The sequence below is a fragment of the Terrapene carolina genome, unplaced genomic scaffold (assembly GCF_002925995.2).
Source record: "Terrapene carolina triunguis isolate 2854851 unplaced genomic scaffold, T_m_triunguis-2.0 Scaffold30, whole genome shotgun sequence".
NCBI classification, from domain to species: domain Eukaryota; kingdom Metazoa; phylum Chordata; order Testudines; family Emydidae; genus Terrapene; species Terrapene triunguis.
In genome coordinates this window covers 1,713,645-1,774,592 of record NW_020664381.1, presented here as the reverse complement: position 1 = coordinate 1,774,592, position 60,948 = coordinate 1,713,645, and the positions used below count along the sequence as shown (strand labels likewise).

The following is a 60,948-nucleotide window of genomic DNA, read 5'->3' as shown; positions in this document are numbered from 1 at the left end:
CCCACAAGGTTTTGTACACGAAAATCCCAACTCAGTAATTTAACAGACTTTACATATTTAGTGTCAAATGTTTGGTTTACTATCAGTGATTCCTTTCACTCATCAGGGCCTAATCCTGCACTTCCTAGGTTCTTGTATACTATGGTGATATCTATTCACCTTAGGAAAACTTGAGTTTAGAAAGGCCACGACATTCAGAGTTTAATTTTGTTTTTCCTCCTTTCAGCAAATAGCATCACTAAGGGAAAGTTTACACTTAAAACGCTGTATCAGGGCAGCACTGAGTTGTGCCATTATAGTGCTTTAAATAAAGACACTCTAAACTGACAGGAGAGCTCTCCAATTGGCATAATTAATCTGCCTTTCATGGAGGGGGAGAGGTAGGTTGGTATAACTACATTGCACAAGGGTGTGGATTTTTAAACACCCCTGAGCAACGTAGTTATACCAATATAAGTCTGTAGTGTAGACCAGATCAAAAACTTTAAATAGGGCAGGGATCTCTCTTTTACCTACCATTACGTGCAAACAACACCTAACAAAGTCAAGGGGAATTGTGTGTGCACCAAAGGAGTGCAGGGTCAGCCTTTTGGTGCTGATGCATAAACTGTTGTAAAGTAGATATGGAATCCTAATCTCGTTTTTTTGCAAGTCAGTAAAAAGGAGAAACAGTCTCAAATATGTTAAAGTAGGACTTTAACCTAATCCCAAAGCCATAATGATTTCGGATTTAAAAAAACAACAACAACCCACAACAGAAAACCCCCACAAAAGCTGTACAGTGCATAGTTATATTACAAAAAATTGCAACTGCAACAAACTTAAGATTTTTTTAAAATAGTGTTTTAAAATGCCTTCAAGTATTTATAACAACAAATACAGCAAGACTGTTGACAGTACCTATTTTCTGTAAAATGGTATGCATGACAGCACTGTCACAGTCTTATTACTAGGCCAAATAAAATGTATTTGGAACTAGAGGCTCAGTTAAAAGCATTTGGTGGTTCATTTCTTTGGATATTTTATTTTTTGCTAAAGATTCTCCCCCCCCCCCCCCCAAGTTTTATACCCTTCAGTACATCTTTGCTAAGGAATTTCGAGCCTACCACAAGTATTGAAAGCTCTTAGTTCAATTATTCAAGTTTCCATTTTGGGAAAATATGCCTTTAAGGCTAGGGCCCAATACTGCCATCCTTACTCAGTCAAATGTCTTACTGAAGTCTTTGGGCCAAATTCACTAGTGACAGAAACAGGCACAACTCTGTTCACTTCAATGGAATTGCATCAGTTTAGATCAGTGGTGATATTGGTGCAACAGGCGTGTTTGCCTGGGTAAAGACAGCAGGATTGGGTGCTATGTTCTCAACAGGGAATGCATATATGGCAAAGGAATGTGTAAACAGGAATATATATGAAAAATATGTAATCTGTAAAATGTATCTAGATACAGAAGTTTTAGTCCCCTCTTAGGCAGTTTAACTAAGTGAGAACTACAATTTTTCTTTTATCAGATATTAAAGAAAGGAGCTAACTACAATATCTTTTAAAACACACACAAAAACCAAACAAACCAAAAAAACCCTTACCATATGACAAAACTTGTAAACTTGTAACTGAAGGAAGGGAAAGAGAAACATTTCAAAAATTCTGTTTTCCAGGCTACCGGTAACTAGCAAATCAGACCATGAACTAATAAAAATCTAAGTAGGATTAAACGTAATCTAAACAATATTTATTGCTCCTAACTTTGCTTTTGATATGGTTGCTAGTATACTTGTCTACAAAAGTACTGTAGATAAGGGTGTAGAGTCCCCAAAATAAAACTGTTGCATTAGCACTTATAGCTTCTCATATAGTGGGGGAAATAGAAGTAACAGTAAGACCTTTTAAATACTTTGTTTGCAAATGGGAACAAAGTAAACCTAGAAAAAAAAGGGGGGTTAGCATAATATATGCACATAATTAAATATTCTAGGATACAGATTTGCATAATCATCAATTATTATGGCTAACATCAAAGGTAAATGTCTACCTATACTGATTTAGCAGTTATTACAGCAGGTTGTATTAATCAGCATTTAATTTCCTTTTCCAGAAACAAACCGATTTCCAAATTATAACAGGAACCAGATCAGGGTCTCTCGGCTTCCACTTTCAGCCTGTCTAGAAACCCAAGTTGAGATCTGCATTGCTACTATTGTTTCTTATTACAGAAGCACAAACCACAGTGGTACGTTACCTCTTTACAGTGGTCCAGTCATCTACCTAGAAACCAAGAAGTCATGTTGGCTAGAAGTTAAATGTAAGCTAGATTTAATATTCTAAACTTAAAAAAAGGTGAGCCTCCCCAGTCACACCACTTCTACAGTCCAACCCACCTTCTCTACCCCCATCCCTCCCAAAAATAAAAATCTTATCACTAGGAGTGGTAGATTCAAACCTTCTTCAAATCAGGATTGAATGCTGAGTGACAACTTGGATTGGAGTGGGGGGGGGGGGAAACATGTTGTCATCATACAATCAATACTATTTATGCTTAGGAGTAGCTGGTGTGGACAAGAGGATCCTTCTTGCTTAAAGGCTTTTAAAAAAAAATAAAGTGTTTTGGAAAAATAAAAGCCAAGCTTTGTCTGCTTATTCTGGAACCACTGCATTTGTGAATATCATTTTATGCATGTCACAATCTGTGTTTACATCTTCTAGTATTGTTTTGTAAACCGCTGATCAATTGATGTGCAAGTATCATTTAGAGAGCATTAGGTTTTATACACATGGCTCCATGGAAGTGCCATTCAGCTTGTTCTTGCTTTTGTTCTTAGAAAGAATTTTCTTGTGAAGGATGCGTGTTAGCGTTGCTCCCTTCCTTCGGGTTTCATCAGATGTTGGCTGCTGCAGGTAAACAAGGTCATTGTGTGACTGGCTCATTCCTGGATCCTTCTGATGATGCCGCCGACGGAAAAACAGCTTTGCACTTTTTTTCAAAATTCCACCTGCAGAGGTGAACGAGATGGAGAATTTAGATATAAATATGCTTTCCCCGATGGATCACCATTTTATTTTGTTTTAACATTCTATTAAAAAAAAAATCATTTTTAGTGTGCTTCTAATTTTAAATTATGCCCTCTGAAATACTTAATGTGAAAGACAAGCTAGGAAACCAAGACTGTTCTGTACTGGAGCAAGAATATTATGAACGTTCTCTAGGTTAGATAACATCAATGCTCTATCAAAGTTCTGTTTTGTAACTAGTCACAATAACTTAAGTTTGCCTGTACACGATCTGTGCTGTCAACTAGATGCTCACATGACAGAATGCATCTACACTGTATGCTACTGTATTTCCAGCAACATGCACATACATCCTCCCTCCGCCCCAAAATGGAACAATTTTGGGAAAGTCTAGGCTCTTAAGTTAGTGAAAGAGCAAGTGTGTGTATATATATTCTTTCACCTCCCCTCAACTCCATGGAAATAGCGCTTTTCATTCTAACCTAATCACTCAAATTCATGAGGACCTACAGCAACTATAGATCTCTATCTATGCACAGACACTTACAGGTAATAGAAAAGCCAACGAAGAAAATATTATCTACAACAAAAGCAATGTAGGCATTCACTGTTATTGTTAAGAGGAGCACTAAAGAGAATGTGTTTTCCTTCAGTCCTCGAAAAAAGAGCGTGGTTGAAAAGGACAGAGATGCTATTACAGAACAAGGTACAGATGAGAATTGTTTATATTGGAGATCCTTTGAATTCTCCAACTTTTCAGGGCCAATCCACGAGTATTGTAGACTTCCCTTCCATTTGCTTAGTTTCAGTTGCTCTCTTAAAGCCCATGATACATGCATAGCATTCATTGTGGGCTGCAACATTCCAGGATCTTTGAGTTCTCACATCTCATTCAGGTTGATTTAATCCTTCCAATACACTAGGAAGTACAGCATGTGGTATGGGGGAAGAGATATGAAATGAATGGGATGACATGTTCAGAAATACAAACACATTCTACCCTCCTCCCCCCAGATATCTAGTGCACAGATTGCTGCTGAAATAGCAAGGAAGCTGGGGGGGGGAGGGGGGGAAGGGGGGAGAGAGAGTATACAGCTAGTTTATGCACAAGATGAAGTTGGCATTTAAATTCCAAGTTCAGGATCCCCATTGGCATCTGTAAATGCTAATTTATTCAGAGCACTACATGCCATGTGCCTGTACAAGTCAGTGTGTGTATTATAGGTGGAGCTGGTACCTACAGTTAAGTTGCCCAACACTTGCCATTATAAAGGTCCTGTTGTCAGATGCTTATAACTTTGCCTAACTTTAGCTGACTGGGCATGGAAAGTGGCTAAATTTCTTCATTTTTAAAATTTCAGCAGAAAGGATTCGGCTGTTTCAGAAAACGAGGCTAGGGAAACATACATTGTTTTCCCCATGTTAAAAACATTCTTGCAGGTGTTTTATTGAGACGCTCTAGTGCCATCACATTTGGCAGGGAGCCTGCTGTCAAGGGTGTGCCATTTGCTGTTTCCATGAGGGGGGGAGGAAAAAAAAGAAAAAAAAAAAAAGCCCAAATCTGGACTAGTAATAAATCTTTGAAAAAGTCTCAGTTTGCACATGCTCAGAACAGACTTGTTAGAATTTAGCCGCCAAACTCTTCAAAATCCCTCTCCAGTTTGTCGTCAAGCAGGGTTGTTAAAATGAACAGACATAAGTAGTTACGTAATAAATTAATACTCCAATTACATGAAAAATACTTTTAATAATACAGTCCTGATTAATGCATGAAAAGGCAACCGTGTCATGTGTTATGCGGTCATGCCAACTACAGCCTGTCTCCCCTCAATAAACTTGCATCTGTAACACAAATCATCAGTAATCTTTTCTTTCTGTAAGAAAATGGATTGCTTTTGGGAGCCAGCAGTCCCCCACTTCTATGAATTCTCTCTTCTGTAAGTGATCCTGTTTTGTGTGTGCACATAGCCTCAACTGTGAGGCTGAAGCATGCAATTAGTCAGTGTCTGATACAAAACCCTGAAGTTAAGAGGAGAGGTCAGCCTACATTGGTATTAAAAGGAAGGTCTAGCAATACAGATTTAAAATGACAAACTTGGTTTTGTGCACAGTGGGGTGGTGGCATTTTCATCTCCTCCTCTAGAGTGTTCATGCAGATTGGAAATTGGCAGTTAAAGTGAAGAACTTGGGGGGAGTGCAGCTTAGGACCCCAAACAGTGAGCATCAAGTACTCATTATCTTCCTCTCTGGAGCTCAAACTAGTACAAGAGAACAAAATGTGGTCTCCATTACTAACTTGCCAGTGCTGTACAGTCACAATAGTTTGTATCCACACCACTATCTAATCTAACGAGTCTAGCTAGGCTCTTGTATTGGCACCCATCACCATCTTGAGGCCACTCGCTTTGCTTTGCTGTCATTACCTATGAATACATAAACCAAGGCAGACAGGGAACTTTTTACATTATATTGTCCTGGAAGTAGGATATGGCTACCATTATTGTCAATGGAGTCTCCTGTCAAATGCATCACATTAAGACATACCCTAATGAAATTCAGTGCAATATCCTTACAGTTAATACCAGATTAGTTGTCCTGTACAACAACATTGTTCCCCACTCCCACTCAAATTGATTATTGAAGAATTGTATTGAGTACATTTTTTGTTTAATTAATGAGTTTCATATCCCATGTCTCCATACTATTCGTGGCTTCGGACTAAAGCCCCTCCTTCTCCCAGTCTTCTCTATTCCACAAAAGTAGCTTTCATCCAGGAAGTGCAATATAGTTATTTAATACATGCCTCTGCTTTCACTCTGGTACTGCTTATACTTTAATGGTCAATCTATACTTCTGGAAGCAGGAGTATCTTTCTTTCAGGAGGTGCTGCTAGTGAAACAGCCAAGTTAGCTGGGCAGTAGGATGGAAGGACAAATGACTGGAAACAGGTGAAAGCAAATACAAAATCAACTTGTATTCTCATGCAATCCTTTTGTTATTTCTGGCAAGAGAAAGGGAGTGGGGCACATAGAATCCTTAGCAAGCACTCTGAAGGAGTTCAAGTCACGTTCGAGTCTTAATTGTTTTGCTTGGCTCCATAAAGGCAAACAAACGTGCACTACGTATGTAATGAATAGTACGGTTTTTGAAACGATATTGCAATATTTTAAATATAAAGATATTATAGCTCAAATAATTGGGGATTGTTAGGAAAGAGTGTTAGAAAGCCATAAACAATTTGTAAAACACACACAGTATTCATGTATGGGTATGTAATCATCTGTAGTTTGTATGTGCATGTCTTTGGTAGGCTCCTACAGGGATGAATGCCACAGAAATCCAGCGAGATGTCAGTAAAATTGCAGTAATTATCCAAGTTTCCCCAATCTGTTATCTTCTCCCCCACTCCCCCAAATCAATTATTTGTAAGGGTAACACACTTACAATTAGAATAACTTGCTACTACAGACTAAGCTGCTAAGAACTCTCTACATAAACAAAGGTATTGCGGAGAGAAGGAAAAAACCCAACCCTGACACAGGGAAGAGAATAACAGGTGAGAAAACAAACGAAAGTTTTGCTTCACTTTTGCAATATATGTCTCACAGTAAAGCTACATTTTCTTTAATAAAAGTAAAACAAAAATAACTTACTGTGTAGGCAATTAATTCAGGTTGGCATAGTAGTCCTCTTAAGTTTACAAAAGGCATGAGTAAGAAAGATGAAGTCAGAAAGGTAATAAGAGGTAAAAAGCAACACAGGCAAGAGCAAAAATAATAATGAAAGACAGGACAACTTGTGAACCATTAACATTGTACTTGAAGGATTTTTTTTGGTTAAGTAGAACATTTGGCAAACGCTTCCCCTGCAAAACGAATGCAGATGTGAGTTTTTAAACAACAAACATCTTGTACTAGCATAACTTAGTGGGGGGCGGATGAGGGAAAGAGGAAATATTCCTGTCTTACTTCACAAAAGCCATGATGCTGTCAGAGAACACAACATACAAGAGCCCCACAGTTAGACTGTGAATTTCTTTTTTCTGACAGGCTTTTGTGTAGAACAACATTGTGCTATTTGTGGAGTGTGACACAAACATCCTCACAATATGTAAGAATGTGACACCTGATGTTTTTTTGCACTAGTGTATTGCATCATGAACTCAGAATGTTTCTACTGAAGAGTTAGGAGATGGTGAACACAATTATTTTAAAAATAGAAAAGAGAGTAGCATTTAAGTCTGAGCAGTCAGATTGTACAGAGAAAGAAGAGTATGTTTTTATTGTAACTGCATTTTTAACAACAACCCCACCCAAACAGCTACTCAAATGTAAGTCTTTGTTTTCCGAAGGTAAATTTTGAAATGAGTCCAGAGGCTTAGTGACAATGTACCCTGGAATCACATATTTCCTAATATTCAGGTCTCAAAATATGAGAGAGTTAAGCACAGGCAAAACCCACCCTCTATAAAAGCACTTCTTAATGGCCAGCTTATGGATACATTTGCCAAACTGTTCATTTACCTTGACAGCTTCAGGTAAGGTGCTAACAATAAGTGACTGCCAGGAAAGACAAGATGGGAAAATCATGACAGAATGGGAGAAACCTCAGCACGTAAAGATCCACGTTATATTTTACGGCAGAGATTATGAATTTAAAGCATGAGAGATAAAAATTTTGTGGTGGGGTTTTCAGTACTATTCCTGAAGGCCATAAAAAAAAAAGTCAGAAAAGGTCTTGAGGGGGATGGCATACATAAGAACTTTGGCAGCTACTGGACAGTGGCCCTTCGACTTGCCTCTCTCCTACACTAGGTAACAGGCAAGTGGGTGAGTGGAGTCCATTGAACAGAATGTCCCCAGCTCACCTCCCAGCTGGTTTCTTTCAGGTTCAAAATCCCACCAGCCACAGAACAGAAGCAGTGAGACTCAAATTCGTCTCCAAAGTTAGTATGAGTACAGGGGAAGAAAAATCTAATGAGCCACAAGGCACAAGACGTGCCCAGGTCATTTGCAGCCTGCAGACACACTCAGGCAAGTATCAGTTATGATAACAAAACAATTTGTCCCTCATTTAAAGAAAACAATCACATCCTGTGTGTCACTCTCTTTTGTAAAGATCTGTATTATTGAAAAAGGCAAGAGGGGAGAGGGACAAACTGTTCAATGGGTAGTTTAATATGCACAAAGAGTAAAAAGTTTATCAGGGACACAAATATCCTTTTGTGGGGAGGGTCGGGGGAGGGGACAGAGGGAGGTTGTGCACAGAGGGGATGGTGGAGGGGATTGTGGATTTGTACTGTTTTCTCTCTTTATTTGGGCCCTCACTACTCTTGATCTTAATTTACCAGAAAGAATTTGCATCAGTGAATTTGCAGTTTGGTCACTGATCTCCTCAGAGAAGCCAGATGACTGAATGGATTTGGAGCAATTTACCCTCTCTCTCCTGGAACAAGTCTTTCCATATCGTGATGGAGGGGCACAGTGCGGGGAAGCCTATATTGTATTTTTGTGGTTAACTAGAGGATTTCATTCTTCAGGGTTATGAGTCAGGCACTTTTTACCAGCACCAAATCCACTTGGAAGTTTAAGAAGGTAAGAACAGAAAAGAATCACCCGATAGTGCTGCTTGACAAAGACACTGAAGTTCAGCTATAGAAATCAGTACTTTGATACAATACTAGGCAAGTGTCAAGAGAGCTCATATACCTTTAGATTTTTTCACACTCCCAGATTCCGAGACACTTAATGAACTCCCGGACATCTCTTCACAGTCCTGGTCTAAGAGTGCATTGCTGGTCCATTGTTGGCTGCTGTTATCCAAGTCCCACGCATTATGGCTATTTTCCTCTGGGTCAGTGGCAGGTAGCGGTAGTTTTTTATTGGGGACTTCTGTGGTAGAATCCCCCACCATGGAAGGGGCTTCCTCTTTACATGAGTCATCCATTGCTGCTGCATAGTCCATCATCAGTGCAGCTTCACTGTCCTGAGATAAGGAGGTCTGCCACACAGAGAGAGAGAGGGGGGGAAAAAAAGACACTATTTGCTGGACAAACCAATCTCCACCCCAAGGGTTTATTCATTTTTTGCACTCTGTTTGCATTGCCCAGATACTGCCAAAATTCCACAGTATCGCATATTCTCTTTGCTCCTTTTCTAAGCAGAGCACAGAGCTAAATTAACTTTGGTTTTAACAAAAGGATTAGGGCTTGGTTTAAAAAAAGATCCACTGACCAGTAGTGATTACTGCAGTGGAACACTTTCCTTTGCAAGTAAGCATCTGTGTGGAAGGAACTAAAAAGGTATCAACTTCCAGAAAAATCTAAGCTTTGGTTAAAAAAAAAAAAAAAAGTTTTTAAGACCTTATGGTGGCAAAGGAACCTTTATGAAAGTCTGCTGCATTCAAGTCTATGTAGTGCCTCATTCCCATTTTGCAGACAGTTTCAATGCTGCTGCTCCCAGCTTTCACAGCACAGTGCAGACAGACAAGGGTTATGTCAGCTTGCACTGCTTCTCCTCAGAACCCTGCAAGTAGCTGTGAAAAGTGACAAAAAACGGCAGTAAATTTCACTGCACGGCAGCTTGGAAAAATGAGAAGCAGCAGAGGCCTTGGAGCTCTTCGGTAGGGAGAAGGAACAAGATGGGGGCTGGGGGAGAGCAGCCAGAAGGCTATATGAGGATAGGGAACATAAAGAGACAAAAGCTTCTTCTCTTTTCCAGCAGCTGGAGAGAGGGGTGGGACATTAAAAAAAAAAAAAAAAAAATCAACTACCTCTTTTACAGGGAGCTTAGTCTGAAAGATGAAGCCCCCATGCCCAGTCTAGGGACTGTAGCCTGGTAGCAATTCCAACACCATCTCCTTGCCTCGCAACTGGAATTCTCACCAGGCTGTTGAGCCTGGGCATGTCCTCCCCAACCCTAACCACAGCCCCATCTCCCAAGATAACGGCCTCTATCTAATAAAGTTAGTCGTCTAGCTAAATTGTGTCCGATTAACTCTCTGCTTTTAGGCTTAACTTGCAACACTTAATTTCTGAAGCAACAAGGATATAAACCCCAGCTTCTGCAAAAACTGTCAAATGGAAGAGAGCAGAGTGCGTGTTCAAGTATCATACTCAGCAAAGCGAAGAGTCTCTTCAGTGTCGGGCATTAAATACAAGTGTGACTTTGAACTCTACCTTGGACACCCCTGATATGATAATGGTGCTTTTCTTTCTTGGAGATTTCAGCTTCTGCTTTGCAGACTCACTTAACTGTCGAATGGCTGCTTCAGCAACTGGATCAGTGCCATTCAACACCAGCAGCTCTGAAAAGAAAGGAAAGTGCTTTAAGATAAAAAGTAGGCAAGGGTTTAAGTGCAGAGCAAAGCATAAGAGCAGGAAAAGGAAGACAGCTTGAATTTTAAACACAACAATAGAGAGATCAACACAATCATGTAACTAAAACACCACATAACCAAACGTAAGCCAAATGATCATTTTACTATTAGTTTCCATTCCATTCCCAAATCCTTCCTTTGTATCCTGGAATAGGTATGTCATTCACTCTTCCAAGACTGTACATGAAGCTTCAGAGTCTCTCTGGACACAGAATGTCAGACTGGAAGGGACCTTGATCGGTCATCTAGTGCTGTCCCCTGAACTCATGGCAGGACTAAATCTTATCTAGCTCAGTGGTCCCCAAACTTTTCAGTTGCACCCCGCCTTACCCCCATCCGCGCCTCCCCCCGCCCCCTCTTGAGCCAGAGACAGGGCGTGGACGGGGTAAGGGAGCCGAGGCTGGGGGTAGGTTTGGGGCCAGGAACGGAGCCACGGCCACGGGCTGAGGCTGGGGCCAGGAGTGGAGGCCACGGTCAGGCTGCAGTCGGGGGCCAAGACTGGAGCGGGGACGGAGCTGGGGCCAGGAGCAGAGCCACAGTCAAGAACCGGGGCCACGGCTGGGAGCAGGGCTGGAGCGGAGCTGGGGATGGGATCAGGGCTGGGTGGCGCTCCATCACCACCCCTTGTGAGCTAGCCTGGGTCCCGCCCCCTCAGAAGGTTCCTCCATGCTCCCCTGTGGGGGGAGCACCCCACAGTTTGAGGACCCCTGATCTAGACTTTCCCTGACAGGTGTTTGCCTAACCTGGTCTTAAAAACCTCTTTGGGCAATTTATTCCAGTGCTTAACCACTCTGACAGTTCGGAAGTTTTTTCTAATGTCCAACCTAAACCGCCCTTGCTGCAATTTAAGCCTATTGCTTCTTGTCCTATCCTCAGTGGTTAAGTAGAACAATTTTTCTCCCTCCTCCTTGTAACAACTGTTTATGTACTTGAAAACGGTTATGTCCCCCCTCAATCTTCTCTTCTCCAGACTAAACAAACCTAATTTTTTCCAATCTTCCCTCATAGATCATATTTTCTAGACCTTTAATCATTTTTGTTGCTCTTCTCTGGACTTTCTCCAATTCGTCCACATCTTTCCTGAAATGTGGTGCCCAGAACTGGACACAGGACTCCAGCTGAGGCCTAATCAGCGTGGAATAGAGCGGAAGAATTGCTTCTCGTGTCTTGCTTACAACACTCCTGCTAATACATCCCAGAATGATGTTTGCTTTTTTTGCAACAGCATTCACTCATATTTAGCTTGTGATCCACTATGACCCCCAGATCATATTCTGCAGTACTCCTTCCTAGGCAGTCATTTCCCATTTTGTATGTGTGCAACTGACTGTTCCTTCCAAAGTGGAGTACTTTGCAATTGTCCTTATTGAATTTCATCCTATTTACTTCAGACCATTTCTCCAGTTTGTCCAGATAAATTTGAATTTTAATCCTATCCTCCAAAACATTTGCAACCATTCCCGTCTTGATATCATCCGTAAACTTTATAGAAGTGTACTCTCTATGACATTATCGAAATCATTGATGAAGATACTGAACAGAACTGGCCCAGAACTGATCCCTGCGGGCAATGTTCCCTCTAATTTTTTCCATCCATGTGCGGAATGAATTTTGTTATGTGCACCAATATCGAGGTAATGTGCGGCACCAGTAGAAACAAAAATAAAAAATATATATATTATATCTAGATTTAAGTTACCATAGGGATAATTACTCCAGCCAGGACAGGTTAGGCATTTTAGAACTCACTACTGACTGAAAGAATTAAATTTAAGCATAAGAGAGAAATAAAATAAAATGCACAGACCAGTCAAAAAACTAAAAGAATAAAATTACAGAGAATATATGTACAATTCAGGAAATACAAAGAAGTAACAACAACACAAATATGTGTTGTAGATGAGTGTGAAAGAGACTGTGTGTGTGTGTGTGTGTGTGTGTGTCAGAGAGCTGCTGGGGAAGTCTATGAGAGACCATGCGCTGTCTTTTTAAGGCACTCGCCAGAAGGCTCAGACCACAGCAGCTGCCAGTAGCTCTCCTGCTCCTGAGCCCTGTCCCCTCTCCCCTGCTCTGTGGAGATGGCATACATGGGCGGGGGAGGCGGACACCCTGACATCAGCGCCTCTCCTCCTCCCTCCTTCCCCCTCCCCCATTCTGCACAAGCAGGAGGGTGCCAGGAGCAACTGGCCAGGGGCTCCAAGGCAGAGGGCAGGAGCAATGCGGTTGCAGAACAGCAGGGGGAGGGGCATCTGAACACATGCTGCCGTGCGCGGCTCTGCTAATCAAGTGTGTGGCACCTGATTCACTCCTGGGCCACCACGCGACCGCGCAGCTTAGAGTGAACACAGCGTGCAGGATCCCACTCGATATGCCCTTCAATCTTGACTGTGAACCAATGATAACTACTGTCTGGGAATGGTTTTCCAACCAGTTATGCACCCACCTTATAATAGCTCCATTTAGGTTGTATTTCCCTGGATTGTTTATGAGAAGGTCATGTGAGACAGTATCAAAACCCTTACTAAAGTCAATATATACCACGTCTACTGCTTCCCCCCTTTCCACAAGACTTGTTACCCTGTCAAAGAAATCTATCAAGTTGGTTGAAATGTTATAAATGAAGTAAACAAATAGGCCTTAAAGAAGCCTAAGCCAAAACAAAAACAAAAATATTTAAAGTAATCTGCATGAACTCCAGTCACTGCACTGATGTACAACACCTTACCTAGCATGGATCTTTGTCCTTGGGCCAGCAGATCTTCATCGTCCAGCAAACCCTCCAACTGTTTCAGGAACTGTGTGAATTGGCTCCAGAGAGTGTGCTGTGTACTCTAATCTCTACCCCAAAGGAGCAGTAAATTCCATAGCATGTGCCATTTAAAGATGACATAATGAGTCTCTACCATTATTAATTTCTATGATACTATAGTTCCAAGAAGGGAGTGATGTTCACTGTGACACAAGGAGTGAAGGACACAAGGACAGTGGATAAAGGAATTTTTTTTTTTTTTTTAAAGTGCATTGCAGGAAGACATCCACAAGACCATATAAATAAGGACACTGAAAATTCAAAATATGGATGGGAAAAAAAGGTGTTTGCACTTATATACACTTGAAGGGTTTGGGTCTATATTTAAATACATTAAAAAGCATATGTAACCACATGCCAAAAGTGAATTCAAGAACGGTTCTACCACCACCATCCCTACCTAGTATTTTAAACACACTTCATCTTCTATCTCCTGGGTGATTTACAAAAGGTAGAGAAGCAGGCACAGTGAGGATACACGAGTTGCTTAAGGTCACAAATGAGTCAGTGGCAGAGCTAGAAGAGAATCCAGTCTTCTGACTTCCATAGGCGGTCTCTCTCTTCCACTAATTTAGACACAAGGGAGAGTGCACCTCCTCTGACAGGAGGACTCAGCAGCGGTCCCACTCACAAGGGCTTTTGTGCACCATCCCCTCCAGTGGAAGAAGTTTAGGAACTGTGGATTAGGGAGTCTTTGTACCTTCCTAATTCCATGGAGCCCAGGGATGTGTAGGAAAGAGACATTTAGTTGACAAGTAAAGAGGAGCCAACCTGGCTGCTGCTCCATTGGCTTCCCTTCTCTCCTAACAGCACAGCTCCTTGACAGATTTTCAGGAAGTTAGGAATTAGTTACACGCAGACTTCTACACTAACTGTAATATTTAGTAACATAAATGCTATGATACCTGCCAGAAGGCACTAAGGCATGGGTCCTGTTGTTAATTTAATGTTTTAGGATAATCTATGGCATAGCAGAGAAAAAGGGATATAGATACAGGCTTTGGAGGTTTCTCTCTTACCTGTATCCGAAGAGGATAACACTTTGCTGACTGGAGCACCTTGACAATGGATTGCTTGAACTGAGAAATCCTTTTCAATCATTTTCACTTTAGCAGGAGTTTTCACAGGAGAATCTGAGAAGCAAGTTTCTCATTTATTATCTCTCACCTAGATACTCTGGTGATAGGTATTTTAGAAATGTGTATAACAAAAATAATGGGCATCTGAAAAAGTGCTTTTACTGATACAAATTACCATTTGAAAAAACCTGTCTAGTATAATTCTGAGCAAAAGTTCTGTCACTGGTAAATGCCAAATCTTCAGTCTTAAAATGAGCTAATTTTTCTGTTTATAATTTTGATTTTAAAACATTCTAGACAAAAGAGCCACGTAAATAAAACTAAAAAAAGTTTGTGCAATGATTTGATGACGGTAACTCATATTTACATTTACACACACAACATTTTAAGAGGGTTTTAACTTCGTGCCTGTCACAGAAGGGCTAACAACACTAGTTACAGCAAGGCACAGTCTGGACCAACAGTGGACAAGCTTCCTCACACAACATTGCCAATCCACTTTAAAAATAGTTATAGCGATCAGGATTAGAAAGAGCCAGCCAGGTCTGTAATAAGCACAGACTCTGGCAGTCTCATCAAGTTGTATGGTAGTGTTGTAATGTGGACAAGCATCCACCAGAAGCCAAACTCATTTTCATTGTGATCTAAGACAAAAAGTCTAATATTATAAATAAAGTGTAGACATTACTGAGTGCTCTGAGAGCAACATCAACTAAGGTAAGTGACACAGGGAGCTCTTGGTGCTGACTGGCAGAGTATGTAGAGAGTGCATACAGTGTTAAAGGGATCCCCTGGGCTGGGTATCTGCATAATAATTCACTGAGGGGTGATACGTGGGGTCTCTACCAAGAGTTGGTAGCCCACTGGTCATGATAATCATTGAGAAATGTATGTGCAGATAATACTTAAAGGAGTTATGTATCTATACTTAAAATTATGTTTTTAAGGTCTTGGAGTTAAGGGAGGTCACCAAGAGGTGACATACCTCAGAAATATTCCTTTCAGGCAGGAGGTAATTAGCACCTATCTCCCTGTCCGGCCTATTGTGTATTGTATGCCTCGTGCTGTAGGCCTGTTTTCAGGTTCAGGGCACATCTTCACTGGCAACGTTAAAGCGCTGGGCGCGGCAGCACTTTAATGTGGCTTGCATAGTCGCAGCATAGCGCTGGGAGAGAGCTCTCCCAAAAACAACCACCTCCACGAGGGGAATAGCTACCAGTGCTGGTGCACTGTCTATACTGGCACATTACAGCGCTGAAACTTGCAGCGCTCGGGGGGTGTTTTTTCACACCCGAGCGAGAAAATAGCAGTGCTGTAAAGTGCCAGTGTAGACAAGCCCTCAGTCTGAATTGAGAGATTGTGAAATGGAAGAGAGGAAATCTACAGGAAGAAACAAACAGCAGGGGGTGTCCTGTTCATGAATAAAGACCAAGGACTGGTCTGGTTTATCTTGAGCCAGGTCTATACTTATAGACCTGTACTGGTACAACTACCTCACTCAGAAGCATGAAGAATCCACCCCCTGAGCGATACAGTTATGCCAGCCTGACTCCCTAGCAGACAGTGCTAGGCTGACAGGAGAGCTTCTCCCACAGACACAGCTACTGCCACGCAGGGAGGTGGATTAACTCCACTGACAGGAGAAGCTCTCCAAGCAGCGTAGTAGCATCTTCACTAAAGCGTTACAGTGGCGCAGTTGCACGAGCGCCGCTGTAGCACCGTACGGGAAGACAAGCCCTTGGAGCACAAAGAAACACAGAATCCTTCAAAAGCGAGGTGGCAAACTGACAACATGCAGGTCTCATGAAAGAAGAGTCAAAGCCTATCTGGCTGTAAAGCGCTGCAGGGATTTTGGGTGAGCAGTACTTTATTAGACATGAGAGGATCTTGTTAAATAAGTCCCATCTCCACAAAGAGAGCTATGATTCTATTTTATATGTAACCATTTGCATACAATACTTCTACTTGCTACTACTTGAATCTCTGTGCTTGGGTGAATAAACTTAGATATGATCTCAGCATAAACATAGCTAAGTGCTGTGTGTTTGGTGGCGCAGCGATCTGAGGTGGAACTGGTAAGCTGGCATATACTACTTTTTTGGGAGAAATGGATTTGTGCATACTGCAAGTGACCAGTGGACCAGGAGCTGGCTGCTCCAGGGAGACACTCAGAGAGTTCAGGGATTGGACTGTGCCTATCGCTAATCAGCAGAGTACCAGCGGTGCCTGTAAGGCCTAGAGAGGAGGGCTTATGTTGCCCGTGGTCAGCAGAGTTAGGAAGCTGACTCCCGGCAGGCACAGTCAAGGCTTCTTCATACTAAAGGCAGGGAGTAGCAAGGTGCCTCACAACCTCGGGTTACCCCAGGGAAGCGTCAGTAATCAAACTGTTTAATAAGGAAGATCCCTGTCAGGAATCCTGGTCAGGTGTGAATAGTAGCTTAGAACAACACCAATCCATACTAAAGAGTTGGGGGCAGAGGAGATAAACAGGTCAAGAAATACAGAAGTCAGAAGTTAATAGTTTTAAAGCAATGCATTTTCCATATAGGTAATATGGTTTACTTATATCCTCTCTCGTGGGTATGTATGCATATGGGGATGTGGGAGGGATAAAGAGGGTGGAAGAAAAGTGGGTGACTCCACATTTTCTTCCCTTCCCCCACGTGACTGACAACAGAAGTAATATACTTCAAGAAAGCATTATGCATGTTAAAGCAAGGTACTCCCGCAATTTCAATTTCTGTTCTGGTAATGCTGTCCTGTGTCTTTTGCACTTGGTCTATTTTTTTTCAAGTTTTCAATACATCACAAACAATCTGACATCTCATAAGAGCGCCTACGTTAGCAGCTTGTTGTGTGTTTTTAGAGGGTCACGTGCCATCTTTTCGCAGGGGCAGACAGATGATCACCTTGACAGGGTGTAAGAAACACCCCAAATACAATGGATTTATACATTAATAGCAGCATCATACTATCTACTCTACCCTACTCTTTGAGATTCGTGTTTTCAAAGGGAACACACACACAAAAACCCAACCTCACCAAAGAGAGACACCCAACATTCACAGTACCAAGCAAAGGAAGTCATGATCATTTCTCACCTTACTTACCAGGAGGCTGATTCTGCTCCCACTGAAGTCATTGGCAAGACTTCCATTGACTTCCGTGGGGCAGGATCTGGCTTCATGCAAAAGAAATATTTTATCCAAAGTAACCAGGACCACATTAAAAACAAAACCAACCAACACCTAAATAGAACTAGACAATGTTCTTTTTTCTTTCCCCGTCCCCCATAGGAACTATACTCCTAAAAACCAGCACAAACCAAACAAACAATCTTGGATTTGCATTTTAAAGTTTCACTGATGTCTTCACCTGGGCTCAGTGCAGAATGTTTCCCTTCAAGTCGAGGTTTGGTTTTCACAGCAGTGACAGTAGTGACTACAGTCCCACAAGGCATCACGGTTCGATCCTTTTCTATTTTTGTGGTAGGAAGCTGAGCAGGAACTTGCCAGGACTTTGACTCATTAGGTTCTACATAAGAGAACTAAAAAGAGAAAAATTGGTAATTAAAGTAATAATTACACCTTAAAAGGAAAGAGAGATACTTTGAAACAGCAGCTGGAATTGTAGAGTGGACTAGATCAAAGCACACTGATGAACTGTTAGTGCATGTTAGCAAGGTGTCCATAGACCTTTAAGCATGCACCAGGGTAGTGTGGGGCAGATTGACACCCCAGCTTGCCATGAACTAAGTGTTCGTGTAGACAAGCCCTTAGAAGACTCAAATTATTCCTTAAAGCTTTGTCCATAACAGTCGCAGCTTTTGCTTTAAGTAAATAAATATAAATAAATAAATTAATGGAGATATCCTATCTCCTAGACCTGGAAGGGACCTTGAAAGGTCATCAAGTCCAGCCCCCTGCCTTCACTAGCAGGACCAAGTACTGATTTTGCCCCAGCTCCCTAAGTGGCCCCCTCAAGGATTAAACTCACAACCCTGGGTTTAGCAGGCCAATGCTCAAACCACTGAGCTATCCCTCCCCCCTTAGGTAGGGTATGATTCACTGTTACCCTGCACCTTATGCAGTCACTTACACAAGTACAAAGCGAGTTCACAACACTACCATTTTGATTAAGTAGCACCACACTCAGTTGGCACTTCTGTAAATTGTTACAAAACATGCTGGGCAATAGTGTATTGGGCCTGTATTCTTAAAATGGACAATCTGACAGTCAAAAAGTCAACCATAAACATAAGATGTGATACCTCTGCAGTGACCGATCCTAACACAGGGCTATGGCCGCTGGGCCTGCTTGTCAGTGCAAAGCTTTGTTGTCCAGAAGGCTGTTTCCTGAACAAGTCTAGAGGTACAGTTGCCCATGCTGAAAAAGAACCTAAAATAAATGAAAGTGACATAGTAAAGTCTTGTCTGAGCTGTCAATATCTTTGAAGTTATTTTGAAAAGGTGGAAAGCAGAAGCCATTACTACTTCAAACTGCTGAGGCACCTAATATTGCAAGGCATTATCTCTGCAGCACAATAAGGTATTGACTTTATAAAGAGACAGGATTATTTGCAGAGGAAATTTTTAAAGAAGGATCTGTAGTTCTTGCAGGCTAGGTTTTTAGAATAGATATGACACCGCTTGACAGAAAATTAGGCAGATACTAATCATTAATAGTTCTGCTGTTTTTTTTTTTAAATAATTTTTCCTCTGCATCCAGGACACTTGGAGAAAACAAACAAACAAATCAACCTCTAGAGATTCTGAACACTGATGAGACTGTTCAAAATACAATCCAGCTGAATTCTTTCATTTTCTCCTCAACTGCCCTTGTCTTGTATTTCATAGAGGGTGCTCCCTGGATTCATTTTGGATTGGCATAGCCAACTAAGAGTACTTCCTTATGTTGGTCTTAGAGTGCAAGTTTAGAGTCTCTCTCTCTCTCTCAGATATCTTATAGTTATGTTAAAGTGGAATTCTATTGTTAACAAAATTAACATGATGCTAAAACTTTGTTATGTAGGTCGATGGGCAAAATCCTAGCCCCTTTCATGTTAATGCGAGTTTTGCCACTGATTTCAATGGAGTCAGGATTTCACTCCATTAAGTAGTCAGGATTTCCATATTTCAGGGTGACAAGCGTTTATGATTCTCCTTACTGCTGTGCTACAGCTTAGCTTCTTCAGCTGACACAGAAAGGCCCTTTTAGATTAGTCTACTATAAAAGACGCTCACAACACTGACACCCCTTCTATCCAGTAAGCCCCACCCCATGCAGAATGTTCACCGTGAGACGGGAATACCATTATTCTTCAGTGTTGCTATCGATTTTACACGGAAGGCACTCAGATGCCATGGTGAAAGGCAGCAGTATAAAACTCTACGATAGATGGACCTACATTGAAGTTAGACAGCTGCCATCATTTCCCACATTCCTCTTACTAAGATTTAACAACTACTACTTCCACCACCCACATATACAATTAAATATTACTTTTTCAGAAATTTTATGTCTGCTATTTTATATTTATTTATTGATAGACTCTTTTTAAGCAAAAAAAAAAAAAGTAATAAAAATGTGCCATTAATGGTGTACGGTATGTGTAATGGTTGACACATCGTGAAAGACTGTTATTAAAGACACCTACAAAAAAATCTGTCCTGCCCAGGTAAGTGATAATACATACTTTGCCCCCTTACTGTGAAGTGTTAATGGCTCTACATTAGACCAGTGTGAATTTTTTTTTGGGGGGGGGGGGGGATTTCATTTGTGTGTGGGTCTTTCCATCCTCCACATCTCTGTATATATGTTTTTGACAAAATGGCTATTTCCCCCCTCACATTTGTTTGCTGAGGGGAAAAAAAAGTTACTTTCTGTATGTTTCTGATACACAACCATTTCTCCCCCAAAACTGGCTTATTTCCACTTAAAAATCTGTGGCCCAACAGAGCTTTTAAAAACAGCCACAATTACCAAAAGTGTAACAAAATACAAAACTCACCCACCCTTGTATGGTTTTCAGATAGTTTTGTAATTCCTTTTTGCCAACCTTGAATTTAAAAACACATTCTACATGACTGACATAGCACTCTAAATATGGCTTTGATAACAAGTTATTAAATATGGCTTACATAAGTTATATTGGATAAGGGTTTAATTAATACGTAGGAGGCAGAAGGCTGGAGGAAAGGTGTGTAGTGTTTACTTGGTGGGGTGTGGAAAGTTTATCACAGTACTCTAACTTGGTTTTGAATCATTATTAATCTAAAGTTAACTAAATTTGACAATACTGAAATAGAAGAGAATAGCTAAGACTCAGAAAGGATGCTTCCATTTTTACAGAATAATCCTGACATATTAGCAAACTGACCCATGAGGTGTAACACGAAATTTAGAGTTTCTACCTAAAGTGAAGCACTAGGATAGAGAAATACCGCTCTGGTACAAAGTACCATGGCTCATGTAAAAGTTGGGAAACTGAACATTCCCTTTGATCTTAAAACCTGCCTACGCCATCCCCTCACCAGCAATCCAAGAAGAAGAAAAAAATATGCCTGCGCCTCTCCTGATCAAGTAGAGAGTTACTCTGCAATGGAAACATTTTTCTTGTAAGTAGGGATAAGGAGCTCTAAGCTGGGATGGTAGAATCAGGTATAGTAGCGTACAATTCCCTACAGTCAGTTTGATTATACATAAGTGGGATTATGTGCTTGGAAACAGCCAGTTTTGGGCAGAAGGGAAGTCAGGATTAGTCGGGATTTCTTTCTATTCATCCACTCAGAAGAGGTGGATGTATTTTTCCCTTCTCTGGCACAAGAAGTTTTATTTGAAGTTTTATAAACACAAGACTATTCAGAGTTGGTAAGCAGTTCCAGACACAAGTGGCACAAGAGTTTGTTTCTGGGCTATGGTAAGCAGTCAAACTTTTGCACTCTGTGTAGAAGTCCAGGACTGTTCTGCTGACCTGCCAAACAGTAAGTGGGTCTCATAAGCCCATTCAGGAACATAAAACATGAGACGTCTAAGGCAAGAGAATATTAGAGGGTGGAACCATAAAAAACACCAGCCAAGCTCAAGACAGCACTCAGACTCAAGTCTTGTTTGTACATTCAGTCCTGCCTTAGGGCTTTGTTAAAGAATAAAGCAAAACCCAGGAATACAGAAAAGCATTTGCACAATGCCATCCCTTGTGTCAATGTTTGGGGACAGAAGGAAACAGTGAAAAACCCATACCCACTTCGCAGCAGGAGGTCATCTAAAACTGCCACTGGAGTTAGCCTTTGATCTATAATTTAAGTAGCTAAGCCCTAAAGCAGAACTGGGTTTACAAACATAAATTTAATTCTGAAATTCTTCCTGGGTTGGCTTTTTTTTTTTTTTTTTAAATGGTCCAAGCCAGCAAAACTCCCGGCTCCTCTTTCAAGGGTCTCTTGCCCCAGCGACTATCAGCCTTCTTTGTTCCTGGAGTTATTGAGGCGTACCTTATCTGGCTACCAGGGTTAGTCAGCAGAACAGGTCTACATTAACTGCCAACTTCTGACAGTTTCTTACATGATCTTATTCAACTGTGTAAACAAAAGAGGATTTATTTCAAGAGCTCAGTAATGCCCATGAGGGGACCATGCAAAAGAATTCAGTTGCAGTACTTACTATCCAATTTCCCATCTTCCAAGATCTGCAGTTGTAACTCTTTTGATTTGGCATTTAATTCACTGTGGAATAAATAAAATGATGTCAAGCCTTCAAGGAATTTTCATTCCTACTCCAGTTATTGTACGGAGAATGTTTCTCCCATCTTCATTTTAAATCACTCTTTACAGAAGGCTTTATATTATGTCTCACACCTTGCATATTGCACCATACAGTGCAGTGTTATTGTCCAGCCAGTGGAAAGTGTTAGACAGCATTTACAGCACTCTGCCTTTCAAATACTGTCGAGAAAACATGTGACCCACTTCTTGAATTCAATTAACTAGAGAGAAGGGAATGCTGGGGTGGAGCCTAACCTTGGGTCTATCTAGCTTCCTCACTAAATTTAGGATTGCCAAAACATTTCCATTATAAGAGGGCCTTTTTTCAGTTGGTTATAAACTTTGCCTTTCAGGATGAAGTTTTCCATGTCTGTGCTCTACCCGAAGACTGAGAAACAATTCCTTCTGCGTACAGCTGAGACAACAACAGCTCCCAAATTCATAAGTCAAGAAGATGGAATAGATCCAGTGGTCTATTAAAAGTGGAGTAGCATCCTGCCAATGTAAGATTATTTTAATAAGGGAGGTAAATATTACATTTAAATAAATTGTTTTCTGGCATAGATATCTGACCACTGACTGAAACTTCCTGATTTAGAAATCATTGGTGCTTCCCTCTGGTATTTTCTCTAGGGTCCATATTATTTTGGCACAAAGTTAGAATGAAGGGACACTGTAAGAGGATGAGAGTAAAGAACATGACATGACCAGCATGAATCATTAGACACAACTGCTTTTGGTACAACCTGTGGTGCTTTATGCAATAGACAAAAAAAGACAAAAACAAAAACATCACACCCAAATCTATCAACTGGGCTGTTAAAGTATATGGATATTGTGAAATTTCCTCTAAACTTTATTCTGTTCCTTCTGCAATTATTATAAGAGTTCAGTGGAGAACTTTAATATTGGAAACATGTTTCAATATTGGAAACATGCTTCTATTCAGGTGGGAACTTTCTCAGTACTGAGCCACACTTCCAAGGAAGACACAGGGTGCCAGCAGGAAGGGGAGTAGTGTTGGCAATTCAGTAGGTGGCACTCTTCCCATTGAGCCAATGCACCTCGTTGGGGGTGGTTTTATTTTGTCGGCGGGAGAGCTCTCTCCTGCCAACGAAGAGCAGCTACACTGCATACCTTACAGTGGCACTGCTGTAGCGACACAACTGTGCTGCTGTAAGGTGTGCAGTGCAGACATAGACCAAATCCTGACTACTTATCATCATTAAAGAACTCATAGGACTTTGCAAACTTATCTACCTTAGGCAAATGTAGAGCACCCATCACTATGGAAAGCATACCATAACTATGGTGTAATGACCAAGTTCCAGTTAAAACAGTCATCCTGCTCACCTGAACTCCCCACTAACAGATAGCTGAAGCCATCTGCAAATACAGTATATGAAGTTCATAAAGCACTTTGAGATATTTCAAGATGAAAGATGCTATCCAACTGGTTTATTTCTATTACTAATGCAAATGAGTTGCATCGTGCTCATTCCAGCAACGTGGTGGCAAAGAATCACATTGTCATGGCAGAGTGTCTGGTCCGTGGCCTTGCAAGGCCACTGTCTTTGATGAGAGAGACATTTTTCCAGTGATGAGACCAAGCACAGAAAAGAACATAAGTCACTAGACTTTAGGTGTCTTACGATGGCAGCTTCAAGGCTAATTATTTTTCACTAAACATAACAGCAAGATAACATACAGCAGCATGCACTGGACACAACTCCCATTTAAGTGCATGATAAAAACAAGATTTTCAGGGTTGCATTAAGAAATATTTACCAAGCTTCTCTTCCTGGCTAGGTCAAATTCAGAACGTTTATCATACATTCAAATCGGGGGAGCTGCATTCTCCACATCCTAAACTATCTCACTCGACAGTTCCTTCACAACCCGTCCACTGCTGCTGCTTCGCAATGCTCTTACCTGTGCTATGCATGCACCTACACATGCAGCGCCGGGAACAATGAGGAGGGAGAAAGCTTCCCTTCTGCAGAGCTGTGCACTGCAGTGCCCCCCACCCCCACCCCCCCTAGGACTGAAGAACAGATAGCCAGTTCACTCCACCCCTCAAGCAGGTGGTAAAGCAGCTGCCAATCCCAGCAGTAGCACTGACCTAATCCTCTCCTAGATCAGGTCTTCATGAAATTTGCCTCTCTGCCCTTTTAGGAGGGCAAAAGGGACAATGGATGCTGTACAGTGACTCCGGGGTGAGGGGGACACAGGGTGACACAGCAAGTGGCACTTTTCTTTTAAGCGAGTAGAAAGGAGGGAAGGTTCCTAAAATGGATTGGGGTAGGAAAGCTATTGATAGGCTGTAAGGGAGAGGGAGATTCCAATGGGAGCCAACACCTTTTGCTTTAATGCTCTAGGAGAAGAGAAGCACCTACAGCACAGTACACACAGCAGCACCTCTTTTCCTCACTTATTATGACAACCTGCTTCTGCTCCCTCCCTTCCTTTTAGCCAGTAAAGTAAAAAGCCTCTGGCCCTATCAGTGGCTTTCTCCTAAACAACACTGAAGCTGATAGTGATCACCTAAGCAGCTGCTGTGTCATTCAGAGTACCATCAGATAGCAGCTTTATCCAAACTGTCTGTAATCTCTTTTTCCATTCCCACTCCACAGCATACGGCTCTGTGACCTGCACTTACAATAGAACTATACCAAACGCCCTTTTACAGACTAAGCCTTGGTCTGCACTACATAGTTAGGTTGACATAAGGCAGCTTATGTCAGTGTCTACATTACAATCTTGCTCCCGCGGATGCATGTGCCCTACTACACAGATATAAGTCCGACACTTTGGAGGTGGAATTATGTCGGCGTAGTTAGGGCGACACAGTGTCTGTGTAGACACTGCGTTCCTTATATCGGCTGTCTTGCCATTTTAACGGCTCAGCTGGAACTGTGAATTGACAAGAAAGCCAGCTCCCCAGTGGTGCTGCCAGGTCTCCGCTCCAAGCTGGGCTGTCATCCAGGCTCTCGGCTTGGGCTGCTGCCCAGGCTCCCCACTGGGAGCACGGCAACCAACTGGACTAAGGCATGGATCTCCTTTCCAGAGGTGAGAAGCCCCAGGTGGCTTCCCCTCACTCCCAGGTGGGAGCAGGGAGCAGTTGGGCTCCCGGTAGGGAGCTGTGTGGAGCTGAGAGCCTCGGCTCTCAGAACGCCCACACTACCCCTCTTCAGTCGGCAGAAACGCTCCTAGTGAGGACGCACACCACTGACAGGAGGAGGATAGTGTGGATATCAGTCATCACAGTAATTACTGCGATGGCTGTAAGCTGACCGAACATAGGTTGACTTAAGATTGTGGTGTAGGAATGCCCTCAGGTACTTGCCATCATCCCTCTCTATTAGAAACCACACATCTGTACTTCCCAATCCCAGGCCCAACAATCCTCAATTAAAAATAAAAATGACTGAAATCCATGTTAACACTTGCTATAACTCAGTACCAGAAAATTGCTTTAAAAACCAGTTATGCCCTGCCAGTGTCAAATCATCTGAGATAAAACTAATAAGATACGTTAAAAACACAGTTCCTCTTCCAACGTCTTATATAAATTGAGACTGTAGAAACATTTAATAGAAAATGTTATGTTGGTGGTTACTTACAAGATGAACTCCTCTTTCCAAGAGAGGTTAGTGCCATTTTTGGCTACAGAGCTGGAAAATTTCTGTAGAGGATCATTCAACTGAGTTACACACACTGGATTTATGCTGCCTGTATTGGGAAAGGAAAGGAACAAATATCCAACTGTTGACCTCAAGTCATCAATAAGCCTATTTCTCTTGAGCAAGTACGAGACACCTTTTTGTCTAGACCACTGGAAAACAAAAAAAGCCCCCCCCACACCCTAGCGTTATTCCTTCTTCCTACCCCTTATTGTTTGTATTACATTAGTGCCCAGTCAAGATTGGGGCATCCTTGCCCAACGTGTTGTATAAACATACTAAAAGAAACAATCCCGGCCCCAAAGACCTTACACTTTAATTTAAAGACCACGAGCTATGAGTGTCGGTGTAACAAAATCACGAGAGCTAGAGAGAGGAGGAGGGTAATAACTTCTCTTAGTAACTACATTTCCGATTGTTATGTGAACAGTTACATGGTTTCAAGTCACTTAAAACAAAAATTAGATAAATATTTGAAATCCTTACTGATGGTCTAACTGTTTCTTGAGGAACTACTATTTCTTGTGTTAACAGATATTGACCACCACATTGTTAATGAACAATGGATTTACAGATTGCTATTTTTAAAGAGATCATGCCACTCAAGAGCATTGCTCTACTAATACAGAAATGTCTACTAACAAGTTGAAGGTAAAAGTGAATAATTTTACTGTTATTCCAAGTAGGAACAGTTGGTATTATTTATAGCTTCTAAAAAAACACACACAAAAAAAGGAGTAAATTTTACAATGTCAAAAGTCACTATTTTTCATCTTTGGGGCTCTGACAACAGGCAAGAACATACACAAATTCAGTGAGGTTTGTGCACAGAAATAGACAAAGATATATTGAATCTATATTATATATATTTATCTATCTAGATAGATAGATATAGATAGATATAAATAAAATTTGCTATATTAGATCAATCTCAGATGTGTTACCTGAACCCCATACACATAAGACAACCTATACAAAAAACATATGTAGAGCCTACTAGCAAAGTAATTGTAAACAATGGTTATTTACCAGTTAGAACTCACTATACAAACTCATACAGGCATATTAATGTAGTAAAACCCTGTTATGGACAGGTTAAAAATTCATGTTTTAGCCTATCTAGAAACATAGGCAAAGAAACAAACTATGCAGGTTAATCAATCATGCTACAGAGGGCTCCAACAACATGGTCAGACTCAGCTTAATCCTGCCTACAAATGGCAAAAACAAACTATGTTTTAAAAATGTTTTAATGTGATCCAATAACAGTCACTTTCGGAAAAAAAAAATTCCTTAGCCTGGCAGTGCTAAGGATTCACCCCATTCTCAGTAGGGAGCCAAACCCAAGCACAGGGTTTAATGACTGTTGAATTCTTGCCTATTTACACTACAAAAGCCACAGAGACCAAGACTACACCCAACCTGAAGCACTTCAAAAAGGGGCATCTGTTTGTTAAGTAACTAGCGATTCTGGATGCTCAGATTGAGGCATGTTAAAAGATTTTCAGAAAGTTCCGATCACCCATATTCGGGGGTGGGGGAGAATCTACATTGAAAAAGCACCCTTTTGAAAGGTTCAAGTTGGGCACACACAAAATTGAGGCAGCCAAAGGGCACTGATCAGAATTCAGACACTTCTGAAAAGCTTAGTTGGTGCTCTAGCCCTGGAGCAATGAAGCAGGCAGGCTTGATCATGAAGAAGCTTAGACACTTGAAAGACAGGTTGAAAGCCTACGCCCCAAACATAAGCAGCACAACTTGTTTTAGTGGGCAGTGACCTCCTGCTTGGCTTCATGCTCCATGTGCCCCAAGCCAATGACTGTTTTTTGGGGGAAAAAGTATGTCTTTCTTCAATAAAGTATCCCTGCCTGAATAAACATCTCATGAAGGGTTCTAGTGTTAACAAATTACTCAGAGCACAGCTAAACCAGTGTCATACCAAGTAATATTCAACCAAACAGAAAAGACCGTGAGTTGGATTATAACACCTATATTGAGTCATCAGTTGTTAAGCAGAGCTTCCAAATGATTTAAGTGGAAAGTTGTATTAAAAAGTGACACTACAATAAGGGTATTTCAAGGTGTTTTACTTCCTTTTGTTTCCTCTCCTCTCCCGCAAATGTGACTTTTCAGACCATACAATGCCCAGAGATTTTCTTGGAAATCTCTGGGCATAACAACAATTCATATTGGGCCATATTCAACCCCTTCCCACCAACAGACCTGCAGGGGAGAGGCCCTGACTGAGGAAAGAGAACTAAGGAGGTTTCCTTTAGAGTTCTCTCCACGCCCCTAACAGAATGATTACCCCCACCCTACATACACACAGAATTGAACACAACCAGTGCACTGAATTCTATGTCCTCCTCTTCCCACACCCACCCTTGAGGACTGTACAGATCTTGCCAAAGGACAGAACCATCTTGATAAATATCCTATGCCTTCACATTGGCAACAGGGCCCTCTGCTCCTCGGCAGTGCAACTCCATTATAGCCACCTTATCAATTACTTCATCTTCTGCTGCCTCAGAATTCCCCGCCCCCCCTTAATTGCAGGAGTGCTTCATGGTACTGAGCAGTGCTACAAACCAGTTTATTGACTATGGTTTGCTGGGGGCGTAGAAGGAGAGAGTCATGATGTGCACAGTGCATAACCCCTCTTGGTTTGAAATAACCCAAAATTGGTGACCTGGGCATGCTGCAAAGGAATCTGCTCCATAGGGTTTTGGGGGAGGGCTAAGGGTCTGCTTCCAATAACAATGGCAGGATGGAAAGGAGCTTGGCAGGATTCCTTTTTGGAATCATTAATTAGTGCTTCTGGGGTTTTATTTTGTTACAATATTATGTGCCAGGACACTTAGCTTTGTGCATGAGTCTTTTAATTATTCAAATTAAAATAAATCAGTTACTCTGCCCCACCTACAGGTTCTTGGAAGTGGAGAGGATGGAGAGGAAAAAGGCCCACCAGTGCCGCAGAGGCAACAGATCAGAATGAGGATTTATCTGATCCATTCATTATATTTTGTTGTGTCTGAAAGTATGACCACTACAGGTCAAAGAGTCACCCTCCTTACAGCTTTGAAGCAGAATATCTGTCTGCAGTAGATTTTGTTTTACCTGCAGCACTGTGATCAGTCAGTGTGGCTACAATGTTCTTCACTAGCAGTTTTAGTTCATGAATCCTTGGAGGTTTCGGAGGGCTGGTGCCCTGGGGGAGAGTTCCTATGTTTTGTACATTCTGTGAAAAGGAAACAAGACACAAGGGATCAGCTATATAAAATACTCAATACCTTGTATACTCACACAGATCAACATGGTAAAAGTCATTTGATATTAAAAATTACAGGGCAGCATTAGCAACAAAGTAGTCACCTAGGAATTTTAATGTCAAATCCTCCTGTACCAGAGGTTAAGTGGTTTAAAGTGTTTCTCTATGATTTCTGATCAAACAGCACAGTGTTAAACTTGCAGTTCATTCACAGAATTATGAGTGTCCTCTGACCAGACATATTAATATTAACAGAAAACAGGTTGCAAAAATTATTTAAATGTATACAAGACTTACCTGTACCTCCTTTATTATATCTGTAGGTTTTGTACTCAAAATTACAGATGGTGAAACTAAACTAATTAGATTCTGGAAAACATCTCTGAATGGCTCAAATATTGCACATGTCTCAGCCATCTGGCCCTAGTAGGAGAGAAAAAAGAATCATGCTTCTAATTAATCAGGAGAATAAACATTAATGCAGAAATTCACTGGACAGCTGACTAAGCAGTCTATCACTATATCATAAAGCAAATGTTGTAAGAATGAGAGCAGGTCTAGTGCCAATAGCCAGACATACTGAAATGTCAGACAAATAGTCACTGATCTTAGCTATTAAAAATAAAAAACCCACATTCACAATATATGCATTATAATCACAAGCAGCTCTGAAAGAGAAATGGAAAGGGTAAAGTCATTACTCACCTCAAAAAGAACCTCAGTCATGATTTCATACATATTTGTTATGCTGTTAAAGCTCTTTTACCACCTGGGCAAAACCAGGATAGCAATACAGTATACACAGACAGCAGGTCAGATTATCAAACTAGTACCACTGACTTGTATGGAACTATGCTGACTTCCATTAGCTGAAATTTGGCAACTTCCATTCAGCACACAATGATCATTTTGGTACTTCTTTAGCCCAAACCTCAGTCATGCCTAAAATAGTTCTGTCTGAATGTTCAGGCAGCTCCAGTCAGGAAACTTAAGCTATCATTCCCATCCGCTTGTCATCCAAGAAATGCTTTCCAGATATTGATGGTTCATTGCAGCACTCATTTATGCTCGGTCCTTTATACTGCAGGCATCAAAATGCATTGCAAAATTTTGCTTATACATGGTAGCTTTGAGGTTACTTATAAAGCACACCGATGCAGTAATTGTTTGCTTGCCAGTGATCTGATATAGGAGGTTTACTTTTAGCTACAATCAATCAGTGGCAGCATGCTATTCTATGCTTCAGTTTTCTTCAATATTTGGAATTGAGGGGATATTTAATTAAATTATTGCACATAGACAGCAATTAGGAAATTCAAGAGCACTGGAAGTGGTCCAGGAAGAATCTAGAAGAGGTTCAATTTCTAATGTACAGAGATGTAAATCAGGCTATACATGGAGACACTGCATAGACCTACATGACAGAGAATACCTATAGATGAAAATATATAGAGGAGTGTCTCAAACTGATATCTCATTTAGAAAGATTATACTGTTACAGACCATAACTTTTAAAGGAATGGAGCCAATTTACTGAGTCTTATATGAAACATTCATGTCTCCTGATTCTTACAGTAAGATGGAAAGAGTATCCTGATGTGTGCTGTGGTCAGGTGGGAACACACAGCCATTTTGTACGCAATCGGAGGACTCACATTCTCTGGCAAAAAGTTAGAGACCAAAAAATGGATATTAACTAGGCCCTGTTGCAGAAGCTAAGCTATTTAGCTGCATTCCTGGCAGAAATATCCCAACAACTCACTAGCGCAACTCAAGATGATCACAATAAAGGGGATGAAAGACCTAATCCTGGCAGATGATGAGTGTCCTGCAACAGTCTGACTGAGTTCCATCAACTCTCAACAACTTTGATGAGAGCCAAGAACGCGCAACACATCCCAGGACTGACCACTTCATTTTGCAAACCTACACGGTGCTTTAGAACTAGCACAAGTTAATGAAATATTCCTGCACTGGTGCAAGTGACAACCAAATCTTCACCATAGGCCTAATAAATTTAAAGTCAGAGTTCCTTCTTGACCATTAACTTGTTGAGGGGTAGTATTAGGTGTGTTTGAACAATCCCAATCTGCAATGTATATACATCTTGTTTCACTACCCGCTTTATGATGTCACACTCTGAAGATGTGTAGATATTGTTCATATAAAGTACCCTCCACCCTTCAACCTTATTTTTCTCATGTTGTACTGCTGCTTCTCTCTCTTGTAACCTACTTAAGGGGCCTATTTCTATAAGTTGCATGTTGTTGTGCTCCAATATTTTAAAAAAATACCCCAAAAGACTGCTACAATTAAACTTCCAGTGTCCACTTTGGCAGTGTCACCGTATCAATTTGGTAAGTGTATGGATAACAAACCTTTGTTACACCTGCTTGGAAACCCCTCCCCCCCCAAAAGTTTAAAAAACAAAACGAAAACAAAACAAAAAAAACCACAACCAACCAACCCCTCTTGTTGGGTGTTTCCCCTCCACTTTCAATGAAAATTTAGTTTAATGGAAACTGTTCTCGAAAATTTGAAAAATTCCAACGAGTTCTAATTTTGCTATGAACTAAGTTATGCTAATTGTTATAATTAGCCTGATACTCATTGACATTTTCTGATGCTTTCATGTCCATGTGTGAAGCAGTTCACTTAAAACAAAAAACCTCCACTCACCCAAGTTTAGTTCCAAATGTAAAGGCTTGGAAAGACGGATACCCAATATCATGGGCATTTGGGGTTGTGGGGGAATTAGGTTCATATAAACGTTTTTTCAAAAAGATTATATTCCACTTCCTTGTTGGCTTCAAGTAGAATATAATGTTTGAAAAAACTTGAACTCCATTATCTGTGCCCCATCCTCAACTGTAAACGTTTACATTCAACCCTCTTTCTGGAATCCAACACAGGAAACATTAAAACTGCATCTGAATAAGTTACCTCAAGAACCCTTAACACGTCATTTTTAGAATATGTTAGAACTGTCGTTCCTAACGGTAAAATATTGTTTTTGTGACTGGGTAGTGCAGTTTCTATGCAAGGCCATATATATCATCTGCAATACTAAAAGTCAGCCAAGTACAGAGCGCCAAGTGTGATTCAGAGTCATCCAGCTTTTGTCAGTGTAAACTAGAATCTTCTTATTTCATCCAGTTTAACTGGTGTGTATGAAGCACTGTGAAGATAAGTTCTTTAAGTGATGATCATTATTATTTTTGCATGTAAAAGTATTTACTTTAAAAAAAATAAGGAACAGAGGGAAAATGTCATTTAAATGAAGGAGCCGAAACAATTTCCAAACTGTAGTTCATTCATAAATGTCAATATTTTGGGGGTTTTCGACTCTAGACCTATAAGATGCATACTCAGTTCCCATTAACATTAAGGAGAGAATGAAGCCTTTAGTTACTTAGCTTTTACAGGTTCTTTTTAAGAGCATGTACAACACCCAATGCAATATAACTACACTTGTAAATCCACAGTCAAGCACTTTTCAAAAAGCAGAGTTTTTAAATACAACGGGCCACACTGTTTCAGAGACATTATGACCTGTCAATAAGTACTTAGTGACTGTTTAATACATGGATATTAGATATTATTCCCAGTGACTAAGGTCATTTAGGTTGCCACACATGCAAAATAAATCTGAGTTTTTGTTTTTTTTTTAGTGTTCTGAAGAGTGTTTTGTCATACATCGTTTTTTAATACATTTAGTTGTATATCCATGATAATAAAATTAAATATCCCCCTGCCTCCCTCCCCCAGTCATCATTCAGTCAATACAATTCCTCAGAAGAAGCTCCAACATTCACTGAAGTCAACTTTTTAAGAAGGGAAAAAACACCACACAAGTTACAGTGCAAGACACTAAAAAGTAGGTGTATAGTTAAAAAAAAAAAAAAAAAAAAGCACAAGGGAACCATTTCCCATTGTTAAGATACAATTTCTCTAATCTGATAAATAAAAAGTGGAGTGAGGAGAGGAAGGTCCCAAATAATGAGAAAATTAATTTGTAACTTGAAAGATAAACACATGCAAACCAGAAAGCACAAATCAAGTACTTAGCACTATGGAAAGCCTTAAGATTCTTAGTCCCTCCCCCGCCGCCACCAAACTAGTCATTTGTCAAGTGGACTCTGAAATAAGGTTGTCCTCTTCTAGTACTAATGCAAGCGATCCATACAGTGACTTAAAAAAATATTTTGATTGGGACACTTATTACAGATGTCCAAAAATGCTTTGAGAAATAATTTTATTTAAGAAGCAAGATTTTTCATGCTTTTAGATTTGGATGAAACCAATGACCCAACAAAAGATTTCTCTGTCAAAACTGGTCAACTCTATCTCAACTTAGGTTTAACACTTTAGTATCCATGTAGGGTGCTACTGTGCTTAAGAGGGGACTCAAAATGTGTCCTTTAGTTTTGTTTTAGAGGACTGGTTAAGACAGACAGACAAACAAACAAAAATAAAAAACTTACTGACTGACCTCCTGCACTGCTGTTGGCTGGATTTTAATATTAGTTTCAGGGGCATTAAGGAAGGACCACACAACTTCAATGTCTTCTCCTTTTTCTTTCAGATAGAGTTCCAGCTGTTGAAATGACAGAGGTTAGTTTTGGTCATCTGCAGACTTGTAAATATCTTTTAAGAGAAGCATTGGACAAAGCTCATCACTGCTGTAAACACGTGCAGTATCACTGAAGTCAGAGTGATACCAGCATTTAATTTAATAAATCTCGAATGATAGTGGCCTAAGAAGAACATAGAATACACTAAAAGGTGAAATAATTTCTTATGAATATAGCCTAGGGCAGGGGTTCTCAACCTTTTTTTTTCTGAGCCTCTCCCCCGCCCAACATACTATAAAAATTCCATGGCCCAGTTGTGCCACAACAACTGGTTTTCTACATATAAAAGACAGGGCCGGCATTAAGAGGTACCAAGCATGGGAATTGCCTGGGGCACCATGACACAGATGCCTCCGCGAAACTACGTTGCTCAGGCTTCGGCTGCAGCCCCACGTGGTAGGGCTTTGGCTTTCTGCCCTGGGCCCCAGCAAGTCTAACGCTGGCCCTGAAAACTGCTTGCGGCCCCCCAAGGGGGCCCAGAACCCTGGTTGAGAACATCAGACTCATGGAAAAAAATGTATTTTCATGGTCCACAATTATAAATGCAATATTATTTATTTGCATTGTCTTCACAAATATTTAGTTTTAATTATACAATGAATTGGGACAAAAGTACCTTAAAAAAAAAAAAGGCAACTTTTGTGGACAGCGCTAACATAAATATTTAAGCATTTTGTAACTATGAGGTTCAAAAGTTAAAACAATCTTTCAGTTTGACTACAGTGTAAAAAAATTGGGCCAATTAGTTTTTTTGGATCTGAATGTAATATTTAGCAAGGGATATAATTAAAAAACGTTACCTGTAAGTGAAGTGGAGACAGTTTCACACTGTATGACTGACATTCTGTGGTAGTAGGTGAAGTATGTGACACATGAACAATAAATTGAATGGAGTCTCCCACTACATTACAAGAAACCACCTAGCGGGGAATAAATAAATAAGGTTTTCATTCAAGAAACTTTCTACCTTGATCAGTTAGAAAAATTATGAAGTTCAGAAATGCAGGGGACAAGGACACTAGACTTTCATTGCTGGAGACCAAAGTTCAAATCCTGACTGTAGTGTAAAGCATTTACAACCACTACCTTTCTCAAAAATTGGAGGTTTTGACACAATCAATAAAATGCTCCAAGTAAGTTCCTTGACTGTCAAACATTCCCCCCTTCCCCCCCCCCAAACACACTTTCAAAAAAATATAAAATTTTAGTCAAAGATCAAATTTTTGCATCAAAACATGATGAAATCCCAGTTTTTTTCATATTTTGATGTGAAACTAGCCATCTTGTGAAAGTTTCACAAGACATTAAGATTTCTGGGTCACAAGATGGCCTGAATAAAATAATGAAGTCGCTTTCACAGCTATCACAAAGATGAATTTTGTTGCATCATCCTAGTTTCCCTGTTTGCAAACATAACAAAAAGCCATCATATAATTTGGCATAATTAGCCTCCTCTACTTAAGAGATCTTTGGTTGAACCAGAAAAGGTGTTGAAATTTAGTACTGAAGTGCACTGGCAGAGTTTGGGGTGAATATTCAAGAGACAAAGCTTGTACAGTGCCTGCCTGCAATACATGTTGCTTAACCCAAGGTAGCCAGTCCATTTGCTTTCATGAACAGTAACTTTATTTATATACCTCAATATATACCTACAAATGCAAAATCTCATCCTCCCTCCTCCCCCAAGCCAATCTGGTTCAGGAACTGACTTTCTACATTCAAAGAACTTGCAGTACACATTTCACAACACAGAGGAGCCCCAGATATAGACGGAAATTCACTAAGGAGGCAGAATCACATCAGCAATCTTAAGTGAATAGACATCACAGTCATGCTCTTATAATGCAAGTACACTAGCTCACATGAAGTCATCAATTTCTGATTCAGGATTCGTTTCATAGGAACATTTTAAGTATGCTATTAAAGCACAAAGGTAGAATTTGTTACTCTAAATATAAATATATGGAGATATACCTATCTCATAGAACTGGAAGGGACCCTGAAAGGTCATTGAGTCCAGCCCCCTGCCTTCACTAGCAGGACCAAGTACTGATTTTTGCCCCAGATCCCTAAGTGGCCCCCTCAAGGATTAAACTCACAACCCTGGGTTTAGCAGGCCAATGCTCAAACCACTGAGCTATCCCTCCCCCTACAGTCCCTTTGCTTTTATGCGCACACATTTTAATTTTAATAAAACACCCAAGACACAGTTTTAGTTAAAAAGCATTATTTACAGTCCCTTTCCACACCCTCAAAAATATTCTTAGGAGGAGAAGACATTCATTATTTCCATCTCTTTCCCCCACCCTCCAAAAAAGTCTGTTTTCTTGATAATTGATTTACAATTCTTATTTGCATTACAGTAATTCCTCACTTAAAGTTGTCCCGGTTAAAGTTGTTTCATTGTTACGTTGCTGATCAATTAGGGAACATGCTCGTTTAAAGTTGTGCAACGCTCCCCTCTAACATTGTTTGGCTGCTGCCTACTTTGTCCACTGCTTGCAGGAAGAGCAGCCCATTGCAGCTAGCTGGTGGGAGCTTGTAACCAGGGTGGAACGGCAGCCCCACTATCAGCTCCCTCTATCAGCTCCCCGCTCCCCTAAGTTCCCTGTGCTGTAGCCGCCCAGCAGGCTATCAATTGCCGGCAGTTCAGCTGTCCCTCCCCCCACTGCCAAGTGCTGCTCCTGCCCTCTGCCTTGGAGCTGCTCCCAGAGATTCCTGTTTGCTGTGCAGGGGGGGGGGGGAGAGGGGGCTAATGTCAGGGTGTCCCCCTCCCCCCTGCTCCTGCACCCCACTTACCCCTTCTCCATATAGAGCAGGGAGGGGACACAGACAGAGAGAGACAGAGAGCTTGGGGCAGCAGCTGCTGTCTCAACTTCCTGATCCACTTAAAAAGACAATGCACTTAAGAGTGGGTCAGCTTACTTAAAGGGGCAGTGTGCATCTCTCTCTCTCTCCCACACACAAGGTGTGTCTGTCTCTGTCTGCTATGCTGTCTCCCCTCCCTCGTGTTCGTACTGCCTTGATGAGAAGCTACATTAACAACGTGTTAATCCTTGAGGGCTCAGCCGAGTGCTAGTTCATCATTTAGCAGCAAGGCATTCCCTGGGGCATATCCCACCCTTTTCCACCCTCTAACTTCACCACCTCAACCAAGCTTCACAATCATCATCGCTGTGAACAGTATTAAATTGTTTGTTTAAAATGTATACTGTGTGTATATCTATATAATATATAGCTTTTTGTCTGGTGAAAAAAAATTTCCCTGGAACCTAACCGCCCCCCCCCCCCATTTATATTAATTCTTATGGGGAAATTGGATTCGCTTAACATCGTTTCACTTAAAGTCACATTTTTCAGGAACATAACTACAACGTTAAACGAGGAGTTACTGTATCTATTTCAACAGTTGGTTATATAGTCCATAGGGTCACTAGTACAACTCCATAATAATAAACAGTTTAAAATAAACAGCAAGCCAAACAAACGACAAATACTCATTCTCAATCTGCTTATATCTCTCAGACTCAACCCAGAAGTCCTCAGTTTCATTCTGTTTCAAACAGAAACACCACAACACTTCTTTCAAAGACTGAGAAAGTTCTTTATAAAAGGTCATTCCTTCTCCTAGGAGGTCTAACGTGTATACACTTACTTACACAGGTAATATAACTGTTTCCTTTATCCTAAAATGTGAAAGTCACGCCTGCTTAGACCTACATCCACTGGAATGGGTGCTCCATCTTTTCATTCTCTACCTTGTCTCAACAGAATTAAAGGTAAAATAGCCAGTATTTGTATGGTGAATTTATACATTAAACAGTGTTCTTATCTTCTAGCTCTGGTTCTTTTCTTATTCCCTTCTCCCCTGAGTTGTAATCAACAATAGTGGTTCTGAGCCACAAACTATTAAATAAAAAAAAATCTGTTAATTTCAAGATCCATCACAGACAAATATTTGCAGATTTGTAGTTTTAATTCAACAAGTTTAGACACTATTTTAACGAGAATGTGTCTATATAAATAAGAGTGTCTAAATTATTTTAAGTTTTCCCTTTCACAATTTACAGAAATTTTATATTTCTATCTCTCAGTCTGATTTTAACTTTTCAGATGAACTTTTTCCTCTGGTTCTCCAGATACACCTCTACCCCGATATAATGCTGTCCTCGGGAGCCAAAAAATCTTACTGCGTTATAGGTGAAACCGCGTTATATCGAACTTGCTTTGATCCGCTGGAGTGCGCAGCCCCACCCCCCTGGAGCACTGCTTTACCGCGTTATATCCGAATTTGTGTTATATCTGGGTAGAGGTATAGCTGAATTAGTAGGGGAACTTGTGCCTCAGTTTCAGTTTGCTCCCTCCTACCTCTCTAGAGAGCTATAAAATGTAAGCTACTCTTTTCTCCTTGAAGAAGTGGCAACATGCAGTTAAATAAATAAAATAAAGAGGTTTAGGTTTATTTTAGTTTGTATATTTGTTTTATTTCAATAAAATTGTTATGTACAGGTACTATATAAACTCACACACTTCACGCATTGTTCCAAATGTTGCCCACGCCTCTGACATTCTATTCTTCCTACCCCCTCTAAACAAGTGGGACATATCCCATAATGAAATGGATTTTAAGTGGTAAATTCTTAGCTTCCCAGTAGCAGTATATTTAGGGTTTGTTAAGATGACTGGCTATACGTATTTATTAAAACTCTCAGTGCATCACTAGCATTGGCTGCCCTTTTCTTTGAAAGAAAGAAACAGGTGCTACTATACAACACAATTTTATTCCCAGATAAATAGCTTAATGAAGGTTGACTGCATATCAGTAATTTAGGAATAAAAATCCTTATAAGAAAAACCACACCATTAGAAAGCCAGAAAATTGAAGTTAAGGTTAAATTTACAATAAACCCCAGTGTTTGAAGGTATGCCAATTTATTCTTAGGCACTCAAACTATCTTAACTCTGCACTCGGAGTAGTGACCAGAGAAAGACAGGGCTCTCTTCTTCCACAACAGTTTCATCTCAGCCAGAACTGAGAAATACAAAAATCAGAGACCTCATCCAAGGCCATGCCTGGGTTAACCTTATTAGTCAGTGACCTTCAATAAGCAGCGTGAATCACAGATCATGTTTCTCTCCTGCCAGTAACCCAGAGTCTCTCCTCAGGAGTTCAGGGTAAGATGATGGGATGGATATCAAACATCTCAAGCGTGTTTTAAAACTAACGGATTGCCTTTTGCATGACTGGTCTTTACCTGCTCCTTCTCTCTCTTGGCCAGCTCGAAAAGGGATTGAAAGGTTCCAACCACTACAACGGTGCTACCCTATACCACCAGCTCTTGGCAGCATTGCTCAACTCTCTCAGCCAACCTACAGAACCAGCACAGTTGCAATGGCAGAGTAGCTTAATAAGGCCCTCAAGAGCAAGCTGCAAAGCCCAGCTGAAAATCACATGGCTGATTAGCCCACTAAATGAAGCTTTCCTTTCTCTAAACCACTTCCTCTCCCCCTCACCCCAGGGGGAATGTTTAGAGTATGAAGAATATGTCAAGCAGGCAATGTCAACGTTTTGAAGGAAAAGGAGGGATACTTTTCATTGTAGCTTAAAAACAACGAAATGGATTTCAAAACTTGCTCTTGCCTAGGCCAGATCCTTATGTGCTAAGTTCCAGACAAGAGGAAAAAAACCAAAAGCAAAACACAAAACTTTTACTGCCAAGTAATAAGCCTTCTGGAAACAGGTGATGGAAATGCTGACCAAGTCAACTAAAGCAATGCAAGTACTTCTAAAAACAAATCACTTCATTCTATACAGTTAGGCCCTGTCCAAACTATATTTTTAATTGATTTTGTAACTGGTTAGAGGCTTGGTCACCTTAACTTGCAACAAGTCACATTGTTCACTTTGCATCCACACAGCCACTTTTCTGCCATTACAACTAGGGTTACCATATTTCCACAATCAAAAAGGAGGACACGGGGGGAGCCCCGCCCCCACCCCGCCCCCATCCCGCCCCCATCCATTCCCTCCCACTTCCCACCCCCTGACTGCCCCCCTCAGAACCCTAACCCCCCTGCTTCTTGTCCCCTGACTGCCCCGACCCTTATCCACTCGCATGGGTGGCAGGGTTGTAGAAATTTTGGTGGTGCCCAGAACCCGCCCTCCACACCTGCCTAAGGCTCTGGGAGGGGCGTTGGGTGGGGGGAGGAGGTCTGGGGTGCAGGTCCTGGGCTGGGGATTAGGGTGCAGGAGGGGTGCAGGGTGCAGGTTCTGGGATAGAGTTTGGGTGCTGGGTGCAGGTTCCGGGCTGGGGCAGGGGTTGGGTGTGCAGGAGGGGGTGAGGGGTGCAGGCTCTGGGATGGAGTTTGGGGGTGGGAGGCGGTGCAAAGGGTGGGGGTGCAGGCTTTGGGAGGGAGTTTGAGGGCAGGAGGGGGGTGTTGGGAGGGGGTTTGGGGATAGGAGGGGATGCAGGGGTGAGGGCTGTGGGTTTGAGGATGAGGGGTTCATGTTGCAGGAGGGGGCTCAGGGATGGAGCAGAGGATTAGGGTGTGGGGGATGAGGGCTGGGGCTGAGGGGTTTGGGGCGTTGGAGAGGCTCAGGGCTAGGGTGGAAGGGCAGGGTAAGGGCAGCCTGTCTTCCCATTAGTAGATGGGGGACACTAGGACCTGGGGGCAGCAGACAAGGGAGAGGCAGGCGGGGGGGGTCCACGGGGGACGGGACGCAAGGAGGGGGGCTGGCAGGTGGAGGCCGGGGACCCATCCGACACTCCCCCGCTCCCTGACTGCCCCCCCCCCCGGACTCCCCTTACCATTCTGGCTCTATGTGTTTGCAAAATACTCTGCCCGGTGGGTCGGTTTGTGTGTTACACAGGGCTGCAGACAGAGGGAGGGGGGAGCAGGGGAGGGCTCTGGCTGCTGGAGGCCAATGGGAGTGGGTCAGTTGGCCCAGCCGCCCAATCAGCAGCCGCACTCTGCATGGAAGGGAGGGAGGGAGAAAAAAACCCCGGACATTTTAACCTTGTTACCAATTCCTCCCGGACGGCTATTTAGAGACGCAAAAGCCGGACATGTCCGGGGAAATACGGACGGATGGTAACCCTATTACAACCATGTTTGCCCACAGCTGGCATTCGGCCTAACCATCAGTGCTTCCTGGGAAATGCACCAGTTTCTTAGATTTTAAGCTCTTCAAGGAAGGGACAAAGTGTGTTGGGATATGTTTGTACAGTGCCTGGCATAATGGGGCCCTGATCCTAAGTGGGGTCTCTGGATCTACTGCAAAAACAAACAACATTCTGGCCAGATATCCACTAATACCTCAGTAGGAGATATAGTGCCCTGGTAGACTTGTTCACAGAGTAGAACCTGCATCATGTGGACTAATGCACTCAGGCATGTCCTCCTGCAGAGAGAGCTGAGAGGAAGGAGACTAATCACACAGAAGAGATACACTCAACACAAAAAAGAACCCCATGGTGTTTATGCATAATATTATGCATACATGTATTTACTTTACTGTCGTTTTGTCCTTTCACTCCAATTCCTCTGTTGCATCCACTGTTGAGTCTTGTCAGAATCCTAGTTGTGAGCTCTGAGGAAGGGACTGTGTTTTTTTAAATTAGGTTTGTAAAACACATGGCATAATGGAGCCCTGATCCTTGACTGAGGCCTCTAGATGTTCTTGTAATACAATCATAAATAAAAGGGTGCCACACTGGTTGCAAGAAGATAGCCATGTGCCAGCCATGGCCTCTGGCAAGGGCAAAATGCTCTTGGCTGCCACAGCATTGATAAACATGTGGGGCCTGGTCACACACCATGCTAGTAACTAGTTACAAACTCAAGTTGAAAGTTGCAGTGTGGACAGGGCCTTGAAAAAGGTTTCCATTCTGTATTATAGAATTTCCCGTTCTAATTTAATGTAGACCAGTTCCAGGAACAGAACAATACAAAAGAGCTACTTATTTCTCCATGAATTTACTATCAATGATCTTTGGATTTGCAATTAATGTTCTACAGGAAAACTACCAGAGTTTGCTAGGGAAAAAAAAACCATGCATTTAAAAAGGGAGTGAAAATATCTATCAAAGGGCTCCTTCTTTAATTTACAACTATTGTGCAGAGAGGCAAAATATATTTGAATTTCATGCAGTGTGTGTCTTAAACCAAGAAGAGTAAAGAAATTCATAGATAAGGTTGAAGCCATTTCCATAAAAACCTGCCTATATGATTAAGACAGTGTTCAACCCAGTCCTGTCTATATCTGACTTTTTTCGCCAAAATGTTTCTCAGTGGAAAATGTAGATTTGTCAACACCAAAACTTATCATCTCAACTAAGCTTCCATCAGAAAGGTTTTTAGATCCAGGATGTTTTGTTTTGGGGGTGTGGGGAAGGAAGAGAAGGAGGTGGAAGAGAAAGGAGAGAAATGGAAGAGACCCAGATCAATGCCTAAATGAGATATGGGAGACCCAGGTTCTAGAGCAGGTATATCCCAGGGGAGTGCCCTAATCACCAGGCTATTGACTTTTCTGGTCTGGGCTGGTTCTACTTCTCCCTCCTCGAAATCCCCCAATCTCCCTCTTATGTGTGCTCCACAAAAAAATATTTATATAGATTCATAGATTAAGGCCAGAAGGATCTACCATAATCATCTAGTTTGACCCCCTGTATAAAACAGGCCACAGAGCTTCCCGGATTGAATTAATTCCTGCTTGCACTAAAGCATCTCTTAGAAAAAACATCAATCTGATCCAATGGTGGCCCAAAGTACTATAGCCATAGTACTAGCAGATCCAGCCTCCGGAGGATTCCCCCGTGTTGGGGAATCCTCAGATAATGTGAAGCCAACAAAACAGCATCCTAGCCCCAGCTGCTGGAGAAAAGGGAGATGCAGATGGGCATCCTTACATCCTGGGAGTTAAGACTCCCCTAACTTACTCTGTGGACTGGCTGAGCCATCAGCTAGCCTCAGGATTAGGGGTGTAGAAACACTCAGGTCTTACTCTGAATGCAGATCTGCCATATCAAATGATCTAGGCCCTTACCTTCCATTCAACGAAGAATTTGTTATTAAAAAACAAACAAAACCAACCTCAAATCGGGGAACCTAAAGTTAGACTACTTCGACTTATGTGCATAGTTCACAGGACTAACAGGAAGAGAGAAGTAATAAGAGAGTGGGTGCTTAGCACCTGTGAGAATCAGGCCACTTTGTGTTAGGGGCCTAACTGTAGGCATTTAAGTTTGAAAACTTAGTCATTAGCCTCTACAATTTTGTCCAAATTATGCCACCCAATGCAACTTCCACTGAAGACAGTAGAGTTGTGCTTGTGCATCTCATGGAAAGAATGTACATATTCAAATGGCCACATTCAGTCTTGTTTTAATGTTGTGCGCTTCTTAAAAAAAAAAAAAGAAAAGAAAAGAAAAAAGCGTTCATATGCTAGTTCTCATTTAATACCTTTTAGGGTGACTTTCCAGACCCATTAAAGACCAGGACAAAATTCCCATTGAGTTCAACGGGGTCAAGATTTCACCCTTAGACTTTGTACCTACTTGGCCTATTCTTATCTGGTTGCAGTTAAGTAAAACTTTTAATCAACAAAACATTCTCCAGAATGTTCCTTTCCTTCCCCACCCTAAGCAGACTTTAACAGTAATGGGAAGGGGAAATAATGGGAAAACATTTGGCCATGTGACCTTAACAGATGCATACATAAAACTAAGAATGAGCTCAATTTTGTGATCAATTGCTAGTAGCCCTGAAACACACTCTGAAACTTATAATCGGCTCAAATAAGCATGCACAGGGTTTACAACAGTCCATAACTCAGAAAGTCCATTACCAAGCTTGACAAAGCTTAGTATTTTAAAAAGGAGTAACGATTTTAATCTATTAAGAGAAAACATTAAAGTTTACCTTCTCTTGGGCTGACTTTACAACACTTACAACCCGTCTAACTGCTAGCTCCAGTGGCTGAGGAGTTGTGTCTTCTTCAAATGTAAGCAACAACGAATCCTAAGAAACAAGTACACGTTTTAATTAAATAAATTATTTTCACTTCAACATAATAGAGCCACACTGTCATTAAAGTTTTTGAAACCATCAGATAATAGAAAGTGTGAGTTTTCATATATAAAATTGCAGGGGGTTTTAATCCTATCCACTATTCTCCACTACATAATGCAAGGAACATCCTGGAAAACCTATGCTGAATTTCACTCTCATAAGGCCTGATTCTGACTCATCTTGACAGCAATGGGAGGTGAGGGCACTCAACATATTGCAGGTAATTCTATTGAATTTAATGAAGCTACTCTCATGAGTAAGGTTTTCTCACAGCTACCATAATATAAATAGTAACAACTGTTTTCAGGATCCGGCCTAATAACTCTAATACTATTCTACAGCACGTTATATGGCTGGCTGCATGATCTATCCCAAAATGAAGAGCTACCAAACAATTGTTTGAAAGATCTTTAAAAACACAACAATATTTTGTTTTTAATACTTAACAGAAGAACACCCCACGCCTACAACACTGACCAGAACCTAGGAAGAAGAATATGATGTAAATGTAACACACACAAAGAGGGGGAGAAATAGATCCCTAAAATCCACTGCTTTGTGAAGTCACGTTTTCAGAAACAACAGTAATTACATTTTACTCATGCTGTGAGTGCTCATTGGCTGCTGCTGCTGCTGCTGCTGCATCAACAGACTTCCCAGGTTAAGTTTTGCTTTGGTATAAGAGTACACATGGAGGAATTTCATTAGCGTTGTAATGCTGACATTGTTCTGAGCATTTGGGAGCCTAGCTGAGGGAGTAACAACATATTGCAGTGTCAGGCAGTGAATTCATCAAAAGAAAAGGCTACAGAAGCTCTTTTGGGGAGGGTGTGTGTGAGAGGCAATGTTACTTTCTGTATCTGTTTGCCTACAGTGTGGTGTTAATTTCTGTCTCCTGGAACCTGTATCCAATTCATAACAATTCTTAAAATATTTATTTTTGCAGACCTCTGTCTTTCATCCTTTATCATAACACCCATAGTTTTCTCACACCGCACTGATATTTTAAGAGGACAATCAAAAGTATTTCCTACCAACCTTCCCCATTTACAATGATGCCTGGAGAATTTTAAATTTCACACACACATGCACACACGCACACATATGGGTTGCTTAGAAATAACAGATTGCTAACAAAAGATCACTGGCTTGGGGAGATGGTGCTGAAGAATACACATAAAAATCTACTCTCAGAAACAACATTTCCCAGATGGTTAGAATTGGGTATTTCCAGCGACACAGCAAAGTTTCAATTTCAGTCCAGGAAATTAGGTTGTTGTGGCCTGACCTACCCTTGCATCCCCCCTTCAGATCCAGAGGTTTTTTATTTTTTTTAATACTATATATAAAGTTTTACGTCCTTTACACAATGATACTGGGAGTAGAAAGGTAGGTCAAATGTTGTGCATGCCAATTCAGACAGTTTTTTTTTAAGTTTTATATAAAATTCAAACAAGTTGCATGATTGACATAAGGTTGAACATTATCTTATTTTACTCTATTCTGCTCCACTCTACAAGACTGAGATCTGCCAGACAAACAAAAATAAGTTAAACAGAAGTAAACATCAAAAATCTGAAATGTGTTCAAAAACATACATGAGAGGGGCTGGAACTGACCAGTTTTGAGAGTTATATAAGGGGAAAAGTCTGGCTCATGATTGACATTAGAGTCATGTGACAAGTCAGGAAGTTTCTACTGTTTACCTCAGAGGTACAGGACAATGTTATCAATTGCTATGCAGAGTCTATCTTGATTGGTTAAGAGGTCAGTGACACCCTCTCTCCTGCACTTCTAGCCATCTCCCTTCTATATATTTTTTTTAAGGAAATAGTGGCTAGAACAGGAAAATTTCTAGATTTCACTGGCAAAGATATTCTTAATAAGTGTAACCATACACATATTTACTTCTTGTTTTGGCAAACATGGTAAACAGTGGGCAAAGCAAAGCAGAAGTCAAATAGTGACATTCACTTCAACATAATAAAATCAGGTAAACATTATGTATGTTTTATTAACAAATGTATATACAGTTAGCATTTTTCATAGTCCCCAAAAGACTTGATTCACGGTTAGCAAACGTAAGAATAAAACTAGAGTCTAGTAAAGTTCTAGCATGTTATTTTTCAGAGTAGCAGCCGTGTTAGTCTGTATCCGCAAAAAGAACAGGAGTACTTGTGGCACCTTAGAGACTAACAAATTTATTAGAGCATAAGCTTTCGTGGGCTACAACCCACTTCTTCGGATGCATATCTTTTAGCATGTTATTAGGATAGACAACATTTATTTAGCTCTCCTGGCAGACTCTACAATGACAATTGTGCTCTGTAGGGGAGGTGTAAGTCTTTGGGTCGGATTCTACTTTCAGTTACACGAGTGTACATCCAGTTCATTGATGCTTTATACTGTACTCCTGATTTGTACAGCTGTAATGGAAAGCAAAATTTGGCTCTTGCATTTCCAAATTCATATGTATTTACCAAAATAGATTTACCTTTTTAATGGAATGACAGTTCAAAAAAGTGGAAGGAATCATACTGATTTGGTAAGAAGTGGGAAGAAAGATTTTGTTTAAAGCTTCCAGAAGGCAATTATGATGAACAGTGAGTGTTCATTTATTTGGAAGGGAAAAAATAACTTGATAATGTCCTTACACTGTAGTCTTAAAAATCTGAGGCTCGGTTTTCAAATTACTCTCCAGGACTTTAACCTACACAAAAGTGCAGGTATAAAAGTCACAACAGTATTTAAAATACTACGTATAAGATCCTTTTGGAATAAGAGACAAAGCCATTTTTCCACTCCCCTTTCACCAGGTTCACTTCGATTTGAAACTCCATAAGAGTCAACAGGGTTACACCCCCATGAAATAGGACTGGTGAAACAGATCTACATTCAAAACCATGAGATCTCAAGGAACAGATACTTGCAATAAGTGCAGATGCCCATATTATGGTAACACAGACGACTGCAACGTCGTTTTCAGTGCAAGACTTCCACTATTTTTATTTTCATTTTTTCCCAGTATACACGGCCACTTACCCCTCTCACTTTGGCTTCTGCATTCAGGGCTGTTATCCAAGCTTTCTGCCACTGGGTCCTCCAGCTGTTCAGAGACAGCACCCAGGCCAATAGGGTGTCATTTCCCTGCAGAAGTTCATCCGACGACGGCGGTTTCCTCCTGCTGTTCCGCAGAGCGACCAGAGCATATTGCACCAGGTAGATGGCCAGAGTGACCAGGGCAGCCACAAACAGAGTGACCAGGGTAAACCACTGGATCTCGTCCATCCAATACGCCGGCCAAGCCATGACTGCACATAACCAGCCGGCTGCCCCGCTCCGCCCGTACGGTCTTCGCGTGCCAGGGTCCCTCCCCTCGCCGGGGGAGAAAACTTCAAGGCATTTGCTTCTCCCGCGCTACCTCAGCCGGATCGCTGAGAGCACCGAGCTCGCCCTTTGCAATCCAATGACAGACGCCGGCTGGCTCACGGTCCGGCCCGAGGACGCCCTAGGGCAGAGCAGGCCAGAAGAGCCGCCCTTGAGCCGGAGCCACCCCGCAGCCGGGAGCAGAGGGAAATGACCGCCAGTCCCAGCCCGTGAAGGCGATGCCCGCAGGGGCCGCTAGGGTCCCGGGGCCCCTCGCCAGCAGCCTGCGCCGCTGCGTCCTCTGCGCGCTGCCCAGCCCAGGCTGCGCGGGGCGGGGAGCCTTGCAAGCGCCGGGCCGGGCGGGCACCGCTCTCGCATGGCGCTGCGGCCTCTCCGGCGCGCGGGGCGGGACCAGAGCCCGCCCCGCACCCCGAGCTGCTCCGCCCCCGCTTCAACCTGCAGCCGGTGGCCAGCGCCGCTCCTTCCTCGGCCCTTCGCAGCCTGCGCCCCCCCACATCGCAGCCACAGGCTCCTTAGTCCTTAAAGGCGCAGCAGCCCCCGCCAGCGCCCAGCCTGTGCAAACACTCAGGTGCGCTTGGGGTGACAGGGTAGGAAATGGGTGCGGGGGGGCCCAGAAGTGGGTAGCGATGGGCTGCAGTGGTGTCGTTCGTGCAGATCGGTAACAGAAAAGCTGTCCCTCCTTGCACGTGTGTGTAGCAGACATGGAAATGCGGTGAGGTCACCGCGTTCCTTGCTGTCTTCATGCAGCCCGCTCGGCTTGGAACAGCTTCCCCTCGCCACGTTCCCACGGCAGCTCTGAAAAAACAACTCTTCGATGCTATTCTAGAAGCCACCCGGCTGTAGTGACATTGTGCCCCTCTGGGCCAGCTCTCCTGTTCCTTGGGGTGGAATCATTGACCCACCCTCTCCCTGGCTGGGCCAGTCTATGTCAAAAAATTGTGGCAATGTATGAGAATTTTTAAAACATTTCCCATACAAAAACTGTGGTTGAAATATCCAACACTGGAAACATTTCAACCAGCTCTATATAAACTGGTTTTAAAAACCCAGCAAAAATGATTAAAAAAAGATTGAAATGTTGACCAGCATTGGTCAGAATGGAGTACCACCATGGCAGGATCAGAAAGCATGGAGCCTGCTCACAGACTCCTTTGTCCTTTGCAAGCCATAGAGCCAGCTGTGCAGGGGCACAGGGGACTTATGATGCAGGCCAAGGGTGTGTAGAGGTCAGAGCCAGTGGGATCACAATTCGGACAAGGTATTCTTAGTATTATTTGTATTCCAGTAGCACACAGAGATCCCAACCAAATGTAGGGCCCCATTGTGCTAGGAAACATACAAATCATAATATAAGATAAAGTTTATGCCTGAACAGTTTGAAAATTAAATACATAAGTCTAGTTGGGAGGACAAGCGGAGAAACAGAAAGGTGAAGTGACTTGCCCAAGATCATATATCAGACCCATTAACAGAACTCTGTCCTCTTGGGCACAGATCCTGTGTGTATGTATGTAGGGCACAGTGTTCTAAAAAAGCTGTCTTGGTATTCTGAACTCTGACTTTGAGTTGGAGTATTTGGGGAAGAGTTTAATTCCCCCCATTGGCTCAAAGTGACATTTGTTTTCATGTTGGATTTGTAATTCTTCAGTTTTACAGTTTGTTTTTCTGTCCTAATTCCTGCACAGCTTGATAGGATTTAGTGACGCATCCTGATGTTTGCTTCTTCCTTACACCAATTACACTAATTTTAGTAGAAGCCATTGTTTCCTCCGTCATTCACTCTCTGACCATGCCTACCCTAGTTAATTAACTGTTCCTAATTGAACTGGTGGAACAGAACCAATTGAAGTCCAAGTAAATGAGTGTACCCACATTAGACACGGTGATTTGTGTTCTGTACCATTACAGTTTTGCTCCATGTTCTCACTAGTGCTGTTCTAAATTGCTTTAGTTGCAATGCCTTCTTGGCATCTATCCCACAATTTCAAGCACATCTTCCAGAAGCAAGGGATTCTGAGAGATTTCAAAGGCCACAAGTGCACTATTGGATAGTAGTGGGAGGGCTACTTGAACCATTGTCCATCTACTGGCATTAAACATTACAGACCCAAACACTGCTTATTCAAACACTATTCGGCTGTTTGGAGCACTTGTTGCAGAGGTTTTACATGCCTGCTAAGTGGACCAAACAGTTTTTAGAATTGCTCTAGTGTAGACAAGTGCTTTAGGCAGGGTGTGTGATGAGAATAACTGCTTCAATCTATGTGGAACAGATGGAAATGTAAATAAAGGTATTGGTCAGGACACAAATGGGAGGCAGGTGCCCAACTTCCATTGACTTTCATTGCCCTTTTTGCCTTTGAAAATCTCCCCTGAGATTGCTATATCACTGGTAAACATTTTGAAAGGGATCACCCCCCCACTTCTTTATAACAGCATATGACATTTTAGGACAGCCCCCATAATAACACCTTTGAAAGAGTAACATTGCGCAATAGCATTTTTGGAGAGAGTGGGCCACAATAACCTTCCCACCCATCCACTTCACAAGATGTTGGGTTTTTGTTTTGTTTTTTTTGGCAGGCAGGAAAGAGGGAAGTGTACAAGAGTTTACTATACATTTTCTCTTCTTCCACCATCCCATGACAGAGGGAGGAATCAAGGCTCAAGTATTCTTTCCTCCAACCTCAAAATTCTTATCCTTTATGGCAGGGGTGTCAAACTCATTGGAAGAAGAGGGCTGAATTCTACTTTTAATTATGGCTCATGGCCCAGGGTATAAATTCAGGACTATATACTCTCAATAAGACATTGATGTCAATTGGCAGTTTGCACAGATATCAAGGAAAGGATATGGTCTTTATGCAGTAACTAAATGTTTTGTTGTTATTTTTCAGTACCTTATTGTCACATTCATCTTCAGTATGCACCCTTTTTCTTTTAAATATGTTCCTGTTTAAGCCTACTGTTGTTTATGCTTTTTGTTTCTCCTTCTTCCTTTCTCAATTTCTTCTCCCTCCCCTGTCTTTGGGAATCTCCTCTGTTCTCTGCATTCTCTTCTTCCCTGCAGAAATTCCAAGTTTCCAACCCCGTGGGCTGCACTCCCATCCTCTTCCCAACCTACCCACTAAAATGATGAGTGATTAAATAGTTGATGTTGGCACTGAAGTGTTATCCAAAGCAGTGGTTCTCAACCTTTTTTTACCCAGGGACCCCTAAACTTAAATTGACAAACTTGCAGAACCCCAACTTCCCATCATTATTTTGTTGCTCATAATTTGTTTCTTTCACATTATTTTAATAGTTATCCTGAATATTACTGTAGAGAAATTATTATTTGAACAGATCAACAAAACACAGCAAATTAAAATATTGACAGCTTATTAATGCCAGAGAAGTTTTCAAACTGTGGGGCATGTCCATCTAGGGGGACTCGGGGAGGGAGCGCCACCTCCACTTCCTGACTCACTCCAGTGGGCCACCCAGCAGAAATCGGGGGCAAGGCCACAACCAAAAATTGCAACATCACTGCAGAAGAGAGATCTCCTGCCATCAGAATGGGTTGCCTCACAGCCATTGACTCCACAGGCAGCAGCTAGCCAAAGAGACACACCACTGCTCTGCTTTGCTGCATCAGCACTTCAGGGAGCAGGGCCAAATGTGCCCCCCTACCACACGTCACCTCTGGTTGCTGGTACATTCGTGGACCCCCTGGACTATACTGGCGGACCCCTACTGGTGTGCGGACCACAGGTTGAGAACCACTGCAAAATCTATATTCCAATCAGCTTTAGATTATTACCAATGCAGCTAGAAAATCGAAGCTGAGATTCTGGAGAATCTGAATAGGTCATGGTGACCACTTAAATAAATTATGTGCTGGCCATATGTTTGATGCCCCTGCTCTGTCTTCTCCAGAGTCCGCTCCTAGTCTTTCTGAGAAAGCCTGCAGGTGGCAGCAGCCCAGGATTAGAGGCTCTGCAGCCTCTGCTTCATGTGCATGCTCTCAGGCTGCTGTTTACCCTCCCACACCCGAGTCTCTGAGATGCTTATCTGCCACAACCACCCATTTCCAAGCAAATGAAAAGTGAGAAATAGAGACAGAAGGGCTGTGCATGGAACAGGGATACATTATTTAATACATTATTTTAAAATAGCAAACATAAGTTGCCAGGGTCCTTAAGTCTATGGGAGATTTGCCTGAGAAAGGACTGCAGGATTTGGCCCTATTGTAATCTACTTACGTATAGCGTAGTATCCACTTGTACCTTTAAACTTGTCAGGGCAAGGACTTGTCATTTATCTGGCACAGTTAATTAGGGTGACCAGACAGCAAGTGTGAAAAATTGGGACAGAGGGTGGGGGGTAATAGGAGCCTATATAAGAAAAAGCCCCAAATATCGGGACTGTCCCTATAAAATTGGGACATCTGGTCACCCTACAGTTAATTTGCTGTATGGGGATGGGAAAGATGGTGTAGGACACAGGACATGAGGGTTCAATTCCTGGCTCAGCTACAGACTCCCTATAGGACCGTATGCAAGTGACTTAACCTGCCCCATACTTCAATTCCCCATCTATACAATGGAGATATTATGTCCCTATATCACAGGAGTGTTATGAGGCTAAAATCTCATAATGAATGAGGTGATAAAAGTTAGATGTAATAGAACATTGTATATAAATAATAATACAGTAATAACTGCCCCCAGAAATATGACCGGCTGACACATTTGAATATATATTATTACTCTCAAAGTTATATAAAATCTGTTGTTATTAGAAATGTTTTAATTTCAGATGTAAGGATGTTGTGTTTTGCTTTTTTTCTGTTTGGCTTTAGACATTCCCCTGCAGTGGTAGCAATTCAAACACTGCACCATTGTGCTAGGGAATCAGAGGCTGCAAGGGGAGCTTCCTAGAAACTAACTAGAAGCAAAAATGAAAGCGACTAGCTTAATTTCATTGCTCACACTGAATTAAGTGCAAACTATGTATTTGTGCTCTAGAGAGCAGGTATGAGGAGTAACACCTACAGGGGCCATCCAGATCTGACCTACCACACAGCTACCTCTTGCCTGAAACCTTCCTGAGGCTATGGTAATCTCATATGTTTGTGCTGTCTGTGAGGCTTTGCAGCAACTGGTGCCCCCCACTGCAAGACGGCAGAAGTTGGCCACCTTTCCAAAAAGAGAGGACAGTTTGGAAATGTAATGTCTACCATGATCTATTGGCTGTGTGTCAGACAGGGACATGGACAGAGAATAGCTCCATCTGACACCAGGGGCTGGTGGTGGTGTATGTGTGTAAAGGACAGGTTTCCTGGAAGAATCAGGCCCTACAGAGCCATGTAGATGGCATAAGCCTAATGCTGCCACTGCCAGAGTTTCACTTCCTAGCAAAAGTGCAAATTAAGGAGCCATTTATTCTGTGAGCTGGAAAATCCATCAGTTATGAAATGCTGAATTCTCAGATTCTCTGAAGTACTTCCTGTCATTCCAGAGCAGCAGCTGGCAGCTCCCAATCAACAGAACAGCAGTTCTGCACACTAAGTACCACCCTTTTTTAATCTCTTACAAAACACTGGTCCCCAGTGTCATTTCCAAGTAATAGTAGCTGTTTGTTGTTTTATATTTTTACCTGTCAATCGGGGGCGGGGGAGGAAGAATTATGACTCAGCAAACATTTAAACATTTGTCTTTTTTTTTCTGAAGCAATGTGTCTGTATGAATTTGAAATAGTCTTCCATGAACAGGCAGGATCTCACTCATCAGAGTACAGCAATGGGGATGTGGTTAAAGTAATTAAGTGTCCATAATATTGTGTAATTTGGGCCTGGACTTCAAGGCTCAGATTCAGCCAGTACTTGGCAGTACCACGTATTGGTACCTCTCTCAAGTTGCTATATTGTTTTCCAAATTCTCAGCTTGTTTTTTCTTAGTAAGTCTCTAGCTGATTTGGTTGTGAAGAAAATCTCAGAAAAATAAACTGAATGTAAGGCCACGTCTACACTAGCAAGCTTACAGCGGCACAGCTGTACCGATGCAGCTGTGCCGCTGTAAGATTGCTCGTGTAGCCACTCTATGCCAATGGGAGAGAGCTCTCTCGTTGACATATTAAACTACCTCCAATGAGCAGTGGTAGCTATGTTGGCAGGAGAGCGTCTCCCGCCAACATGGTACTGTGCACACTGGTGCTTCTGTCGGAGTAACATGTTGCTCAGAGTGGTGTTTTTTTCACACCCCTCAGAGACATAAGTTATACCTACAGAAGTGCTAGTGTAGACATAGCCTAAGTGATGTAGAGATGAGTCTGCAGAGAGCCTGAAACAATAGCTCTGAGAGATGTGAACTACCCCATTCATCTCAGTGAGGCGTTAACTCAGATGTCCAAATGATGGTAATTTAAGCTTTGTCCATAGTTTTATTTCTCATGTCAGAAAGGAGAGAAGAGGATCACAGATCAGCACAACATGCTGTGAGGGACAACAAGTAGGTGGTTGGGAGATACCACCACTTATCTTTTCCCCCAAATCAAGAAGGATCGAAGCTCAGTGGAACGTAGCAGAGCCTGTGGTCATAGTCAAGCCCCACTGAGCCCAGATCAAGGAGGCCAGTGGAGCTCAGAGAGCTGCATGATCATATTTTGAATAGCTGCATAATCTACTGTAGCAATGCCTCATTTTGAAAACTCACATGGGCAGAGCTTGGAAGTGTATCATCATCTTTTTTTCCATCGAGTTTGGTCCCTCCTGGACGCTATTTATTGATACAATGGGACTCCTATAAGAAGCAATCATTACATAGGAAGCACAAATTCCTAAAGTTATTATTGAAAAGTATTTTGAAATAGAGCATTATGGGGGCATGGATGGTGTGTGATTAGCATTTTATTCTATTCCGTTCCCCAGCTGGCCTGAACCTACTAGCACTGCAGTTAATGGCAAAACTCCCATGACTTCAAAAGGAGCAGGATCATGTCCACAATTATTTAACTAATGATGTTGTTTTATTTTATTTTACGTGTAGCTTTCACAGTAAATTCATTTACAAATCATTTACATAATGATTATGCAGGGATAAAAATACAATAAAAAATTCTTACCAGTTCGTCATCCCTATACTATAAGGTCTTCTTTTACTAACATGAGAGAGAGAGAGACAGAAAGACACGTAAGAGAGAAAAACATAAGCCTATGAAGGCTCTATGCTGCATGCTGGGCTATTAATGTTCAGACTAGTTCACAAAGAAGCCTTATTGGAAGATATTTGGCAATCTATATCCAAAAAGGCTAAACAAACTGTAACAAACAAATAAAAGCAACAAACTCAGCAACAAAGGGTACGTCTACACTGCAAGCGAAGATGTGATTGAAGCCCTGGTAGGCCTACCTGGGATAGATTTAATCTAAGTAGCATGAGTAATAATAGCAGTGAATACACAGCAGCATGGACTTTAGAATGTGCTAACCACCAGAGTACAAGCTTGCCAGGGACCCTGTGTATTCTGGTAGCTCACCTGTACTAAAGCCCATGCTGCTGCATCTTCACTGATATTATCACCCCAGTGCAGAAGGCCCTCGTGTATGTCTAAACTGCATAGTAAACCTGGGCTCCGACTCAGGGTTAAGCCCAAGCCCCCTACCATCCACACACAAATCTTTCTGAATTGGGCCAGAAACCCTCAGGACCTGAGCCCAAGACTTGCCGTGATGTGAGTCCAAGCACAGGCAATTTGTAGTAGGGACACAGTTCAAGCCCGGGTTGCCAGACACGCGTCCGGAGAATCTGCTAACACTATCCCACAGTCCCTTTGGCCTGTGTTTTCCAGCCCTTCTATCTCAAAACTTCCTGTTTGATTCCCAGGAACTGGAAGTGACCTCCCGGTTCAGATACAGCTGCTCCGCATTAACCCTTCCTTTCCATGATGACCGCTTAATGGGAAACACAGTTAACCCTGTCTCGCGTTAGCTATGGCCAGCACTATGAAGAAGCCCTACACCAAGTGCTCTGCTAGCTGGTCAGAGGAACACAGCCAGATTTTGTTTAATTTCTGGTGTGTGGCAAGCAAGATATTCAACTTCAGCTAGAGTGCAAGAAATGAACACATGTACAAAGGTACCTCAGAGAGACTTGCGGCTTTGGGGATTCACTGGACCCCTGATCAATTCAGAGAGCAAAGCAAGTAAGTCAAGACTGACTACTGCAAAGTCAGGGATGATAACCACCGCTCAAGGAACTCCCCAACTATCTGCCTCTTCTACAAGGAATTTGACCACGTACTGGGAACTTTACTGAGCACTGAACCCTCAGTGGTGCATGACAATCTGCTGAGCAGGGCTGACAGGCCACAGCGATGTGTAGCTGTTGATTGTGGGGGGAGGGGCACAATGTAAAGGTTCGGGTGGGGGGGAACGTGACCACCCCACATGTTTCCTCTGGATCTAGGATAGAGGTTTTCAAACTCTGAGGCATGCCCCCTGAGGGGGGGGGGGGGGGAGCCTTGGGGGGGGGGGGGGGGGGGGGCAAGCGATGACACCAGAAGGCTAGGGCCGGTGATGCCAGACAGCTCGGGCCAGTCCTACGTGGCAGGGCACAGGGAGGGAGCACCACGTTTACCCCTTGACTCACCTCAGTGGTTCACGTGCCCCCCCCATGTCATCTCTGGTTGACACCCTAAAAGCCCCCCCAGTCACAGGCTCCACTGGAGGAGAGGCAGCAGCCGCTAGATGAAGCTAACAAAGTGACCCTGGTGCTGACACAGGTCCCTGAAGAGGCTATGTCACTGGAGTAGCTAGAGCTGGATCCATATTTGGAGGACCTGTTTGGGGACAGCTCTGGGGAGCAGCCCACAGTGGAACACTCAGCTAAAGTGCTGCAGCCAAAGCCTGAGACTTGTATGTTTCTGCCGCCATGTTTGTTATTATTAATATACAAATGGGAGAGATTTCTGGGTTATGACCCTAGAAAATTATTATTACAAGCCAGGAGATGTAGCATGCTTCTGTTCAGTTCCTTAGCATCCGCCCTCCCCCCCACCACATGGGATTCAAAATGGACACCGGGAAGTGTGGGGGGGAATGTTAAACAAGCAGTTATCATTAAATTTTTACTAGATACACACTGATTGTTAGAAAGATGAGTTGGGGTATTAATATTACGAGTCTTACATTCCCTTTCCTGCTCCTACAGTTCACCATATAAATCAGCCATGCTGGACTGCCTGTAGTATGAGTGCAAACAATACTGGAAGGTGTTTTAATTCATGGGTGCAAGTATTATGAGTCCAAACTGCACCGGAGGTATTTAGTCCATGGCTGCCTGTATTATGAGTCCAAATGATAACAGAGCGTGGTTGTCTCTGTTATGGATCCAAATGGCTGGCAGTTGGGGCTCTGCATGAATGCAGGGTGCTTGCAAGGAGGCTGAATTACATCTCCATGCTAAATCAGCATCTTGTTGATTTTGCCATTAATTTTCTCCCATTCCTGGCTCCTTTTTTAGTCCTTTTACTGTGTTTCTTAATTTGAGGTATACATTTAAGTTGGGCCTCTATTATGGTGTCTTTAAAAAGCGCCCATGAAGGGCCAAGGACAACAGAGGCACAGGGGACACCAGCAATAGTGAAATTGCTGTGCAGGAAATGGACATAGTTTGGGTGTTTTGCACTCTTGTACATTTCATATTTACATGCACTAGTCGCCTCTTTTTGCACTGCTTTTGTGTATTGTGTTCTGAGTTTTGATGGCAGCTGGTCTGCCTTTCAAGTTTTTATATTGCTAGTTCTTATTTAAATGCATGTTTAAAATAAAGTGCTTGATTTGCACACAAGTTTCATTAGCAAATTTAATTACATTTATTAAAGTGGCATGTCATCCCAGTAATCCATAAGCTGTGGGTAGCACATGTCCAGTTTCTATAAAATGCATAAAAAATTCCATCCACCATATAAGCCATAAACTGTGTGTTGAGGTTCATGAACAGTGTTTACAAAATGCATACTACAAATTCATAAAAACAATCTTCTAGAGCTGCCCTACATCCAGAAACAGCGAGATGAGTGTGGCACAATTAAAAATACTATTTCATTCCCCTTCATCCATGGGACCGTTCAAACATATTATGTGGCTGCACAGAGAATCCCTGCTTTTTGTTGCCCATGGGGATCCTGCACCAGTAGTGACAGGTGCACCTTCTGGCTCTGTGTACAAATCCAGCAATTCAGCAGTGTTGTGAGTCCATTCCTGGTGAAATGGCTCACTTTTGTCCTCACAGACATTGTGTAGAGCACAGCAGGCTACAATAATGTGGACAGCAGAGGTGACACTGGCATCCAAACAGTTTTGAAAGCAGTGCCACCACAATTTCAATCTGCCAAACACACATTACACCACCATCCAACAGCTACTGAGAATGTAGTAAACTTTCTTTGGCCAGACCCTCTGAAATCAGGGTATGGTTACATAAGCCACAGTAAAAGGACATCTGCTAGAATAACAGTGACTCCATTTATAACAATGTCATTCGGAGGGAATAATGTCCCAGCTTGTCCATGAAGGTATAGTCCCCATCTCTGGAAAACCTTTGTATCATTCACTTTGCCAATACATCCCACATTGGTGTCCATGAACCTGCCTCTGTGATCAACCAGGGCCTACATTACAATGGAGTAGTACCCTTTGTGGTTTATGTACTCATGTGCAACTTGCAGAGGGCAAACTATTGGCACATGAGTCCCATCGATAGCCCCAGCGAAGTTTGGAAAGCCTATTCTCTCCAAGGCAGCAATTATTTCAGGAACATTGTTTATGCCCCCCATCTTTGGGTACATCACCTCGCAAACCTCTCCCATGACAAACCCCACAGTTGACTTGCCAACACCAAACTGGTTAGCTATGAGGTAGCAGTCTGGGGTAGCCAGCTTCCAGGTGGTTATAGCAACTGGCTTCTGGACCAGCATGGCCTCCCTCATGCATGTTGTCCTGACTCTGGAGGATCAGAGCAAGCTGATCACACAGCTCCAGGAACATCTGCTTCTTCATGCAAAAGTTTTAGAGCCCCTGCTGGTCATCTCAGGTCTGCTTGACAATGTGATCCCGCCAGTCTGTGCTCATGACCCAGCTCCAGAAGCACTATAAGGGGAATCTGGGGTTATGGCAACAGGCATGAGCAAGATCAGCTGGGTTGCCGCTGCCATGTCTGTACCCCCTCTCAAGGAGGTGTCTTTGATTGAATATATACCACCACTGAAATGTCCACAAGCATCTCTCAGATGCTGTGCCTGAATCCTGAAATAAGAGTGAAAGCATGAGCAGGAGAAATTCTTCCACCATTGCTGGAACCATGTTGATGAATCCAGTTGCAGGGAGTGTGCACACCCAAAAGTGACTTGGCTGGATGCACTGGTGGGCTAAAAACAGGTCTCGTCAAGTCCTGTGGGATTGACAGATAAGGTCTCTCACAACAGACCATGAACCAAGCCCTAGAGTGGGAACAGCTACCAAGGGCACTAAGAGCCCTGGCATATACCCCAGAAACAACAAGGTCTGACTCGAATCTGTGTGGTGCAGTGTGGATGCATTGGCACAGGTATGAGACTCGAGTAGCAAGGGAGTGTGGATGCCCAAGCACGAGCTTGGAAAGAATGGGTCTGCAGGCCTGGGTTCCACAGACCAGCATTTACTATGCAGTGTAGACACCCCTTGAGGCCTTATGTGCCATGTAAGCCTCTCTGAAGACATGAAGGGTGTCTTATCAGGAGAACTGATGCAATTGCACTATGCAGTAGAGGCAAGAAATGGGAGAGGGGGAGGTGGAGAGGAAGAGGTGTACCCCCCATGCACTGTATGGAGCGGAGCCCAGCTCCACATGAGGAGAGCGGATGTTTGAAAGGGGAAAGGCCAAAGGATTTGCCACTGCACAAATCATCCAATCCTTCCTCTGCTGGAAGGGAGGCTGTTAGAGATGCAAAAGCTACTCCAATTGATGACTAGGGGAACCTCTTCAGAGTGCTTGACTGATGCTGTGAGGCAGTAAAGAGGATTCCTTTCCCCTTTCCATCTCTGGAGATCCCTACCACCCTTCAGATTGGGTGTTAGGCACAAAAATTCATCCTGAAGGTTTAAGTGGTGCATATGCCCTATAACAGCCCCTTCTGCACTGGGGGGGAATTTGACTGTCACAGTTCAGGGCAACTGCACCTGTATTCCCCCTCTGTGGTCCCTTGACGGCATCCACTCTAGGTTTCCAGTTCCTCAATTATCGCCTCTCTTGGGCGGAGATCCAAGTCTCTCTCCCTCCTGACTGGGATTTTCCAGGCTGCACAGTTCCATGCCAACACTGTGATAGCCCAGCAAGCCAGATTGTCTAATTAGTCTGTGCTTTGCTTTCTCTTCAAAGGCAATGAACAGAGTTATTGCCAGTACCTATAAGTTGCCACACAGCCCTTTATAAGCAAGCACATTTATTTTTAAGGTGACAGCATTACAGAGAAAACATATAAAAACAATGAAACTTCCTATGCACATGTTAAAAACTTACCAGAGGTCACCCATCAGTCTTATTGGGCATCAGGAGGCTAAAAGCCTTCTACTCTTTCCCAGGAAGGACTGCCCTCCAACCTTGGACAGGAGGTCCTATCTGTTTGCTGGATGAGAAAGAAGGCCCTGTCCATTTAAACACAGGCTGTTTATCCAACAGCTGTTTATCCCTTTCTTTGTCTGTTGGTCTCTGGATAATCCAGTTTGAACTAGTATAAATGAACTCTGCAGGTGGTGGTACCTCTCTGGAGGTGTTACAACCTGAGTGAATTTTCCTAATCACTCCCCGTTTTTAGTTCTTGGAGCAGCTGTGGTCACTCTCCACCATAGAATTACACACAGTCCCTGGCCCACAATGATGCATAAATGTAATAGAGTAAGAGCCCCAAAGACATTACAGGAAATTGCCATATTTGTAACAAATACATTAAACATTAAGGCTAATAAAAATCCATAAATATATGAAAAAATGTATTAGGCTCTCAACAGTCTACTTTTCACGTAATTCACTTGGTTGTGGAGTCTCATGTATGGGCTACAAGAACATGTCTGGTGGTGTAAAAATCATGAGATGTATGTTTATTCTTCCATGTTCCCCTCAGTACAGGTAGACACAGCATTGCAGCATCATTTGAATAAAATCAGCCTTTACAGATATGCTTTTTCACCGGTGGGCCTGTGTTGCCTAGGCAATAACTAGGAAAGTTGGAATACTTTTATCCTGAAAATACCTCACTTATTTGTCCATTGTTCCTTGTCCAAAACTGAAGCAACATTCACCCCCAACAAACAGTTGTGCTGCACCTTTGAGAATTGTTTGAGATTAAACAACTTCAGACGGATGCACAGGACATATCTTTTGCACGTATAGTGCAGAGTGAGAGGTTCGCACACATTAGGAACACTTACAGGCATCACTTAAAACAATTAGGATGGGAAGGACCTCACCTCTGTCATCATCACATGACTATACCAGAGGAAGCTGTTGAGAGTTCTTCCCAAATATTTTGAATGATAACTCGATGCCTGTTCCTGTTATCCCTCCATTTGTACAAAATTATTTGATGTCCCTGGGGGAGGCCACCTGACTAGTGTAGTCTCTGTTAATTAGAGACGGTCCTGGTTTGCACAATTCAGATCTGTATCTGGATTCATATTTTTACTCCCCCAAAGGTCAGGAACATTCACATATGGGGTTTTGGTTCATTCATTACAGGCATAGATCCCCTCATCAATTAAATCTGATCTGGATTTAGATTTGAAACACTCCTGATTTCAGAGGGCTCAAACCAAGGGGTTTGGTTTGGGCCCATTTCCATTTGTAATGTGGGCT

At 42.2% G+C, this 60,948-nt stretch overlaps 1 protein-coding gene across 2 annotated transcripts; it reads right to left on the bottom strand.

Annotated features, from left to right (window-relative positions):
- Positions 1–205: 205 nt before the first annotated feature.
- Positions 206–33,559, bottom strand: LOC113406412 (C2 domain-containing protein 2-like). Of its 2 annotated transcripts, none has more exons than XM_026651168.1 (11): positions 33,478–33,559; positions 29,283–29,408; positions 28,835–28,955; positions 25,658–25,766; positions 21,934–21,995; positions 18,545–18,660; positions 17,650–17,821; positions 14,215–14,328; positions 10,187–10,314; positions 8,718–9,009; positions 206–2,990 (listed from the first exon to the last, which is right to left on the bottom strand). In XM_026651168.1, the coding sequence occupies exons 2-11, from the start codon at positions 29,400–29,402 to the stop codon at positions 2,764–2,766; spliced, it is 1,461 nt and encodes a 486-aa protein (XP_026506953.1). In that variant the 5' UTR covers positions 29,403–29,408; positions 33,478–33,559; the 3' UTR covers positions 206–2,763. The 2 variants fall into 2 exon arrangements, with proteins under 2 accessions (XP_026506953.1, XP_026506952.1); XM_026651167.1 differs by having other exon boundaries at positions 18,545–18,672; positions 33,470–33,515.
- Between the last annotated feature and the right edge of the window lie 27,389 nt (positions 33,560–60,948).

Coding starts and splice junctions, on each gene's coding strand:
- LOC113406412 (XM_026651167.1), bottom strand. CDS start 29,402: ATGGCTGAGACATGTGCAATATTTGAGCCATTCAGAGATGTTTTCCAG. Junction 25,767..28,834: donor GACTGATCACAGTGCTGCAG/GTAAAACAAAAT, acceptor TTCCCAATACAG/GCAGCATAAATCCAGTGTGT. Junction 10,315..14,214: donor GTTATCCTCTTCGGATACAG/GTAAGAGAGAAA, acceptor CTTTCTTTTCAG/AGCTGCTGGTGTTGAATGGC.